The sequence below is a fragment of the Carex rostrata genome, chromosome 6, assembly GCF_964058835.1.
Source record: "Carex rostrata chromosome 6, lpCarRost1.2, whole genome shotgun sequence".
Taxonomy (NCBI): domain Eukaryota; kingdom Viridiplantae; phylum Streptophyta; class Magnoliopsida; order Poales; family Cyperaceae; genus Carex; species Carex rostrata.
Window position 1 is genome coordinate 6,234,457 of NC_135923.1, and position 71,742 is coordinate 6,306,198.

A 71,742-nucleotide genomic window follows, 5' to 3' on the forward strand; every position below is an offset into this window, starting at 1 on the left:
GAATCAACCTTTTTAGTTGGGAACTAATAATGGAGGGAGGGCCGAATTCATATCATCTGGATGTAATTATAACAGAATATTTTTGTTTAGATTTCAACCGTCCGATCAGAATCCTCACAGATATTAAAGAGATCCATTGTATTGCACCACAGATTGGATTGATTCGATTCTAATCGGACGGTCCGTATCTGAACAGAAATATTACGTTATGGATTGGGGAAGGGGGCAGCAACCACTTGCCATGTTTCGTTATCCCATTGGACAACAAAAGTTTATTTGGAGCTGTTACGAGTCACCGATTTATCTCCCAGAAAATGCTTGATGAATGTTGATTCCCTGTTCTAGGTTACATACGAAATAAAACATGATGTTAAATTTTATTACACTACGTAATTCTTTTTAGTCCAAATGTAGCATACAGTTTATATAAATAATCATATTAGAATTTCTTACTAGAAATTTGAATTTCCTACTACATGTTTTTGCACAAAAAAATGCATGATTATTTTGAATATTTGTTGCTAAATTTTCCTTCCAATAATTAGTGACAAAATAATACTTTAGTCACTTGGTAAATCTAAACCATTCTAGTAGGACCTGTTCGGCCGACAAATGGGAATGGGCGCGAGCACAGGATTTGAACTGAAAAACATTGTTCCCGTGGGAAAAAAAAAATTCAGTTGAACTGAATTTTTTTTTTCCCAAGTGAATAGTGATTCGGCCGAACAGGCCCGTAATATATGGTTGATATTAAACTAGAACAATATCACATCAGCATGAAACATAATTGCATAAAATACAATATCACTTTTACAGAAATATAATTATATAAAATATTTTAAATGAAGCATCCGCATCACAACTTGTTGTTAAGTCTTGGTGCACGCTGGAGACTATAATAATTATGAGTTGCTTCTTAATAATACAGACATTTTCATGTCTCTTTTGTTTTCTTAAAATAAAAAAGTCAGATACTCTTTATATCAAATTTTTGAAAATCCCACATTGAAGCCGCTTGCCTTTGAGCATTTCACAAAAAAAAGTCTCCTTACCAAGCTTCTCTAGAATTCTTTCCATTTTTTGATTCTCTCATAGTCTCATTATCAACCCCTTGTCTTTAATACCAAAGCAACCTTTCCTTGAGAGACCTTTTCTCCTCTCTCTCTCTCTCTCTCCCCTATCCACCTAAAGATGAGCAGATTCTTCCACTACCGCTAGGGTTTCGGTCTTTCCTCATCTTTTACCTGTTGTATTGTAATTATGCTGTGCAAAAGCTGTTGCTCAGCTAGCCAATTCTCTTCTTGTAAGCCGCACGGTGTCGTTATGGATTGATTAGTTCTAATTATTGTTTCAATTTGTTGTCAGGTACGTCTTGTTTTGCTCCTTTTTGTTTTCTTTTTGTGAATTCTCGTCTGACTTTCCTTTTTTCAGGAAAGTATCAGTTTTTTTTTGGTGAAATCTTCTTCTCATTTTGTCTTTGAAACCCCAAATAATTCACTGTATTACTAATATGTGTTGAATTAGCTCCGACTTGCAATAAAGTCTAAATGGAATTAAATTTGTTTCATTTTGGAAAAATTATAACTTCGACCTAGAAGTCACCTTTGCTGTCTTGTATAGGACCTCTTGTTAGTACCTATTATAAGTTCAAGTTACACCTTAAATTGGACCTCTTTAATTTTCTGTTTACATTATTAATTTTGAAGTTCAAATATTTTTTTTATAATTTCCATTATATTCATATAATTTTTTTTCCCTAAAAAGCAGGTGTTTGACCTAACTCTACAGAAATATACATGGTACACCCCTTTCCCTGTCTCTTTCTATCTCATTAGAAACTTTATAAAAAAATATTTTATTTTTTGAATTTTTGTCTAATTTCAGATGCCTGATCCAAATGGTTACTATATTGGTAACGAATTGTCGGCTGATTACAGTACTGATCAGCCTGTGTATTATTCTCTTACCCCCAGCTATAGCTATTATAGTCCAGGTATTTTTTTTCTCCCCTTCTGTTCTACTTCTTAGAAAGAACATAGAATTGTGTGATTTCTATGGTGTTCATATCATTTGACAAAATTTTCAGGATACGAGTCACATGGCGAATGGAGTGACCAGTCTACACTTTTTGCAATAGATGGTCAAAATCTTCGATACTCGGTAAGCCCCATTTTGTTGTCAAGTTCATATTTATTCTAATTCTTGTATTATTATTCTGGAAATTTTTGTTAATTTAATTTTATTTCTAATGGTGGCATTGCAGGGTTTACAAACTGAGGATTTGCCTTATATGTACTACACACCTGGTTACGGTTACACCTATCCTTCCCCTGACCATTATGCGGTATACCAGCAGTACATGGCGGGGCCCACTTACCAGGCTCAAACTCCACTCTCTCCTTCAGCTTATGCACCGGTTCTAATCCAACCTGGTAGTGACTTCAGCTCTTATCCTTCTCTGGTTTCTTTCGACCCTTCTGCCGTTTCTACTAGTGTAAATGGTACCAGTACTGGTCTGACCAGGTCTAGACTGGTCGGCAACACCAGTGCGAAAGGTAGGCCCCACACTTCAACAAGTGGGACCATTTCTCCAGTGAGTCTAGTAACAGGAGCTTCTAGATCATCTCATCATAGCCAAATTACAAACAAGCCCTCTGTTAATGGAAGCACAAGGGACAATCTTGTACTGTTCTATCTGTTCTCTCTTTACTACTTTTTTTTTTTTTATGATATTTAGTCAAGCGATAGAAGTCCTTATGCAAGTATGAAATTTTTCAGGGTGGAAATACAAAATCGACCGACCAGCTGTCGCAAGCATTCAAAAACAATCTCAAGATTTCTCTGCAATCTACCAATAACAAAGCCGGTCAAAGTCAAACTGAACAAAACAGGGGGCCCACCAGGAGTGCCCAATCAAACACTGCTGCTGAGAAATCATACCCATCCCCGAGTGATGAACACAAGAATGCCATCTACATTGATACTAGCAAGTTCGACACGGACAAATTTCCTGTTGACTATCCAAATGCAAAGTTTTATGTTATTAAGTCGTATAGTGAAGATGACGTGCACAAGAGTATAAAGTATGGCGTTTGGTCAAGCACGCCTAATGGAAATAGGAGGTTAGATGCTGCATACATGGATGCACAGAGGAAATCTACAGGGAACTCAAAAGGGTGTCCTGTTTTTCTCTTCTTTTCGGTATTTCTCTTTTTCCATAGCTTTCTTTATTATATTTTAGTTTTTACTCTGTAAATTAACTTTCTCGATCAACAATTATAAAAGAATGAAAAATAAAGAAATATGACAACCTGAACCAGTCTGTCGTGATATTAATAATTTAATTTTTGACTCAATAACAATATCAGAGAACAAGAGTCTTAAGTTTGTCACTTTGAGAATGCTAATTCTTCATGAAAAAGAAGAGCAAAAGAAACATACAACATATATCTTAAATAAATGCTGATTCAAGCTTTTCATTATTCCTCTTCCTTTGTTTACCAAGGTTAATGCCAGTGGGCAATTCTGTGGGGTCGCTGAGATGGTGGGGAATGTGGATTTTAACAAGGACATGGAATTCTGGCAGCAGGACAAGTGGTCCGGGAGCTTCCCCGTAAAATGGCGCATAATAAAAGATGTACTGAATGCCAGTTTCAGGCACATAACATTAGAAAATAATGAGAATAAACCCGTTACCAATAGCCGCGACACTCAAGAGGTACGGAAGAAATTTGCACTGTTTGCATGAAAAATTATATTATAAGTGTACTTTTATTATTGAAACCACAGAATTGTGAAAGATCCTTGGTTAAAATTTACACTTAATTATAATTCTCAGTAGATTGCTTTCTTGTTTCATGTAGACTTTTTAAGGGCTTTTGCATATTTTCAGAAAAAAAGATGTCACTTTTTTGCATTTTCTTTTTACTATTACTCTTTTTTTTTTTCCTTTTTATTATTACTGTATTTTTCCATTTCAACAATATTGATTGATCTTTATACAGGTGCCATATGATGTTGGAATAACCATGCTGAAAATATTTAAGAACACCCCTCTGACATCATCAGTACTGGAGGATTTTCCATTTTACGAGTCACGTCAGCAGGCAATGCTTCAAGAGAAGTGTCGCCGTCTCGGCAGGGCCTATGACCCTTCTTTCTATGTCCCTGCTGTGGTTGTGAACACGAGGTCCACCACGGGCCAACCTGTAGAAACTGAATCTGCAAGCAAGGATGTGCCACCAGATGCGAAGGATGGAAAGCAGTGTGAGAATTTAACCGAATCAAAAGTGCAACTAAATTTGGAAGAGAAATCGGATGCAAAATTGGAAGTGGATGATGTGGTGAAAGTGGGCTCGGCTCGTATTAAGGTCAATGAGTCGGCTTCTGAGGTCATTGATATGGGAACCATGGGTCAGAACTCAGAAGTGATTTAATTTTAGGTTTTTTTTTTCTTGATCTTTTTCTGGGGCCAAGGCTAATTGTTTTTATTTTTCATTTTGTGGGGAACGCTCAGTTCCATTTGTGTTTTCAGTTTTAGCGGTGCATTTTGTTGACTGGGTAGGTCTGCTTATAGGAATTGTCTTTTCTTTTCTTTTTTGTGATTTTTGTCGCATTTGATTTGATTTGAGTTTTATAGGTTATAAGGCCCTTTCAGAGATGGTTAGTGGAGGGGAATTGGGATTTTTAAACTATTTTTGGAAATGTAATGTTTCCTTTTTCTTTGTTACTAGTATAGATTAAAAAAAATGCAAAAAATTTAGTTCTGTTAGAGATATTTTCTGGTCCCTTTTTTTTATACAAAATGGAATTAGGTGCACTGGTAGACAAACCAAGGCTTTACTAGGGGACTATTTCGGGAGACACGAAACAATATCATACAATTTGGTTGGTTGATGTTTTAGATATTTGTTGGTGGATGACATGCTTTCATGTTTTCATTTTTTTTATGTGATTGGTTGTGTGTTACATTCAATCATCATTGTTGGATGAAGTGTGGCCTTCCTCTCTTTCAGTTGTTGTCTTGTGATTTGCTATTAGAAAATTGGATGATATGGAAATGATGGTCCTGCAAATGACTAATTCAAACTTCAAATTGATGGTTTAAAATTTCTTTTTTGGTGACACCGTTTGTGTCGACTGATTTGACTTTTGGTTCAAAATTTTCTCGTCCAATCAAAATAAACAACCCACACTGCAGTCTAAATTTAAAAGCTTGTTAATTTGATTTGACTTGTATGACTTTATCCGACGATTCTTATACAAACTAAGGTTAGAGTTCGGGCTTCCTGGCAGATATTTTAAAAATTGGGTACATGATTTGTTATATAAATCGGAATATTTGTGGGTGACGTATTATATTAATTATGTAGATATTCACTACAAAGTAAATCATGCAACCACCAAACTATTCTTCCAAAAAAATATTCAAGCATGATTTTAGAAGTGGCAAAAACATGTGAAGTTTTATAACCAAATTATTTAAAATGTGAGAATTCTTGCCATAGATATGTACTCTCCTTGCGTCAAGTAGGCATGGTTTTCTTGCTAAATATGAAAAGAGAGCATAATCGTTTTCCTTTTTTTCTCTTTTCCTTTGAGATAAACACTGTTTTTTAAATATTGCGAATGCTGTTGTGGTTCAGCTTGATTTTTTGATTCGCACTTGTGTCAGTTTACCAGCGTTAGGGTAAAAAAAAACCCAGAAATATGAATAGTTGAAATATTTTATTATCCGGAACTTGTTAAATACTGTCTTTAAGTATATTTTGTTGCAAGATTTGAAATCAGTATCAAAATAATTTAGGCTTATCACTTCTTAGGACACGTTCATAAAAGCGACTAATGATAACTCCACAATATTCAGTGAATTATTAAATAATAATCAATTGTAATATGATTTAGATATATGTAAATAGGTCATGTGGGGGTGAATTAAGAAAAAAAAATCTCGGATGCAGAAAGATGTCTATATGCCTATGTTGGAAATTACAGAAGATATAAATATAATTATGATAAATGGTTTCCATCATCATCTTTGTGGGGGCAGGTAGTGAAGTACAATAATGTAACATGTTTGAAAAACAAAAGGCGCATCAATTTCTTTACTAGAAAAAAAATGTTCTTAGCAAGAACATCCATAATCATGTTATTGATTTCCAAAAATTTAAATACTTTCGCATTTTGCGCACCATTTTAAGGTGCAATGATTGTTGCTCGCGTATGTTCTTTTTTAATATACCATGGTCACACAAGGCGACTAAGAAAAAAAATCCATATTGGGAAGAACTGCCAATCATTCAATACACAATTGATCCGGGCCCAGCCTGTTTAGGCCCGTAAAGTAACCAATATCAGCATCACAATCATGAGACCAGAAAATGTACGATGTCATAAATGAAACAAAGAAATAGGCAATGATATTGTTGTATGATGCACGGCTATAAAACTAAAAGATATAAAATTAGGAGGCTGATAATTAACCCCGCACCTCCCACCCCGCAATTAACCCCGCACAAAATGTCAAAAAACTTCAGCTGTCATTTTTTTTTCATAAGGTATTAATACTTACGTACAGAAGTATTTATATCTAAGAACGGAAGTATTTATCTCTAAGCACGAAAGTATTTAGGGGACCATGCAAGTTTTTTTCATGGAAGGTGGGGAGAATCTCAAATCACATGGGAGACCATGCACGTTTTTAGAGGTGGGTTTTTTTATCTCATTTCAATCTCGTCCACATTTCTCACAATCTATGAGAAATTTTGCGAATCTAAAACCACGAACGTTTTCTACGTAATTTTCTCTTTCAAATGAGATCCATGATGACATACTTCCGAGCAAGTCGTTACAAAAGTATTTATCTCTCATCGTGCAAATATTTATATCTATACTTGAAAGTATTTTTTTTGCATATAATACTTATAATACTTGATATTAATACTTTCATATGTCAGTATAAATACTTATAATATATGATATTAATACTTTCATATGTCAGTATAAATACTTATAATACTTGATATTAATACTTTCATATATCAGTATAAATACTTATAATAATTGATAGTAATACTTTCATATGTTTGTATAGGTATAAATACTTGCACGATGAGGGATAAATACTTTTGTAACGACTTGTCCGAAAGTATGTCATCATGGATCTCATTTGAAAGAGAAAATTACGTAGAAAACATTCGTGGTTTTAGATTCACAAAATTTCTCATAGATCGTGAGAAATGTGAACGAGATTGAAATGAGATAAAACTAATTTGAAGAGAGATAGAGTGGGGGGATGGTGGGGGGATGGAATGGGGGGGAGTAATATAATTGTTCATAAAATTAAACCACCTAATCTATGGGGGTATTTGCATGAGATGGTAACTAATAGGTCCCATTCCGTTACGAAATTAATTAGTAAAACAAACCTAATGTAGGGTTCTTGTTCTCATGAATTTGTGATAAACATATTTAGTTGAGTTATGATGAACTGTGAGATTTTTGTTGCTTAAAATTACTTCTATTTCTTTTCAAGGGCTGGGTACTAGTGAAAAAACCAAAGATTTTGTGTCAACTGCAGATATGATAATCCTCACTTGCTTAATTAATTGCTAATTTTGTAAACTAATGGGTCAAATATACAATTTTGATAGTGTGATATCATTTAATATTTTAATCAATTTAATTGTCAATGACGAAAAATCTTTAGAGGTCTAAAAATCGTTTAAACAGTTTAATAACAAGTTATAATTAAGTTTTTTAAAATGTTGCTTCTAAAAAGGAAAACAAGAAAGCCAAATTTTTTGAACATCTAATTCTTGGTCAAACATTTAAGCATCTCATATTCTAATGTTTTAAAAACACTCAAGATCTTGGTACAAAAAGACGCTTTAAATGTTGATCACTGCACCTAAAATCAAACCCAAAATTGCCAAATTCTCATTTTCCCCTTAATCATCAGCCCATCGAACCCCGTGTTTCGCACCTAGATAATATGCTCCTACAGGCCCTCTGCCCCCAGCTTCATATAACTCAGGTGTGAGCTTGTGCCGATCGACCTCATGAATTATAGGAGATAATATTTCCCATGCAGCCGCCACCTCATCACTCCGCATGAATAAATGGTTGTCTCCGTCTATGACATCCAAAAGAAGGTGCTCATAAGAATCGGGTACTTCTACATTGTACCTGTACATAAGTATCCACAAAATCAGAAAGAAATCATGGGGGTGGCTATGCACCCCCTGGGTATACGTAGATCCACCCTCGATACCACCCCCTCCACACACATACACACTTAATCATGCCACCATGTTATTTTTTTACTTTTGAGATAAAAAGTGAAGCACATGAGAATATAAAAGGGAATTAAAGTTTGCTTTGATATAAAAGGATATATTTGTAGTGACTACTGACTAGGCTTTGTCCTAAAAATGTCTATTTGACAAATTTGATGTTTATTTTTGTCCGGTTTATGAATTCAAAGTGATAATGGCAGTACCTATCGTGATAAAATAAGAGAAGGAAGTTGAAGATCGGTGAGAAAGTAATTTAAGGATACCTATCGCGATATAGAAGATTAAGTTCAGAAGCATCCAGCATTAGACCAAGGCCGGGGACCTTATTGTTGACCTTTAGCAAAATAGCCTCCTCAGGCTGGTCCCGCAGTATCAACTCATTTGTGTCAAGGTCAATATTTTGGCCGAATCTCTCACGGTAGATGTTACCAGGTACATGACGAAATTGAATACGTATCTCAACCCTAAAATTTAACACAATAAGTAATGAAAAAAAACAATGAAATATTATAACTTGAAAGATTGATTATATTTTCCCAAGAACTAATATTTGCCATAGTGCAACTAACGCCCAAAATCTTTTGAGACGTTCCACTGTTCCAGTAAATCTTCTTTTGTGTAAACCCAACTATCTCACAAGTTTCTGTTAATTACTTACGAGTGAGGCTATGGAAATATATATATTATGGATCGGCCCGTGCTATGGATCCATATCTCTATTTTCAAAGATTAAATAGTCGATCTGAACCGTTAAACATGATCTTCATATGAAAATGCATTTGGATTTTTTTTTAATGTTTTTACTATTTTTTTAGATAGGTAGAAAATCACTACTTTTAGATGGTCCAGGATTTTTAGATCAAGTGATTTTCTACCTATCTAAATAAATGGTAAAAAAATTGTAAAAATTGTAAAATTTGGTCTCAAGTACATTTTCATATGGGGATCATGTTTAACGGTTCAATCAACTGTTTGAAGTTTGAAAATAGAGATATGGACCTATAGCACGGGCCAATCCATAATATGCATATTACCATAACCTCATTCATCACTTAAATGTAACACATTTAGCCAGTCCTTTATTTGACCATGGCTCTAACAGCTCGAGAAAAAAAAATGTCATTTAAAAACGATAAAAAAAAAATATAGGTGCCAGTTGCAAAAAACAACATATATCAGAGAGCATTACAATAATATTTAAGCCTGAATAAACACCAGTAAACAAAAAAATTGTGAAGGCTTAGTAAGAAATGCAACTCTTACGCATCCATAATATCAGATATCATACCTGTTTTTCATAAGCCCCATTCCTGTTTTGATTAAAAATGGCACACCATCCCACCGTGCATTTTCTATGTACAATGCTGCAGCAAAAAATGTAGGAGTTAATGATTTCATGTAGTTTTCGGCCTTGTTTGATTCGTCCTTTAGCTGACCCAAAACAACATCTTCAAGATCCAATTTTCGAATTGATCTAAGCACCTTCACCTAAAATATTTATGAAGAGATCTTTCATGTTATATCTTTCTTTTTTAAATACCCCAATGGTATAAAATACCCCAAGTTGATTTCTGTTGAGATTTATTGTATGTTTTCGGTATTTTGGGTTTTATAGGGTTCTTTTGGTAAAAAGGATTATAGAAAAATTTAGGGACTTGAATGAAAGATGTAACGCCTATATAGGCTTGTATGAGAACAAAGAAAAATACAATTCATTTTTTCCCTATAAATCTACTTGGTATCAGAGCCGACCTAACCCCAACCCTAGCCGCTACAGTACCGGATCGCTACAGTACCGCGCCGCTCGGTGCTCTCTTCTTCTAAAGTCGGCCGGCCACCAAAGGTAGCTTCTTTGTGTTGATTTGGCTGGCGTGGGGGGCCTCTACCCCACGATACCCGAGAAGCGGGTTTGGATTGAGATTTGATCGGGTTTTGAACTCGAATCTTGATGAGATAGATCAAGATCGGGTCAAGGAGAAGAAGAAGAAAAAGAGGGGGAGATAATGTAGATCTCGTCTTGAGGGATCAAGATCGGGTCAAGAAAAAGAAGAAGAAAGGGGGAGATAATATGGATCTCGATCTTAACAGTGTAAGATCGGGTCTAAGAGAGTAATAGGAGGGATTCGGACTCGGATCAATGTCAGAGGAGGAGACTGGCAATGCGTTTGCGAAGGCTTGCGCGAAACTGCCACCTATCGACATGAGACTCGAAGGGCCAGCTACGTACTTGACTGAGGAGGAGAGCCGGATTAGGCTACAGACTGGGGCAGCAGGACTTCCAGGGGTGAAGTCAGCACTAGCGGTCTCCAACTCAAGTCACATAGGTAACACAGGGTTCAGAGGCGAGCCTCGACGGTGTTACAGATGCGGTGAGGTAGGTCACCTGAAGCAGGCTTGCCCTAAGCCACCAAAGGAGAGAGATACAGGTAGGAGGGGGCAGTCTGAGAACTGTGAACGCGGCCGTGAGGGCCGAAGAGGTGAAAGAGGAGACAACCGGACAAATCTGATGGTTGCAAAAGAAGCGAAAGAAGCTATTGTGGGGTTATCCGAGGAGGATCTGATTTTGGAGATAGTCAGGAGGAGGCAGAAAGGAGCAAGTGAGGGGAAGAGTGTGCTCGCTGACACACTTGCTCTTGCCTCTAAATCCACTACTAGATCACCAGATTGGATAGTAGACTCTGGTGCATCTCGCCATGTGACTGGTGCTGTTAAGGAGTTTTCTTCCTATACTCACCTAGCAGTCCCAGATAGCATTCAGATAGCCGATGGTACTCTCCGGCCCGTGGTTAGTAAGGGTACTGTGAGATGTACCGATTCAGTGACTCTGACAAATGTGTTGCATGCTCCTTCATTTCCCGTAAACCTGGTGTCCATTAGTGCTATTATTCGTGAGCAGAAATGCACTGTGACCTTTGATATTCCAAAGATGGTCTTTCAGGAGAAGGGGACAGGTCGAATACTTGGAACTGGCACATGGCGTGATGGGTTGTGGTACATGGATAGAAAAGGTATGGACACAGCGCTGGCATCTGTGGTCGATAGAGTGGAGGCAGGAGGATCTGGGGTGAGTGTGGAGGATGAGTTGCTTCTGATTCATCGACGGATGGGGCATTCTTCCTTCAGCCTACTGGAACATTTGTATCCATCAAAGTATGAGAAAGCTAACAAATAGAAACTTGTGTGTGATGGATGTGAGTTTGGGAAGCACACAAGGAGTTCGTATGCAAGCTCAGGAAGTAGGAGTTCTCATGCCTTTGATCTGGTACACTCGGATGTGTGGGGGCCTTGCTCAACAACTTCGATAAATGGGTATAGATTTTTTGTGACTTTCATCGATTGTTATTCTCGTGTCACATGGTTGTACTTGATGAAAAACAAGAATGATGTACTTGCTTGCTTCAAGGATTTCCATAAGGCGGCTTAGACTCAGTTCGGTGCTGTGGTGAAGGCACTGAGATCCGATAATGGGACCGAATATACAAACAAGGCATTCGAGGAGTATTTGTCAGTTCATGGGATACATCATCAGACCACGTGCCCTTACACACCAGCACAAAATGGAGTGGCAGAGAGGAAGAATAGACACTTGTTGGAGGTAGCCCGGTGCATGATGATCTCCATGAATGTTCCGAAACATTTGTGGAGACAAGCAGTCATGACAGTCGCACAATTGATCAACAGAATGTCATCTAGAGTGTTGGACTGGCAGACTCCGTGTGTGATGTTGAAAGGAGATAATGGGGGTATTCTTTCTCCAAAGGTATTTGACTGTGTGTGCTTTGTGAAAGACAACAGACCAACAGTGGGAAAGTTGGATCCCAGAGCGGTGAAATGCATCTTTGTGGGTTACTCTGGTACTCAAAAGGGTTATGTGTGCTGGAGTCCAGTAGAGAGGAGATTGTTTGTGAGTATGAATGTTACATTTCGTGAGCTCGAACCTTACTACTCCTCAGAGACCACATCACCCTTTGGAGACTCGCTCGATACAAGAGGTATGAGGCGAGAGGGGGAGAGTAGTAGTGATGGTGAGAGGAGGATGGTGAGTGTGAGTGGTATTCCTTGCCCACTGATGGATTCGACTAGGTTGAGCCGGAAAATGAGGATTCGGCCAGGGTTGAGCCGCAAAGGGAGGATTCGGCTGTGGGTGAGCCGGAAGTTGAGAAAAATGAGCCCGAAGGTGGTAGCACTCAGGCTCAAGGGGAGTCGAGATACCGTGAGGTGTATGTGAGGAGAAATAAGCAGAGTGAGGGAGTTGTGCCTACAGTGCCACCTGTGCCAAGTCCCTTGTCCATGCCTACTTCGACTCATGCGGCACTTACACCATCCACCTCAGATTCAGAGTACTCAGGTGATATAATTCCTCTTGATTCTCCTCCCACTCCCATGTCATTGAGACGGACCTCTCGGTCCAATGCGGGACATCCTCCTGATCGCTATGATTTTCCACATGACATTGCCCAGTTTGTCTCTTACTCTAGCATATCACCAGCACATGGAGCATTTATTGCATCGTTGGACTCTGTTATTTTACCCAAGTGTTGGCAGGTTGCTAAGGAGGATCCAAAGTGAAAAGCAGCCATGCTAGAAGAGCTCGAGGCTCTCGCTAAGAACAAAACCTGGAAGCTTGTGTCACTACCACCAGACAAGAAGGCAGTTGGATGCAAGTGGGTCTTTACTGTGAAGCAAAGCCCAGATGGTCGGGTTGAGCGTTACAAGGCCCGATTGGTGGCGAAGGGGTACAGTCAGACTTATGGTATCGACTATGATGAGACCTTTGCACCCGTGGCGAAGATGAGCACAGTACGGACACTTGTTTCCTTAGCAGCGAATGGGGGGTGGAAGTTGCACCAGCTCGATGTGAAGAATGCCTTCCTTCACGATGATTTGTTGGAGGAGGTATACATGGAGGTCCCACCGGGTTTTGGCACAAAACAAACGGAGAGTAAGGTGTGCAGGCTCAAGAAATCTCTTTATGGACTGAAGCAATCCCCTCGGGCCTGGTTTGATAGATTCAGGATGGCTATGGTAGGCATGGGATATCAGCAGATCAATGCCGACCACACGGTGTTCTTTCGACAACATGGTGGTCACATTACTATGCTGGCTGTGTATGTCGACGATATGATCATTACTGGGGATGATGAGGGGGAGATTGCACAATTGAAGGCAAAATTGGGGAAGGAATTCGAGGTAAAAGATCTGGGACAACTTAAGTACTTCCTTGGGATTGAGGTGGCTCGCGGAGCAGAGAGGATTGTTCTATCTCAAAGGAAGTACGTCCTGGACTTGCTCAGTGAGACAGGCATGTTGGGGTGCAGGCCTGCAGTTTCTCCAATTGATGTGAAGGCCAAGATGAGTGCAGAGGCAGGAGAACAGGTTGATCGTGAAAGGTACCAGAGACTGGTAGGCAGATTGATCTATTTGGGTCACACTCGTCCTGATATCTCATTTGCAGTAAGCGTGGTGAGCCGCTACATGCATGACCCTAGGAAGGGCCATATGGACGCAGTGTATCATATCCTAAGGTACCTGAAGAGTGCACCGGGGAAGGGCTTGATCTTCAGGCAGAATGGGCACATGAACATTGAGGGCTATTGTGACTCTGACTGGGCTAGTTGCCAAGATGACAGAAGGTCCACATCTGGCTACTGCATGTTTGTAGGGGGCAACCTGGTCTCCTGGAGGAGCAAGAAGCAGCCGGTTGTTGCGAGATCGACGGCAGAAGCTGAGTACAGGACTATGGCATTGGGAGTTGCCGAGATGCTGTGGCTGAAGAGGTTACTGGAAGATCTCAAGGTGAATCACGGAGCCAAAATGAAGTTGTGGTGTGATAGCAAATCAGCGATCAGCATTGCCATCAATCCTGTGCAGCATGACAGAACCAAGCATGTGGAGATCGATAGGTTATTCATAAAGGAAAAGCTGGAAAGTGGACTATTGGAGTTGAGCCATGTAGCTACGGGAGATCAAGTAGCTGACTGCCTCACCAAAGGACTTAGCTCGATAGATCTAGTTAGGTTATGTGACAAGATGGGCTTGATGGATATCTTTTGCCCATCTTGAGGGGGAGTGTTGAGATTTATTGTATGTTTTCGGTATTTTGGGTTTTATAGGGTTCTTTTGGTAAAAAGGATTATAGAAAAGTTTAGGGACTTGAATGAAAGATGTAACGCCTATATAGGCTTGTATGAGAACAAAAAAAAATACAATTCATTTTTTCCCTATAAATCTACTATTTCTTTCGGCCAAAACTTTAAACACTAAATAAAAACAAAAAATATTAAAAATCTGGAAATAAATAAAAGAAAAGAAAAGGATTTTCATAGTATCAAATGAGTACAATGCCTCTTAAGTGAGGTTGGTTCCATACTTTAAATGGTTCTTCAACCTATATTTGTAAAATGACCACTGGTGTGCTTAATATATTGTTTTTATTGAAATACCTTCACCAGGTTGAGTTCGAAAAAAGATATACCTTTTCATCTCGAATATCTTCTCCATCAAGGCTTACCGGCTGTTCCATGGCAAATAAAGCAATTGTTTGGAGAATATGGGTGTGCACTATGTCACGAATTGTTCCATAGCCATCGAAATATCTGCTTTGATCAGAAGAATTACATGGTGGATGGCTAATATCTAGACTCCAAGTCCAGAATTTAGATATTTCTTTTAATTTTATGTATTCCATGTGAGCTTTGAAGAATTAATTTGGGGAACTATAGGTATTTAGTATTTACTTCCAAAGTATACCAAAATTTACCCTACAAAATGCAGAACTTTTTTTTTTTTTTTTAACCAAAACATGTCAAATTCATAGAGACAATTACCTTCCTCTTGCTTCTATACCACAGTCTTGGGAGAAGACGACCTGAATTATAACACAAAAATGAATGAATAATATTTACTCAGCAAAGGGATGATAATAGAAGAACTGAAACTTGAAAGATTCATAAACATTACTTGAACATTTCGAATGTATGTTCGGCTCCAAAGCGGCTCGAAAACCAAGTTTGAGAATCTCATAACAGTGAGGTTTTCAATCAAATCTTTCCCCAAAAGGTGGTCAATTCTGAATTGAAAGTAATAACATCATAAGTGAATATGAAGCAAATTGAAAAAGTAAATATGAAAGAAGAAATGCACCTGTAAATTTGGCTTTCTTCAAACTTCGATTGGAGAGAATGTGTAATTCTTTGTGAGGAGACTGCATCAAAACCAAATGGTTTCTCAATAATTACCCTATTCCAACCATGTTTCGTCTGGGCCCCTTCTGCTAGAGAGAGTGCCACGTCAAGAAGCGCCTCTTGAGGTACTGAAAGGTAAAATATTCGGTTTGCCTCACCTTCACCCTGTTTAACATGTTTTTATCCTAATGATGTCAAATATAGCACTCTTGATTGGAGAGAGGTACAAATTTAACTTAAATTACCTCTAACTGCTCCATTCTTGCACTAAGTTCACTCATGCCTTCTTTGTTACAATATCCTCCATCAATATGGTAAGTTTGTGCAAGAAACTTCTCCAATTTATCCTCGCAATTTTCACTGCATAAGGTTATGATTTAGTAAATCAGGTCAATTATTAGCGCCAGAAAGTATATTACAGAAGCAATGGCTTGCTGTAAAAATGAAATAAGGTGTCGATATCATACTGGTGATCAACTCGACATGTCAAGGAGCCCGCAATCATATCTCTCAAATCCATATCTGACAGTTTTTTCCTAGAATATCCAAATATGCCCACATTCTGACAAATGAAATCAAATTACATTAACTGTTCCAAATTATTTTACACATTATAAAATCCACTTCATGAGTGGTCAATTCAAATGTTGAAGTAAAACTTATTATTCACGCTAAAGAAGCATTTCAGTCAGTGCATACTGGTGGCACCCCTGACTAGTAAACTGTACAAGTGTAACATGCTACTGATTTAGAAAGTCAACTGTAGGTGCAGTTTAAGGCTGATTTAACCCCAATTAAAGGCAACTTTTCCTATAAGAATACTCAACTCAATGATTGTGCTTCAGTAATTTCAATTGTAACTCAATTGACCCTGAATTCCCAGTCATGCAATTAAACGCCAAAAAATAAAGGTAAAACCAGCACAATAGGTACCACATCAGCTGGAAGATAGCACTTCCGGTACTAAAAAACCGAGGCTAGTATAAATTGCATGGAAGCATAATACCTACTAATAAATTTATATGTGTGTTTTTTTTTACAAAAAGAGAGAAAAAGTTATTGATATACAAAATAATTGAGGTGAGATGTTTATCTTAAAGAGGTACCTGAGGGAGGTGCCCACTGTAATAAAGAGCAAATAATGCAGGAAAAACTTTGTTTCTGGCAAGTTCACCAGTCGCTCCTATAACTGCTATGCATAGAGATGGGACACTGCTGTCTCGCATTTGGTGCAAATTCTCTTTCAATGATTTTGTATCACTGATCGTAGCTGTCTTATCATTCAAACTTTTTACAATCTGGGGGCCTTGAAATGTGGACCCACTTTCTACAATGAAATGAACGGATGCATGAAAGATTTTTTTGGGGTTTTATGTATATGCCATAGAAATTCTAGAATTTGCATATTTGCTATAGAAGACTTCAGTTTGTAACTTTGTATTATACACAATTAAAAGACATAGTTGTATCTGTAATCATAGATGAGACTACTAAGGCCTTCATATTAGGGTTGTACTAAATTCTATTATACTTTTTCCCCCCTTAGAGGATCATTGGAAATTTGCTTGGGGGCAATTTGGGTATTATCAGGTCTAAATCAAAATAGGCATTTGAAGGTCCTATTTACCATGCCTTCATCCAACATAAAAAAAATGAACACCTAAAGAAAAATAATTACTGGCAAAAAGGTTTTTTTTTAAGGAATAAAAAAGAGAGTTGTTATCAACCATTAGGAAAGTGAACATCAAACTTGGCTTCATAGTTCTTTTCCGCTGCTTTCTCTACTTTCCTCGGCACATGCAACCCACACTGTCTCAACACCTTTCGAATTCTAATTTTTGCAACTGTGCAAATTTTCAAGCCACATATGCCAGGCATAATACTAGAACCATAGCCGCTGTAAATAGTCCCTGACGTGACCTATGGGTATATGATAATTTAATCAGTACTCATATATATTCAAAGTGAAGTTGTTTGATTATGAGATATAGAGATAAGATTAGTCGGTAGAAGGTGTTTTACATAATTTTGAGAAAAAGAATTAAACCCAACAAAAAGGTGCTTTAGCAGTTCAGCTTGGCATTTTTTCATACAGTTATCAAACTACTTATAAAAGGTCTACAATCTAAGTCATTTTTGTGCCATCTAAGTACATGAAGAATAAAAAGGATAGTAAAAGATAGTTAACATCTCTTACCGTGTGGTAGACCGAGGAGAATTCCAATCCAGGAGATGGAAAAGAGAAGTGGTGAAGTGTAGCCATGGCGATCGGTAAAGGCGCCATTCAAATTTCCAGAAACGCAGTTGCGAGACTTGATCTGTACAATTCTATGTTTTTCTTTTTTTCTTTTGCTAGTATCATTCGGCAGAGAAGGTAAGAAATTATTCTGTCTTACTGACGAGTGACGAGTAATGACTATGCGCTTGTTGCTTCCCAGAATCTAACGGTCTATATTACAGATACAATAAATCAACGGCTGAGATCTGACAGACGTAGTGAGTGGAGTGGTAAAATGGGGGAGAAAATTATTTAGAGAGTATATTTTGCTTCATACAACGCACTAGTCGTGCAGTACCATTTTAGTTCTATTGTCCGTGCACTGCATAAAGCAAAACGTTATCTATCAATATCTTTATCCAGAAGGGGGTTTTCCCAGAGTGCGTATCCTCTGAGATATCTCAACTTTTGCGTGACCGACGTGTCCGGTGCCTATTCGGGAATGATGTAGGGAGTCAGTATTGTGTGTGCTTTGAGATTCGTGCAAAACGTACTTAAACGGTTGAGATTTTCCATAAAATCACTCAAAGTTTGAGATATCTCAGAGGATACGAATGATAGTAACGGTTTGTTTGCGGCAGATCTAGAAGTGGCAATCATATAGTTTCACGGGTCACTCGTCTCGAAATTTTTATTTGTACCATAATAAAAAATAAATAAAAAAACCAAAACATCCACGTTTGATCCGAATTTGAAAATTATCCAGACTGCAAGGGCGTTCTGCGGCTCCAAACTAGAGTTCACAGAATGGCTCTGCTGCTCCAACTTTTCTTTTTCAAAAAATTTATTAATAAAAAAAAGATTATGTGCAAAATAATTCTGTGTCAGGTTACTTAAAAAAAAACTAATTAGTACCGAAATAATGGACTTGCACAGAAATCGATTTTTTTTAGTTAATAAATTTTCTTAAAAGAAAAAAAGTTGGAGCCGCAGAAAGTCTGTGGAGACCTCAATATTTGAGGCTGAAAAACACCTGTGCGGCCTGAATAATTCTCGAATTTTTCCACAAACATGGTGATTTGATTTTTTTTTTTTTTTTATGCTATAAATAAAAATTTCGGTCAGTCGTCAGTGTCAAACATGCATGCTATTGAGTACCGAGCAAGGGGATGAAAACCTTGATATTAAATATAAAATTTACATTTAATACGGTAGGTATTATTATATAGTGCTAATATTAATATTATATTAATAAAATTATAAAATTATGTATGTGTTATATCATTCATTAAATAATTAAAAAGAAATAACTGGTTAAAAGTAATGACTTTTAATGCATACAATTGATATTTTGATTGGAAAACTATAAGTTAAATTCTAGTGATAAAGACACATGGCTCTTATGTGAGAGATCATGGTTTCGAAATCCATAAATTGGAAAATTTTTCTATAATATACATAAAAGTTTGAAAATATATTGGATGGCTTGACCTTCAATCCATGATTTAAAAAAAAAACTATAAGTTAAACTCAAAAAATAATTAAAATAAATTTATAACATTTAAATTAAAAATATAATATATCTAAATCTAAAATATCATGGACATGAAACAAAGATAAAACTTAAAGTGAGTTTTAACATTCATCAAACTATTTTATATATGCAACCGTTTGCATTTAATATGGAATATAAAAGACGTTCAAACTATAGAAATTAGACACACAACTAATTTATCAGATGGACAATCTCTATATATTTTTTTTAATTTTCAAAGTTTTTTTTATTTTATTTGAAAAAAAATGTCAAAATTAAATAAATAAACATATTATTAATAAGTAAGCATTAATATATAAGGAGCCTCCCATTTCTTTTATACAGAGATTATATTAAACATTTCAGATCGATAGTTTAAAATTTGAAAACATAAATTATAGTAACGTCCTCTCTAAACTGTTCAATTCGCACTTAAACAGTCGTTATGTTTTGTATTAATTTGTGTTCCATTTGATTTCAAATCTTGTGATTTTCTACAAAAACTCTGGTGCGCCTATTAGCCTTTTTTTTTAAATCGGACAGTGGCTGCCAGATGAGTTTCCATTAATAAACAAGATTACAGTGAGAGACAACACTATTGACCCCCCCAAACCCTGTGCACACCTAACCACAACTGGAAATTTAATATATCCCTTTACATCTTTTAATTCCCCCTCATCGGCTCATCCCCTCTGATTGTAAATCCCCATTTTATTTACAAAACTTCTCCCAAAGGGTAGCCTCACTCACAATCCAGACCGTTGCAGCCTCCATCGGCACCATTATCCCTTCGAAAATCTTGGCATTTCACCTCTTCCACAGCGACCAGCAGGTGGCTGAGAAAACCACAGCCCACTTCTCGTGCTCCCTTGCTAAATGTGTTGGAGATGAATCCAGCCAAGTGTCCTGTACCGTTTCCCTGACAAGTGATCGGTATATACCAGTAGCCCTGGAGACCGCCTCCCATACTTGTATTGCATAGGTATAGTGAAATAGTAAGTGCACAGCCGTTTCATGGTGACATACCTGGCACATCACACAATTCGGTTGACAGTTGAAGTTCTGCCTTTGCATAACATCTCTGGTTAGGATTTTGTCATGCAATAGAAGGTGTAAGAAGATTCTGACTGTCGGAGGGACCCGGTACTTCCAGATTTTCCAGAACACCCATTTGGTCTTCCCCCCCTCCACTGATGACTTTGTACAATGAATTGGCACTGTATACCCCATCCTGGATCCATCTCTAGACCAAATTATCTTCCTCTTCTGTTATGTCTATCTCTACCACAAACGTCGGCTCTTGCCTCTAAATTGCTGCTCTAAGGGACTGTCTCGTATTGACTTGCCTTGATCCGAGCTGAGCCAGAACCCCGGCTCCCCAATTATCGAACCAATATGAGATTCCCCTTCCATCACAAATTATCCACCGAGTAGACCAATCAAATAACATTTTGAACTTGATGATTTGAATCCAACAGAAAGAGCCAAGCTTAGACCAAATCATAGGTCCTTGTGCATAAGCTCCTTGCCACCTGATTTGAACAACCAGTGAGGTCCACATTGAAGTTTGGTCTGTATAACTTTTCCACCACCACCTCAATGCTAACGAAATATTTCGCAATCGAAGGTCCGGCAGCCCTAGACCTCCCCACATCTTGTCAGTGCAAACCAATTCCCAATTGAAAAGTGAAATTCCCCTCTGATGTGTACCCGACTTACCCCAAAGAAATGCACGACGAGCCTTATCAATACAATGAATCACCCACATCGGAAGAATGAAACATAGCATGTGGTAAATTGGAATCATGGACATTACTGATTGCACCAGCTGTAACCCCCCCCCCCCCCCCCCCCTCTCGAGATGAGCTTCGTTTGCCACCCTTGCAATCTTTTCTCGATTTTCTCTATAAGTGGCATGAAATCAGCTCTCTTTGGTGCTATGATTGTGAGCGGCATACCCAGGTATGTTACGAGAAACTCTGTATGTGCAAAGCCCAAGACTAAACGTATCCAGGGCATGTCCTTCTGAGCAATATTAAGCGGAATGAATGTGCTTTTAGCAAAATTGATCTGGAGGCCTGAAATGGAAGTGAAGAGCCTAAGAGCCAGCTTAAGTGAGATGATGGTTGAGATGTCCGCATTTGTAATTGTCACTGTATCATTTGCGTACTGGAAGGCTACTATCGGGTATGAGATCCGTTGTGTGAGGGGTTGGTTCAGGATAGTGTTTGCCGCTTGAATCATTCTCTGTAGTACATCAACCGCGATGTTAAATAGCCTTCATTACATGTTTTTTTTCTTCTTCTTTTAATTAGTCGTTACACTAATAGTTCTTATGCGATATTTTTCTTTTAAAAAAGTTATCTCAAAAAAGAGAAACCCATTACTTATCGAAAGCAAGCTAATAGAGATTGTACAAAAACTAGTACATAAATCTATGCTTGAAAAGCAAACAACAAAAGAATAAACCATAAAGAAATATTGCACGATACCTTTTATTAAAAATAATTTCATGAATTAGGCTACAGAAGATAAAAAGAAAAAATTGTAGGGGAGAAAAAAAAATCCAACTACTCTTGTGCTGTGGTGTTATAGTTTTTTCATAAGATCTTTTTAGTGTGATTAGTGACATATAATATGCTGAACAAATTTAAAAACAAATCCTAGGCGTACAAATTTAAATTAAAAATGCTTGTGTAGTTACAGTACAAAAGATGAATGGAGAAAAGTTACAGACAAAGAGTTGTGACATTCGCCACCACTAGTAGCTGAATTTTTTATTTATGCAAAATTATCTGAAAATAATATAGTAATAGACAAATAGGTTTCTCTTGAGATTTTGACAATTTTCTGTGGTATCAAGTTGGTGACACGTTGGATCTTAAAGGAACCAAATTTTCCTTCTTTTTATCTTTTGAATTGCCTAAACGAATGGAACATTTTTTTTTATTTCTTCTATGAGAACAAAATTTTCATGCAATCCATCTACTATCCTATATTTTTTTGTATATATTTTCTATAAAAAAAATCTGATTTGTTAGTATACCAGAAAAAATTATTTGTGTTTGCATTTCTAGAGATGGAAAACGTGGTTGCAGCGAAAAAAAAAGTATAACTAATATAAATGGTCTCAATTTCAAATTCAAATTTTTTCCCAGCACAACTTTTTTTATCCGAGATGAAATCCGAAAAATAGCTCTAGTATCATTAAATTTGCCCGCAAACTCCACCAATCAAATGTATTAATACAAACTATTTTAGTTAATAGTTAGATCATATTTTTATAGTGCTGCTAGTTTTCTGCCTACTATTTCTTTCTCATCAGCTAGCGCTTCATCTTCTAGTGATATAGCCATTTCTGATCTCATTTAGTATTACTATTTGATGTCATGTTCATATGTTTTTGTAGACTATGCTGTTAGATGTTTTTTGCAGTTAGATGTTGATAGACTGTATGCTCGTTTTTTCTAGATCTATTGTATAAACTCTTTCGTTTCGTAATAAAACTGGTGGTAATACCACTTTTATCAAAAAAAAAAAAAAAATCATATTTTTATAATTTCACGTCAAGAAAAAAAGCACTCTCTGTCCCCGTCAGATTAAGGATCGAAGTTTTTGAACCATATATAAAAAAAATCAATTGATGTGCGCAAGTTTGGTACTCTCTACTCTCAAGTCTCAACAACCTACCTGACAAAAACCCTCGAAATGCTAGTTTTTCCAAAAGCAAAAATGTTGATTGAATTTATCTAACTAAAAATAGTCATTTGTAAGCTTCAACTTTTAATTTTAAATTATTTATGCTTAGAATTGGCGACACAATGCGAAATTAAGAGAGGGACACGGATACCAGATTCCCAAAATCGATGCTGAGGTAATGGCGACATGGAATATTGTTTGCATGATCAACTGAAGTTGCATTTTATAAACTTAATTTGGGATAATGATATACCAAGTTCTTTTTCGGATTTTTTTTGTAAACCATAATTAAGAAATTAGTTTTTGCAGAACCAGCATGAGTGCTTCTGATTTTTGAAAAACCAGAAGGACCGAATAGAGCACTCGGTCTCCAGTTTTTCCTTTTCTTCAGATCGAGTAGACCGCTCGGTCTCAACCGTTTTTTCACATTTTCCCTGCAGGCGCCACAGAAGATCCTGAAAATGCCAGACCGAGTAGACCATTCGGTCTTGAGTTTTATTAAAGTGCACCCCACCCAGCCCCGTCTCTGCTTTGGCGTTCCCCCCTCACCATTTTTCTTTCCTTCTCTTCTCTCTCCGTGGCTGCCTCCATTTTTTTTTTCTCTCAAATTATTAGTTTAATTTTAATTCTAATTATATAGGTTTGTGTATTTTTGAAAGGAGAACAAGAAGAGCTTCAGATCTACAAGTTTCGTTAGGTATGGAGTTTAATTCTCTTATTTTTGCTTAATAATCCGAAATTATAAATAAATAGTTAGAATAAATGGTTTAGTAGCATAAATGATTTATGTAGTAATGGTAGTATAAATAAATAGTTTTTGTGTAATTTTTTCTTATTTTTGGTAGTAATGTAATTTTTTAGTAGTATAAATGGCTTATGGACTAATTGTAGTATAAATAAATGTTTATGTAGTAATTGTAGTATAAAAAAATAATTTATATAGTAATTTATTTGCATGTAGTTTATGTAATAATTGTAGTTTAACTAAATAGTTTATGTTGTAATTTATTTGTATGTAGTTTGCATGTAGTATAAATAAATAGTTTATTTAATAATTGTAGTATAAATTATTTTTGTAGTAATTGTATTAATTTATATTTATTTTTTTAGTGTAATTTAAGTTTATATATTGTAACTATTAATTGTAGAATTATTTAGTGTACATGCATTTAATAATTGTTGGATGATTTATTTTTTTAGTGTAATTTAGATTTTTCTAGTGTAATTGTAGAATAATGAAAAATAATAGAATGACTGTTAATATTTAATTCAATATTTGCATGTCAATATTGAATTGGAATTGCATGTTAATATTTTTTTGTATGAATTTATTTATATTGTAGTGGAAAATGGAAGGTGAACAATCTTTATTGCAGTTGCCCCAAAAGCAACATAAATTATATGCGGCGACTACGAAGGTATTTATTTAATATCGGTTTGAATTTAAATTTACTTATTAAATTGTTGAATTCTAAATCTAATTTTTGTAAAAAAAATTTTGCATGTCAATTATCGTTCCAGCCTGAGTTTGAACTGCGTACTGGTAGTTGCAAAATGGCAGTTAGGTACCAGCCTAAGATGAAAGAAGGTTTAAAAAATTTAGGCTTGTATCAGATGGTTCATGTCCATCACTGTCTGATAGATAAAGGGTTGATCACTGCTCTCGTTGAGAGGTGGAGGCCCGAGACAAATACTTTTCATCTTCCAGTGGGGGAGTGCACAGTGACATTGGAAGATGTTAGCTGTTTGTGGGGCTTATCTGTCACTGGTAAAATATTTTTTGTTGCTAATTTATACTTTTATTATTAATTGAAATTTTGTACTAGTATAATTTTGTTTAACATCTATGTTTACAGGGAAGGCTATCTGTGGATGTACCGATGATGAATATTCACAATTGATCTTAGATTGTCTAGGACACGAAGTGTATGATGGTTATGAATGGGATGATGATGAATTTTATCATAAAAAGGTGGAGAATAAGGGTGAACCCAATGAGAAGGTATCAATCTCAAAAAACTATATGCGTCTGACATAGTCATTATACCCCACCTATTCATGCCTCCGTCATGACATTGTGCCCATTTATGGAGTTGCAAAGGCTCTTCTTCGAGATTTTGCAACCGTTTACCACACCACATTACATACTGATAAGTAGTAATACTCCTACCTTTTATCAAATCCATACCCTCATTAAACCTCCAAGGTTTCATCTTACAAACAAATTTCTTGAATATTTTTTTTATGATTTGGTCCTTGCACAACTTGTAAACATTTGACGCAATATGTTGAGAACATAATCGATGAACTGCTTCACCCCTTTCCTCACACCACCCTAAATCAGGTCTATCAAACACTGAACGGATTGCAGCATGCTGGTCTGATATAACGCATATCCGACCAGGACCGACAACATTTTCACGTACAAATTGCATAAACCAGCCCCAATTAGATGAACTCACCTCATCCGCAATCCCGAACACAATTGGCAATAATTGTTGTTCTGCATCATAGGAACATGCCATGAATAATTTTCCTTTATACCTGCCGGATAGGTGTCCAGCATCTACACTTATAACTGGTCGGAGATATGGCCAGGATTCAATGCATGGACCGAAAGTCCATGCCACACGGGTGAAAATACGGATGCCCATTTCTGTAGACGGTTCATGCTCAATTACGTATTTTGTGCCTGGGGTAGACATCTGGATTGCACCGAGCAAAGAAGGTAGCAGTTCGTAGGCTTTTTCCCAAGAGCCAAATAAATCAGCAATAGCCAATTCCCTCCTTCTCCAAATCTTGTTGTATGAAGGCTCAACCATTTTGTATCGATTTCTAACTGCAAATCGACATGCTTTAATTGACATCTCCAGGTCCTCCTTCAAACCAGGTTTGATTATATCTGCAATCATCCTGGCAGTCAGCTGACGACTGTCTACTTTACAAGCAATACTGTAACAGTTGTGCTCGTATGGGTTTGTTGCAATTGTCCAATTTGCCGTCTCAGTAGTTCTTGCGTATAACCTCCATGGACAACCCTCTGCTTTACATATAACTATATAGCCAGTACAATTGGTATGGGTTTGTTGTAATTCTAAGTTATGATTTAGGGCAAATTCACCCAACTGAGATTTAAGATCGGCTTTGGAATCAAACATCTGTCCCACTGAAAATTGACCGTCAATTCTGGGTGGATAACCAAAAAATGCTTCATCCTTGTACGGCATCGGCACATCGTCATTAAATGCCGGAAAATGATGCTGTAATCCTCGATTAATAAAGGAAATAGAATTTACCCACTCATTCATTACATCTTGCATTCTAATTTGATCCTCCATTTCAGCCATATCATCTTCCCCGACAGCTGAGCCACCAAGGTCAGAGTTTGTGTCTGAGCTAGAGTTTGTGTCTGAGCTAGTATTATTATTCATCTCGTTAAAATGAGTTACCAAATCATCCACTATCGGTATTTCGGGCGGGTTATCACAATATATGGGTGAATCAGACACCGTTGGGTCTCTGCTACTTCCAGGTACACTACCCGGATATGGGTCATAATTGGTCTGACTAACAAATGGTACTGACTCAACCACTAAATCAAGAAGTTTAAAATTCAGTACCGGAGTGGCATGTTCAAGCACCATGTGCCATATCGTTCCGTTGTCTATGCTAAACAACTGGTATTTTTCTGCTGAGCCAGGGGGTGCGGTATTCAAACGTGCCCTAATTGTCAATTCGAACTGGCTAGGAAGCAAACGAATGCCAAGATATATATTTCTTCTTAGCTCATCAAGACTCGTTAAGTTAGTAATAGCAAATGTGCAGGTCGGTGCGTTTGAAATTTCGCGTTCATGATAAACATTTATTATTACTTGAGACATTACCTGAAAAAAACAAATTTCACAATCAATCATCGATATCATTTTTAATTTTACAACATATTTAAGTGGGATTTATAATTTTATAATTTAGATTTATTTTAAGTCGAATTTAATTTAAGTTAGGTTTTGTGTCAGGTTAAAATAATAATTTGACTATTCAAAAAGCAGTATATCACCACAAAAATTGCTAAGAACTGTCAAAACTATATAATTAATTATTTATCATTATATCACCACACAAAAAAAAATTATCATTCAAAAGCAGCAAGCGCTTGTGAAACAATATACCTTAGTCTTTATCAATGGTTTAAATAGCGTTTATCGCGAAATAGCGTACGGGTTAAAAAAATCGCGCTATGCTCAAATAGCGGCGCTATAGCGCGGAATAGCGCGCTATAGCGGCGCTATTTGGGCATAGCGCCATAGCTTTTTTGGTCGGAAAACGCTATAGCGGCGCTATAGCGCGCTATTTAAAACACTGGTCTTTATATTATTTTTTCAAACTGAGAATTTATAAAAGTTATGAAGTTGCATGTAAGTTTTTTTTTCTTATCATGTCAGAATGTTAAAAAATATAGTTCATTTTATATAAAATCACGAAATGGTAAACCCTCAAGATCAATAAAAAAAAAAATTTCAACTTCATTACTTTCTATAAAAAAAACCAAAATTATTATAACTTTTTTGAAGTTACATTTTTCTTTTAAAATCTTAATTTCCTAATGCAAGAAAATTTGACCATATACAGTGGAGCGTAAACATTTTGACTCCTTCTGTAAAATATAATTACGTGTATGTTTTGTCTTAAAAAGTATTTAGCTCATGTCAATCAACATTTATATATCGATTTATTTATTTTATATGATTTTTCTAATGAAAAAAAAAACATACAGTTAATATCTTCAAATAAAAAATGGTCTTATGAACGTAATTAAAAAAAAAAAAAACTTACTACAATCTTTAGATGAAAGCTACCAACACAATGCAGAGGCCGATATGAAAAAACACAATAATGTGATGGAGCTTGATTTTCAGCTAGAAATGGTGAAAATGGAAGAGTGAATTGAAGAAGAAAACTTGAGAAGGGAGAGAATTGAATACGCTTCAGAGAGTGTTAATTTTCAGCTAACATCTCTATGTCTTATATAGACATATTCTGTCGGTGCGTGCACAGAAACAAAAGGTAAAAGTGTCATTAGAAATTATAACTTGTAATGATGTGAATTGTCGGTGCAAATGGATTGTATTGGAAAAAAAACATCAAGACCAAATGCTGTATTCGGTCTGGAGGCAATACCACACCATCCGCTGCAAGGAAAATTGTGAAAAAGGTGAAAAAACGGTTGAGACCGAGTGGTCTACTCGGTCTGGAGAAAAGGAAAAACTGGAGACCGAGTGCTCTATTCGGTCCTTCTGGTTTTTCAAAAATCAGAAGCACTCATGCTGGTTCCGCAAAAACTAATTTCTTAATTATGGTTTACAAAAAAAATCCTTCTTTTTCTCACTAGAACACGTGTCAATCAGACCGACAATCCTTGCGTAGAGAAGTGCAAAATTATTACCTTTTTCCATTAGTTCTAGAACGAAGCATGTATGAAATACTTGTATTACCAGTTCATATGACATTATAAACGCACCCAAATCGTGATTGATATATGATGAGACAAAGTTTCCGACAGTGCACAGACATAATTGAGCGCGTCTATTATTAATTTAATCATGAATTTTATTACATAAAACATCATAATCCTAAATATTGTACAACGATGTCTTATTAGTACAGCAGCATTATACACCAAGAACCACAACTGTTTGATGTCTAACAAGAAATTTACAAGTGGTCTGAACCATAACATTAACAACCCCGTTAGAGAATAAATTGCAAATCCAACAAGCTAACCAAAATAAGGCTACAAGATAATCTTCTAGAAGATTCCACAACTTATATCAGGAAAGAATATTAAACAACTGCTCTACTCACTCACGTGGCCGAGCTAGCCATAGCGAGCTAAGAGCACGCAGCCGTGAGAAGTAGTCATGTATTGAAAGAAGCGCACGTGCAGACTGACGTGTAGTCAGTCTCCGTATCATCTGTTGCAGCGTCTGTTGCCTCAAGTTGTCAGCCTAAAAGACATAAAAATAGACTTTAAACATAAAAAAATAGCCATCATATACAGATATATCATATATCATAGTCTAGTTAAAAAAAATGGAAACTGGATTTCACGATCATCCATTACTGTAACTTTACAAGACAACAGACACTTTAAAAAAATTATAATATATACTCAGTGAGGCTATGGTACTTTGCAAAATGTGGATAGGTTCGCACTATGGATCCATATCTACTTTTTCAAAGTCTAAACTGTTGATCCAAACCCACTCAACACAATCTCCATATAATATGTACTTCTTGGAGACCAAATTTTCCATGTTGTTTAATTTTCCTACTTTATTTTTCAAATATGTTGAAAATCACTACACTTTATCGGGGCAATTTTCTACCTATATAAAAAAATAATAAAACAAATTCCAAGAAATTTAAAATTTGGTCACCAAGTACATTTTTATATGGAGATCATTTTGAACGGGTTCGGATCAAATGTTTGAACTTTTTAAACGGAGATATTGATCCATAGCACGAACTGTTCTGCAAAGTACCCTGGCCTCACTCATATATACTAAATCAATATACAGCACTAAAAGGTCCAAAAACCATTCATGGGAAGGGACAATGACGATTCTTATGTGATGGTGCTTATGTACCTCACGAAGGAAGCTTTCGAGGGTCCCGAGTTTGCCCATGGCCATGGCCATCTGCCCCATATAGTTGGCCACAATGCCCGAAGATCCAGAGGGGCCGAGTGACGCTGCCAGGGTCTCCGCTAGGGATTGTTGCAATGCCTCCATGCCTTGCGAGAGAGCATCTTCGGCTTGCTGAGAGGATTGTTGCAGGCTGCTAAGACTCAGCAGTTGCTGTTCCGTCAGCGGCTCCAGTTGGGTTGTCAGCAGCTGCATTTTTTTTATTTAAGAAGTATTGGTAAAAATAATAGTAAGGTAAATACATCCATTAAACTAGGACAATGAAATTTTCTTTCTTTAAAACTTCAATTTAAGTTTGTTTGGATTTGGTGGCTGAATTGGGTCAATAAAGGCAAACTGAGTCTCAACATAGACATAAAAGAATTCCTTTATTCTAACTTCCGTAATAAAAAAATGAAATTGAATTTTCAAGCTGTCAGCCACTCTACAACACAATTGAAAATTCAATCGCTTCTAATCTCAGGTAAAATAATAATCTTGCAACACTCATGTTGGTTCTTAATGGACCTGGTAAATACACTCAAGATTTCATTCATTTATTTACCTTTAGGAGCTCAGATGAACGGAATCCGCCAAGCCAAAGGAAGCAACGCTCAGCTGGAGTCTTCCACATACCAGAGAGAATGTGAAACACATCCGCTTTTGCAGCTATACCCTTCAGTCTAAAAATCTCGTCATAATGCGCCATTATGCTGTCAACAATGCTGCGCAGATCGGTATCACCTGCATGTGCATTTACAGCAGCTCTCAACTCGTTTATTTGCTTGTTGTGCTCCTCCAACCAGCGTGCATATTCTATGTCGAAAGTCATCGCCCCTGCATAAATATTTATGTTTTGCTTGTGAGTGTTGTTTGAGCATCTCTAAACTGCCCAATAATACAAAGAGTTGCAATTTTAGATTGTGTTACTGATACTTGTTCCCACCAGTACAAATTATTAAGTATATAGTGTCAAAAAAAAATTCCCCTTTTTTTCCATATATTTCTCTTCAATTAAGCATATTTAAATAAAAGAACTGAACCTTTCAGTATTCAACATTTGGTGAAAAATAGACCAAGTACCAAACAAAACAACGAGAGAAATTGTACTCACCATTTCCACTCATGGAATGGGACTGATCAGAGGAACCTGAAATAAAAATACCCTGCAAAAAAGAAGCTCCTTGTTTAATCAACAAATTTAAATCAAAACTATAAAAGGGAGATAATGAGGCCACACGACCATACCTGTTGGCGGGCCCGTTGAAGCTCCTGCTCTAGCTGAGCCAATTTAAGCTTACTACTCTCTAATTGTTGCACGTATGCCTTCGAAAAAAGAATAATGCATTGTTATATTAGAAATATATATTTACCCCTGGTTGCCTCATGCAATCTTACTTGGTGAGCAAATAACACCATATAAAGAATATAACTAGAAGTTTGTTAGTACCTTCTTTCTCAAGCGACTCTTTCTTGCAGCCTCACGATTTTGAGCGAGCCGCCGAAGTGTCTGCTACAGAACGCATCCCACACAAAATCCATGATTTACGAATATGCAAAAATAAATAAATAAATAAAATATAGCAGGTAATACTAGCACACTGTACCTTCTGGTCTAGATTTTTTTCTTTTGATCCACTTGAATTTGATAGTGTCATACCGCCGCTTCCTCCCTCCAACTGCATATTTATTTATAATAGTATTCAACTTGTGTGTTAGAACTACTAACAAAGAATAACTGTGGAGGGAGAGGGGAAGGGGGCTAACCCGCTTGTCATCTGTATCAACCGTTGAGGTATCAGTTCTAGGGCTAGTATCTGCCATTGGAGACTTCTCTTGGGTCAATATTTCGGAGTTGGTTAAATCAGTTGTTGTCAGAACCTGTCAAGTGGTAAAAAATAGCTTAACAATATAGAAAATTTAGATTTGCTCCCAAAAGATACAGTCAATCATTTAAGTAAGAAACAAATGATACCTTGTGAAGAGATTCAAACTTGGACAGAAGAGAGAGATTGGTAGTACTAGCCTGGCCACTTAAATTTGTGTTGAATTCGTTACCTATAGTTGAAACAATTTGAATTTTAGATAACAAAATTATTGTATATCGAATGGAAATTTGGTTTTCCAAAGTAAAATGAAAATGACCCCAAGTACCTGTGCTCAGACTTCTATCAGCAGAACTATCGATATGAAAACCAATAGATTGACCAAATGATTGAAGTTCAGCTATTCTAGGGTTTTGCATGCTAGTACCAACTGTGCCCCTAAAGACAGAGAACAACAAGCATGAATCAAAACTAAGTTTAAATACAAATTACTATATTTATAGATAGTTTGCCACCTCCTTTAAATGAACAAAAAGGAAAAACTTACTATATGGAGAGATGATGTAAATGTATGTTCTCAAATCAACAAATAGACATAAACCGAGACACTAATTAACCAATAAAGATCATACTTCATGATCGTTGAAGTTTGGTCATATAGTTTCACTCTTTTGATGAAAATAATCGTTTAACATGGAGAACTATCAATTTTAAAAATATATGCGTTATGTTACCATCCAACTGTCCAAGCAAAATCTTTTTATAATATAGTACAAGAGGCTTGTCCATCCCAAAAGATCAACTTCAAAAAACATATTACAACAGATTTGTTCGTACCGAAAGATCATAATATTTTCTTTTTACCAGCAAGTAGTGTACTATTCAAGCTAAAAGAGACGTACTACAATATCTAACATTTTTTTTGACTCGTTAAACCTCGAGATTCACGACCTTTAAACTAAACCGCTAAAAAATAACAATCAATCAAAAACAACGGATGAAAAAAAAAGGAAAAATTCGAGCCTTACTGAGTTCGATCCAGCGAAGAAGGAAAGCTCGGCATCCCGCCCCATACACCAACCACGGGAAATATTTCACCTCCAATTTCAGATTATTCTCAAAGTTTCTACGAAACCAAATAAAACGCTCTCTTGTTGGCCCTCTAATATAATTTCCTAGAACCTGAAAGGTGAACCTTTGTTTTTTCCCACATAAAAGAACAGAGCTGATCAAGAAGTCAAACAAGACACTACTCTCTCTCACACTTGCGCCGTACGCTAGATATTTGATCCTAGAGCAAAAATCAAACCCTAGAATTTTTGGGCGGGTTGGGAGAGCGGAGGTGACGAATTTTCCAGGAGGTTTGGTGCGATTGGATGAAAAGAGAGAAGTGAGAGAGAAGAAATGGAGGCGGCCTCGACTCTGGTCAGTGGTCAGCACCGAGAATCCAGTTAAGTTCATCTGTAACGATATCTCTGTAGTCATATTTGTAGAAGGTCACTGTCATGTGAATAGTTTGGGTGAACTTGACTAGTTATCCGTCACTGTATTGTTGATAGATGATGCGTTACAGACGTACAAGACTTGCTCTAGTCTCCTGCCACGACTTTGCGTCCTTTCTGAACTTCTATTTGGATACACCGGGAGTATCTTCGTACAAAGTTGACTTTTTTTTTTCTAGAAAGTTCATGGATCAATAAACAGCAGTATTTTAGCACTTTAGGAGGAACCATTTCAAACTGTTTGAACTTTCAAGCACTTCTTGTTAATAATGTCAAGTGCCGAGTAGACCTAGGGTTTTCTCGAGTTACCGAACTCATTTGTAAATTAAACTTTAAAATTTATTAAATTAATTTTAATAATGAATTTAAATTATTGAAATTTATAAGTGATATTTTAAATTTTTGAATTAATTTAGTATAAAGTCAAACGCTTAAAATTCGAAGGTTTATAGATTAATTTTTATTTATTTATTTTTTGGAAAAAAAATTGACCACTTGACTCTATAAAAAATTAATTTGAAAATTTAAAATATTTGTACGTAGATGCATCACTCTTCCACCGTTTGAATTCGTCATTTGAAGTCAATCCAATAGATTTTAGAGTTGAGTTCACACAGAGACTTTATATACTTAAGAATACCCTAGCTCTACTCCAAAGTAGTGTTGCAAAAAATGTCCGTTTAGGCTGATTAATTGGTCAATCAGTTGTTGGCAGTAACCAAACCATCACAGATTTTTCTGACTAATCGACACATTATTTCCAATTACGATCTATTATTCTCGATTAATCAAAGGAAAGCCCCGATTATTTTTGTAATGATCAATTATTATTGATTATTCCCGAGTAATGGAGGAAAGCACCGATGATATGTCAAAAACACAAAATTATATGTTTTTGACATATCATCGGTGCTTTCCTTCATTATTAATTTGATATGAATTAAAATTTTAGGTATCAGATTGAGAATTTTGATGCCGTAAAGATCAAAACAATAAATTGATGACTCTTTAAATATTACTACTAGCGTAGTTGTGCGCTGTAACAGAAATATATTATAAGAAAATAAAATAAAATGTCGACACATTTTCATAAAAAAATAGATAAAATAACAAATAACATAATAAAATAATATTTACACCTAAATAATATTCATTAATAACATATTTTACTAAATGACATACATATTTTTTTTGAGGAGGGATCATGTTACAACAATTTTTGAGTTACAACAAGCATTTTCAAAGTCCAAATCGTTGATCCAAACCGTTAAATGTGATCTCTAAAATAAAATGTGCTTGGGGACCAAATTTTACATTTTTTGAATTTTTTTTACTATTTATTTAGATGGGTACAAAATTCAATGGTCTGAATTTGACTAGTTTTTGTACCCATCTTAATAAATAGTAAAAAAAATCCAAAAAATATGAAACTTGGTCTCCAAGCACATTTTATTGTATAGATCACATCTAACGGTTTGGATCGACGATTTGGACTTTGAAAATGTATAAAATGCTTGTTGTAACTTGTTGTAACTTGATCCTCCTCTTTTTTTTTTTATCCTTTTAACATATTTTCATTATTTCATACAAAATATCCTACTAAAACGACAAAGAATATTATTTACAATATTTACAAAAATAGAAAGAAATAAAAACACGACCAACCAATTATCAACCAATTAAAAAGATTCTCGATGTCTCGTTATCTTATCTATGTTCCGACCAAATTTTATACCAAAACCTGTGTCTGAAACTACCAAATCATGTCTATTTCATTGAATATCTATAGAATGTGGTATTGCTGCGCTTATATTCTTATTTTGCAGAAAACGAGCGAAATCAAGGAAGAATATGGAATTTGAAGGTCTTCACAGAGGCCGCATCACACCCGATGCGGGCCGTATTTGTTAGTTTGTAATAATCTAGAAGTCAATAATACGATAATTTATCATAAAACTTTGTTCATGAATTGAATGTTTAATTATATATCATTTTGTTGCCTTAAATATTATTGTATTATGGATCATTTCGAGTTCATGACTGGAATTGTGAAACTCCATAATAAAGATGATATATATTCTTAAGAAGTCACTAACCGAGGTAATTAGCAGGAACACTAATTAACCGTTACTAGGTTAGTATGTGGATTAAAAGATGGTTAAGTTTTACAAACCATTGACACAAGATGTCATTTTAATCACATAGATACATGTTCTAGGAACATGGTATTTGACAGACCTCGAATGAAACATTAAATAGAATTGTGTCCGTGTCATTAATGTTTTCATTTAGTGTTAAGTTATACAGTATGAGGTATTCATCGTTCCCACTAAGAGATGTGTATGTGTGAGTGTTATCTAACGCTGTCCGTAAAAAGCAGTCATAACGGTAGCACTTCCATATGTATAGATTAGCTGAGGAAGTGATGGTTTACCAAAAGTACTATTGTCCATCGTATTTTGTACGAGCTATAGCATCACTGGGCCCCTTGGTAGAGTTAGATTATCTGCATGCGGTATAATTACAAGAGTAATTATATTAGATAATCTACTCAAGATCAAGAAAAGATTAAGTTAGCAAGGATGACACACATCTACCTTGAAACTGATCTGATAGCTATGTAACAAAAGAACTGACACAAGTAAATTGTTTACTGGATCGTGATATTGTACAGTACAGCATCATCTGTGTAATTGGATGGTCATGATGTATTCTGCCAGATGCCTCTCATGATTATAGAAGTTAAAACAGTTTTAACTCTATTTACCAACATAACACAGATCCTATTGGGTCACACCATATAAGAGCTACTCGGAGAATCTTATTGATTAATTATAAATTGATTATAATTAATATTAAAATGGTTATAATTAATTATACGTGATATAATTAAATTATAAATGTCATATAAAAATGACGAGCAGAAACAACGGTTAATTTATAAACGTACACGGTACGTTGTATAAAAGTTACCGAACAACAACCGAAACCGAACCGTGAGAAATATAATTGTTTAGAACAATTATATATATTTGATTTGGATTTTATTATAAATTAAAACCTTAATTAAAAATTAAATCCAAAAAATCAAAATATATATACAAATCAATATGCATATCAGGCATTTATGAAAATCAAAATATAAATCATATATATAAAATTAATGTCGGCCAAACATGCCAAAATCAATTTGATTTCTCAAATGGCCGAACCGCAATAAAAGGGTATTTTGGTAATTTTGCCAACTAACTCTAATAGGTGTCATGCAAGGTGGCATGGGCATTTTGGTAATTTCATGCATATTGAAAGCTATAAATAGAGGGGTGAGGTGAAAGAGAGTTTTACTAATTCACGTGTTAATTTGATTACTTCGTTAATTGGAATTTCTCTCTTTCTCGGTTTACGGTTTTTCAGATCGGTGAATAGTGTTTTCCCAAATTTCGTGGTATTTCAGATTTTGCTTATTAGTGAATCTGATTAACCGAAAGTTCGTGAATACTGTTATTACGCCTTTTCGGTGAATAGTGTTTTTGCTAGAAACCCGCGATTTACGGTATTTCTTGCAAAATAAATAAACCCCTCTCCGGTTAGTCCTGGTGGATAACCAATAGAGGTATCATTCGTTTGATACTCCGAGGCAACCATTTCTGATCGATATTCTCGCTCAGCTACATTCCAACTGAGATTTGGAAACAAGGTATAAACATGTTATATTAATCTATTTAATTGGTAAATAGATTTAAAGTTTTTAGAAAATAATTATGGAATAGATCTGTAAAAGAATTAAATGAGGTTTTGATGCCGAAGGAATACTGAAGGTGGACCGCCTTGGAAAGTTTCCTGACATACCCCGTTTAATTCTTAGCTTAACTTAAACGTAAAATTTTTGTTTTACGCACTTTCCGCAATTCAGCTAAATCAATGGGTTTGAACTGTCAGAACCCAACAGTATCACACCCTAACCCGGCCACTGATGCGACCTGTATACGATGCTGAAATTTCAGCACCTGAACTTAAAACAGTCATAACTTTTGACTCGTAACCCTGTTTTGAGCATATGACCACTTTTCGGAAAGCTTGCGAGAAGATATACAATATGAGAAAAAGACAGGCATACGGGCCGCGTGACATCTGATGCGGGCCGCGTCAAGCATTTCCAGAAATAGATCCAGAATTTGGAAATAAGGCTAATTGAAGGAAGGTTGGCCAGAAAAGCTTATAAGCGGGATTTCTTGCACCTGAGAGATCATTCTAGAGCTAAGGAACATTTCGAGGGTTTGGGAAAGACGGCTTGGCTCGGAGAAGAAGAAGAGAGGAGGAAAACGCGAGTTTTGCGACAATTATTTTTCGTTCTTTGAGATTTGTCATAAACTCTCTTATCTTTACTTTACGGTAGTGTTCGGTAACCATTGGCTTAGAGCTCCTTAGTGCTCTAAGGAGTCTAAGCTCATCGAACGGGTGCTCCTTTATTAAGCTTAAAACTACTTTCTTAGTGCTCATTTTGCCCACTTTTCTTAAGCTTGCCCAAGATTTTAAGCCATAGTTCTACATGGCTTAAGCAATTTGCCAAACTTAAGGTCTTCTTAAGAAAGTGATTCTTCAACTTTATTGCCGAACGGGTGCTCCTTAGTGCAACTTAAATTTTAAGCTTGTGACTCTTGCTGAACACTCTCTACTTGTTTTATTTGTTTTTTAATCATGTCTGAGTAGATTTCTTAGTTTCTAGGGTTGTGATGTAGTAGAATACTCTGTTTTATATGCAAGTTGTTTGAATCTGTGTTGATATTTGTGTTTATTTGTTTGAGTAGTATTATAATTGTTTAGTTGAAATTATTTGGATTATTCTTGGTTTACTCTTAGATGAACTTAAGTATCCTTTTTGTATTTTGGCCTTGATCTTTCTCTCAACTAGACTAAGTACATGAGGTAGGTTTGTGAGCCGAAAGGCGAGACCAATTAGTAACCGAGAGGTGAACTTTCCATACGTCGAGAGATAGTGGATACCTTTAGTAAACCGGACAAATAACTTAGGTAGAATATCAATAAATGAGAGTTGAGGTTTAGAAACCTAAGAGGACAGAATTGCAATTCCGTTATCGAGTTTATTAAGCCAACAAACAAGAGTTGAGGTTTAGGAACATCAGGGACGGTCAATAGAACCCTACACATAGCTTTCGACATAGAAACAGACAGCTGCTGTATCAACTCGAGGGCCACGCGGGCCGCGTATGAGAGTATGCGAGGCGCGTCTGGTACTGAGAGGCAGAGTTGAAGATGAAATCAGAAACCCTGAAAAGGTCTTTTTATAATTGATTAAAACCAACTTTTAATTATTGCTACTGAATTTAGGAAATTAAACAAACCAAATCAATCTTTTTCAACTTCTAGTTTTTAAGTAATTTAGGTTGAGTCCAGTTTAGATCTGAACCGTCCCTGTGATCGATACCCGACAATATACTACGCGATAAGATTGTACACTTGCAATCTGAACCGAAAGCGTATTTAAGATTAAAAGGTACAGCTTGCTGTACTGAAACTTTGTGCATACGCTTTTGTGTGAACAATCCTTAAATGACAATTAAAGAAATAAGGATCAATTAGAAAATAATACAATTTGCATGTAGCGAGTACGTATCTAAATAAATATACTTTTACACGTAGATAATATTTTAAAAAAATGCATATAATCAAAAGAAGACAAGCTATTTGATTGGTGAGTTTATATTAAATATGAAATTTCACCTTTTAATTACAACCATTGACGAATCAAGACATCTAGATACTTAATATAAGAATGGAGATACATGTAATTTATTCCAATACAAAATAAGGTGCCAATTTTCTTTCTCGCAATAAAGCATTTCTTGTATAGGATCCATTTTTGTTTGAACCGACAGCAACATTTGCGAGATTAACAGACTGTCCAGAATAGCAGCTAATTCAAATTTTAAACAACCAATCGTCCATTTAAATACAGAATATGGTTCAAAATAACTCGCTTCCATGAATTAGTGTCATTCATCAATTACTCAATCAAACGGATCCAAAGTTTATCTGGGGAAAAATATATATATATCAAAAGTTATGTCACTAATGCAAAAATTATGTAAATTATGAAGATAAAAATGAAGAATGTTTCATTTTGTAAACATGGTTTATATCTATCTTATACGAAATTCGTCATGACAGAAATTTATTAGTGAATTTGTAGCACTTGAAATTTCTAGCGCATATATGATCCTCCAATAAAAAAATTCGTCGGAATTTCCAACCAAACTCTATCCATGCTGAAAATTTCTCGATTTTTTTTATTTGTAGCATATAAAGTCGGGAAAAAAAATGGATTCTAACATAAATGGAGACTAAGTCTATGGGAAAACCTCGATGTTTTACCATGAAAGATTTTACCACGAGTGAAGCGCAAATTAAGTCTACATTTAGGCTAGAATCTGAATTTTCATGCTACATTTTTTTTTTCTTTTTAATGCTACAAATAAAAAAATCGAAAAAATTCCAGCAACGTAGAGAATAATTATTCCTTTTTTTTTAGACAAAGTCGGCGTAGGCAATTAATAATTGTTCCGTGCCTAATTAAGGGCTTTCTCTCAAAAAAAAAAAAAAAATGTTCCTATTGATGATTGACCAGTTCATAACAAAATATCCTCGAACATCGTTAATAGATCCCTTAGGAATTCATATCCTCTGCATTAACTCAGATGGAATCTTTTGAGTTAATGAATCTTGGTCATTTGATTTGTTTTAAGATTTATGCATATTAGATCTACATTAATATTAAAGGGCTCTTATATCTTAAGCAGGGGCTGGATTGACTCCGTTTAAAATCAGATGGTTGAGATTTATTAACTCAAAAGATTTTTTTTTTTAAGTTAATGCAGAGGATACGCGTATTCCCTTGTTAGCCGGTTGTTCCTTTAGGGCCTGTTCGGCGGAATCAAGGAAATGAAAATAGAAATAGGAATGTAAAATTTTTCAACTGATTTTTACTGTTTACATGGAAAAAAAAATTCAATCTGAATTAATTTTTTTTTTACGTAAACAGTAACTTCCGAACAGTCCCTTATTTTTTCTTCCAAGAGTAAGTAGCTTCGTAGACAATTTTTTTTTTTTTTTTGACATCACCCCTTTTCAAAGATCTCACGCTGACATTGAAAAAAAAACTAAAACTGAACACCAGACGCCAGTTATGCCATAACATATTAATAAAATATTTTTATTTGCGTACTGAGTAGATCAGTCGGTTCAAAAGGCTGGTCTTGGGGTTCTCATAATCTCATCTAGTAAAAAATGCCTAAATATTTTATTGGTAAGGGATAAGTGTTTTATATAGATTGATGAAGTAATGATGACTAGGATCAGAGTTTCCTATGGCGCTCCTTGAGCAACGGTTCCTATAATTATTGCATCTGTTCATCTGTCACATAGTGATAAGATACTCGAATTATACTTGTTTAATTCTTTTCTGGGGTGATGCTGAACCGAACACTGAATTATTCGGTTGACCGAACTTTGACCGAATTAAACCCGAATAATTCCCGAATTTTACAAACTTTTCTCGAATTTTACGAATTATTCACGAATTTTTCCAAGAACAATTATTTTTTTGCTCCCTTGCAGGACTGAGATTTCTGATCCGGATAATTCTGAATCATTCCCGAATTATACCTGAATTATACCCGAATTATACCCGAATCACGAATTTTTGATCTCGCCAAACCGAACCCGAATAATTCATTTGTCACTAATCACTATGATTTGTCATGCTCTGAGACTATACTACACCTTTAGCAACACAAGAGGAGGTACAAAGAAACTTGGATATATGAGGTGCGTGTTTATCTGTCCGTCTTTTTTGTTTTAAAAAAAAAGGCTAGAAGTGATGTTACCAATTTTCGTTGACAGAAAGTTTTCAGCAACGACACTGCAGGCAGTACGTCACCCCAATGAGTCGGCAATGACCAACCAATAACACTACAAGGCAGGGCTTGAAAACTTGGAATGAAAATTTGAAGGTCTTAGCAAGCCAACAAACGAGCATAAAAAAAAAAAAAAAACCGAGAAGAACAAAAGGTAAACAGAAGTACCTTACCCGGCCGGCCAGCCTCATCCAAGCATAATCAGATTGCATAATTCCTTTTAATTTATATTCAGTATACGCACATATTTTTTTTTGTTAGTAAGGAGGCTATGTTGCCTGATACTTCATATACGATTTCGTATCCGTATTCATATCCAATACGTATTGTATTACCGTATTGATATCCGTATTGTATCACCTGATATCCGTATCTTGTTGAAAATTTTAGTATTACTGTATTCCGTATTGTATCCGTATCCATGCAACATAAGTTCGAAGTCAAGCCACTAATCATTTAATATTCAAAAAAAAAAATTATTCAAATTTCAAATCTGAAATCTTTTATACATATATCATTATCTTTACCACTGGAACTTGGTTCTTATACGCATATATAATTGCGTTTTATTTTATAGAAGGCAAATTCTGATTCACCGGTTTTCATTAATTTCATTGGTGTATACTAGGGCTGCAAACGAACCGAACCAAATCGAACCTGCCCTAGTTCGAATTTGAATTTGAAATAATTTCGAACCAAACCTAATTTGAAATTGAAATAAATTTCAAACCTAAAAGGTCAATTCGAATTTGGTTCGGTATAATTCGAACTAATTCGATTTGATTCGAAATTAGTTCGAAATTGAGGCAACAAATCAACAATTGAGACAGTAATCACTAAAGTTTGATTACAAAAGAAATCACCAAAATTTGATATTTTAGATCGATTTCTATACAAAAGAAATCAACATAATTTATTTAAGCAACAAAATAGAGAGGAGCGGTAGCCTCTTTCGGGTTTTATCAAAAAAAACAAAAAACAAAATAGAGAGGAGACAGAGCGAGAGAGCGTGTTTGGTCTCTTTGCAAGAGAGGGAGAGACAGCGAGTTTAGTCTCTTCGCTCTTGCGAGACTCGCGAAGAGGAGACAGAACGAGAGAGCGTGTTTAGTCTCTCGTGGAGACAGAGCGAGAGAGGGAGAGACTCGCGAAGCTTCGCGAGAGTGAGGGAGAGTTCATCAATTAATTTAATTGGATGGTAGTTCTCGGAGATTCGAACCAAATAAATTCACAAATCTATTCGAATCGAATCTGATCAAATTCGAATTCGAAATTGAATCAATTTCGAATCGAACCAGTTTGAATTAATTTCAAACCGAATCTATTTCGAATCAAACTCGAATCGAATCATGAACTACAAATTTTTTGTGCTCTATTTGTGGGAGAGCCGTTAATCTGTATCGGAGAGAGCAAATTTTATTTTCCGCACCAAAGTGTTCACAATAAAAGGCTTGAAGAAGTTAATTGTTGTGGGCAAAATTGTCTAGAAAAATGCACCTTTTGGCCCCTTCAAAGTCTTAAGGACAACCGTTTCTAAAGATTAACATGAATTGAGAGGTCAACTAGCGTTGAGAGAACTTGGATTTATCTCCGTCTGAACAAGTGCAAGAGCTTGTAGAAAACATAACAAAATATGATCCATAGACCATAAACTAAGATATGACGATCTTTTACTTCCCGATCTTTATAATTAAGATACTGGAGGCCTAGAAGTGATAAGAGTCTAGAAAGTCATATTTAATAGGCTTCCGATTCACCGATTTTAATGGGCTTTCGATTCATCAATTTTAACGGGCTTCCCATTTCACCTATTTCACCGATCATCGATCGGAATTCGTATCCTCTGCAGTAACTAACTGTGCGTTAATAGATCTGGACCGTTCGATTGATACCGCACTAATGTTAAAGGGCTCGCGTGTCATAGGCTGGGACCGGTTGGCTCCGATCCTGATCAGACGGTTGAAAAGCATTAAACTCAAAAGATTCTCTTTTGAGTTAATGCAGAGATTACTCATCGATCGAGATCCCTCAAATCCTTCCAAATTTTTTTCTTGTTATTTTTTCTTGCTATTTTTTCTTGCTTCAAAGAGAACAAGGTTCGTTCTTCTTCTCGTTGCTTCTCAACAAACTACATTTTCCCTGATTATGACACGATTAATCCCCAAATCTCTCTCTTCTCCTTCAATTTTACTGTCCAATCTGAGAGCACAATCCCTCCCCTTGTCTCGCTCTCGTGTTGTTTCATCTCTCTCAAAGCCTCCAGCTTTCGGACCCATGGTTTCAAATCGACTCAATTCATTGCTACCTTCTTCTCCTACTCCTATGTGGGGCCCATCTATGGAGAACCACAGAAGGCCCCTTGGTAGAGGTAGAGTTTCTCTATTCTATTTTAACTTTGTTATGTAGAGTAAGCTTATGCATTTATGCCTTTTTCAGTTATATTATCTGAATTAAGCAAGAAAAGGGCAGAATCAACGTAAATAGGATTAACTGGTACCGACCTAATTGTCAGCCTTTATGGGCCAAATGTTTACCCTATCCAATCATTTCATCCTTCAATTGGGTTTTATGTTGACGGAAAAAAAAAGAAAAAAATAAACTCGTCTTCTGTCTGTTTCGAGGAACTAAATAATAAGAGTGAAGAGTGTTGTTTGAGGGTCAATAAGAGAGAAGAAAATAATTAAATTCAAAATTATACGCACTAGCATCATACCGTCATTGTGTGCTGACATTTTTTTTTTTTTTTCAACTTTTCTTTCGAATAGTATCCTTCAGCTCTGTAAGAAGTGTGAGAGAGAACAAGGAGGTATTAGTTCAGCATCTATTAGTCAATGAAAGTGATCTCAAGCTTTTAATTGAATTGCAAGAGAAAATTGCAAGAGGTATTTTTGCTCTTAACTTCTTTTCATTTTTATAGGATTTTTGTTTGAAAATAAATGCAGTATTGTGTGCTTTTATCAAACCTCCATGTGTGATATGCAGAATAAGCACCCAACATTTTTAGAGTTAATTATAAATGTTAAATGTTGACAACATGACCTTAGCTTTACTATACCATACAACCCCCACCGCTTCCACACTCACACTTGTTATCAGTATTAGTGGTTAAGTTAATCTGAAACGGATTCAGCTAATCAACTCAGTCTTAAGCAGTGTACCTATCTATCTCATGACGTGCTTTGCATTGCCTATGTGGGTACTAAAAAGAATTGGAAAAATCTGTAGAAATTTCTTGTGGGGCAAAACGGTGGGTGAGAAGAAGGGTATTCCTTTAATTAGTTGGGAGATTATTTGTCATCCAAAGAGATATGGTGGGCTAGGGGTACCGAATCTAGAATTAAGGAATAACTCTCTTCTACTCAGATGGTGGTGGAAGGCTACGAATCAACCAGGTAATCTCTGGTATGAACTAATTAATTCTCTTCGAAAGCACAGGCCGAGTAGAGATGGTCCTAAAGTGTGGTTAGTAACTGGGTCATTTTTTTGGAATGGTGTATCAAATGGACAATAGGTGATGGCAGCTGCATTTCTTACTGGTTCAATGGTGTATCAAATGGACAATAGGTGATGGCAGCTGCATTTCTTACTGGTTCGATAACTGGATGGGTGATAGGTCACTGAGACACTTGAGAGATGGTCAACCGAGACCTCCCTCACAGCTAATCTCTCTACAAGAGGCAGTTTCAGCAGAACTACCACTTACTGGTACGGTACCGGTACCTGTTCTGACAGGTGGTGAAGATCATGCACATTGGCGCTGGTCAGCAAATGGAATTTATTCGGCATCTTCTCTTTATAATACAATCATTTCAGCTGGTAAAATTGGTTGGCATTATATGGAACTTTGGACAGCAGCTGCGCCATCTAAGGTGAAGTTTTTCACCTATTTGCTGCTACAGAACAGAATACTTACACATGAAGTAATGAGGAGGAGGGGTATGCAATGTGATATGCAGTGTGTTATGTGTGATGACTGTCCTATTGAGTCTTCTCAACATCTGTTTTTCGAATGTCCTAATGCGGTGGTGTGGGGAAGGTGTCATAATCTCTACCAACACGCACCAAACAGATACTTGGGAGGCATCAATTCGAATCGGCGGTCAGACATGGGGGCAAAATAGGCAGCAATGGGCCACTGCATTCATGGCAGTTTTATGGTCGTTGTGGAGACAAAGAAATGAATTCATATTTCGAGGAGTCAAGTTACCAACAGTGGTAGTTGTGAACCGAGCAAGAGAGGATGCGGTACTGTGGAGTAGGTATTGTGGTAATAGAGTTGGAAGCATGAGGAATCGGGCCTTGGGAAGGGGTTCAAAAGCGGGTCATGTTGATGTAATAGCATAAATAATCTTGTAATACATTAGGGACGGATGTTGTAAACACATTTATTAATACAATCTTGGTAGCATCTACCAAGTTCTCAAAAAAAAAAAAGTTAATCTGAAACTGCTAGCTGCGAGCCTTCTTTTTTATTGAAAGATTTTATCAGTTCTTCTTCATATAGTTGACACAAATATCATTCTGTTTCTATACTTTTTCAGGAGTTGATTTGAGCGATTTGGCTCTAGACCATTCAATCTGTCCATCAAAAGAAAATGGCGGGATGCTAGGCTGGATCCGAAGAGGCCAAACCGTGGGTTTCTCTTCTGATTTGTTTTTTTTTTTAATTTTTTCTTGTTTTAGACACATTTTATATTTCTGAAATTTGTTCAGGTAGCGGAATTTGAGGAAGCAGCATTTGCAGCTCCTCTAGAGAAGGTGGTGCGGTGCAAGACGAAATTTGGATGGCATCTTTTGCAAGTGCTCTCTGAAAGGTACTTTTATAGATTAATTAATTAATTACTTTTCTATACTGATTTTAAATGCATATATTTTTTTTATTGTAGAGATGAGTGTGTGCTTGAAGAAATTGCACCGGAGAAGCTTCATGCTAAATTGCAAGACCCTGGATTTCTGGAAGAGGCTCAATTGATTGATGTGAGAGAACCTGACGAAGTGTAAGCTCTATTAATAGTCTGAACTAATTCATCTTTAATGTTCTGATATTTGCTTTCAACCCCAGTATTTCTCAGATTTGCAACATGCAGACTACTTTTAGATATTTGCAAATGATACCTATTTCTAGATTAATTCTATTGTACTTTTAGATATCCTGTTAAATAATGATATTTGTTCTTTATTTTTATTTTCTTTGAGAACTATTTTATTAACATTTTATGATTTGTTTTAAAGAGATCAAGCCTCTCTGCCTGGTTTTAAGATCTTACCTCTCAGACAATTCGGTACATGGGGGCCTGTTATAACTGATGAGTTTGACCCTGAGAAGGATACATATGTTTTGGTTAGTACTTGTCACAAAAATAATACAAACAAGTTTTCCTTTAGTGCTCAATTTTGATGAAAGTGACACTAATTTTTGTATTTTTGTAGTGCCACCATGGCGTGAGGTCAATGCAAGTGGCCAATTGGTTGCAGTCACAGGTAGAATTGTTTTCCAACATTATAATATTTACTATTTAGGTTGGCACTATTCCTAAATCAAGTGCCGTTTAACATTCAAATAAGCTTGTCTTAGAAGATTGGTCTGATGGGGTAATTTTGTTTTTGTTTGTTTGTTTCAGGGATTCAAGAGAGTTTTCAATCTAACAGGAGGGATTCATGCATACTCTCTCAAGGCTGACTCTTCTGTACCTACGTACTGAAAGATCTATACATTAGGTTGACAGAAAAAAGGGAGAGGTGTTTTTTTTCTACCCGTGACGGTTCATGCACTTGGAGAATTTTGTAGTAGATGAATGCAACTTTTGTTTCTGTTCTATCCATTGCTGTGTCGAGATATCTCTGTGTTATGTAGTTATTGCTCTTTTTAACAGTAAATTGATTTTGAAAGTATATAAATTATATACATGAGCACTGAAATTATATAAACATGGAGTGGCAGAGAAAGATGAGCAATACAATCTTCAGGAAAATTATTGTTGGTAAATTTATTGGATTGTGCTAGATATAAACTGAAAGCGTAATTTGGAATGATAACAAAGGTGGGAGGTTTTGTGGATTGTGCTAGCTCTTCATGTGGGAGGTTTTGTGGTTAAAATTCGTTTAAAAAGTTACATAGATATCTTAAAAAGCACGCTTAAATTACTACGCTAATTAGTTGGATCTACAATTAATATCTCACAAAGAGTATCTTTAATTTTTTATGTACCCCTCAACACTTAGATATATCTAATTTGTCCCTTAACACTCCAAGTTATTTCTTTTTTACCCATAGAGTTAATTATCCATAGTCAAAATATATATATTTTCCCATTGTACGCACACCTCTAATCAAAGCACATTTGTGCCATAGTGGGCGCAGTTCAAATTTCCTCAAGTCATGAGAGATACCCTGGCGCTCTGGGTCAAAGTCTAAGTTATGCTTATGGCGTAGTTCAAATTTTCCAAAAAATAAACTAGGATAGAGCTTACTCATATAACCATGGGTCAAAGTCAGGAGAGATGTCCATTTCATACGATTTTTCACAAGTTGATTCCAATTTTTCAGTAGTTTGAAACTTTGAATCTCTGAATAATAAATAAAGTAATTAACCAATTAATGATGAATGAAGAATTAATTATGATTTTTTTCAAGTCAAACACTGATTCTACCATACTGAACTTTATACGACTTATCAAAGCAGGATCCATCTATGAATTGCTGAGCCTTTCGAAAACAACTTGTTACAATAAAATAGTTTAAGAAATTTATGTTTGTTTTAATTTAAATCTCTAAATTTCGGCTACATATATAGCAGATAACAGTGAAGTATTTCCACAAATTTCAACTCAATCCAATAATCCCACTGGGAGGATTTGCAACACAAATGCTCTTTAATGCTAATGATTTATAATTTAAAAATTGATTTTCCTTTTAGAACAATTTGTTGAGCTTCTGCTTTAACTCGTTTCATATAGATTCAATAAACATATAACAAGACATAGTCTCATAAATCATCACAATTGATTATATAAGGCCAATAGTTGATGCTGGAATATTTGAAAACAACTTAAAATAGGGAAACTAAAAGTCCCTTTCTGCCAAATTCCTGAAAGGTTTAAAATTAGATTTCAATGAACTTGAGCTGTTCTTTTATCTCCTCCACCAATATCAGTATTGTTTTATCAGCCTCCGTAAATATTCTCGAACAATTTCTCCCCACTAAACGAAGTTTGTTATCAAGACAGTTCATCTTTTCTTCTTATCATTTCGTTGATCCCTAAGTAAGAATTCAAAATATGTGTGATAAGTTCATAATTGTCATGCATATATCAAATACAAGAAAATTTAAATAAAAATGGATCTCCTTTTCGACTCTGATGATATCATATCAACCAATTGAATTAAGAGAAATTTAGATATATACCCATCATAACTTCATCAATTAGATATTTACCCATCAAAACTTTAAATTTAGTTATTTCCCCATTCAAATCCATTCATTTTATTTATATGCCCATTGAGTGATTTAATCAATTAAAAGCACTAATTAATACTAATAAAAAAATAAAATTACTTGTTTGCCCTTGTCTCTTCATTCTCTTTGGTATAACTAGTTCTCCCCATTACTCATTTCCTTGGGTTTTTTTTTTGTTGTGTGCAAAAAACGGACTTCTAAGAAAATGTTCGTAGGATTTTGTATAAAGCATAGTTGCAACTTGCAACATGTGCTTTCTGAGGAGGAGCTCCTGCTGACATTAAAATCGATTCTAACGTTCTACAAGAATTGCTATCATTTTTAGCTTTGCTCGGATGTTTCTCTCTGAAAAACTTGAGCTGCAGAAAAAAAAAGGGTTTAATATGGGATATGGGCCCACACCAAAATTCTTAATTGGTCCAATCATGAATCTTTGATGGAGTATCTTGATAATTCTCAACCCCTGCAGAATAACAAGAGTTTTAAAGGAAATTAAAGAAAAAAAACAAAGTGAAAATCCAAATTTTTGAATTATTTTTTGTTTCTTTCATTAACAATTATGTTCATTGTTACCCTTGCTCTTCTTGCTCGAAGAGCTGATACTTGAGGATATCACTTGTCAATCTTGAAGCACATGGTTCTTGGAAGCTATTTTTTCTCAAAAAAACCAAATAAACGAGTAATGGGGAAGAAGAAGAGGGCTCGTTATTAGCAAAGAGAATGAAGAGACAAGGGCAAAAATGTTATTTTATTTTTTTATTAGTATTCATTAGTGTTTTTAATTGAATAAATCACTAAATGGGGATATAAATAAATTGAATGGGTTTGAATGGGGAAATAACTAAATTTAAAGTTTTGATGGGTAAAATATCTAATTGATGAAGTTATGATGGGTATATATCTAAATTCAGGAGGCTCTACAACTCTTGGTTCAATACTATTTTTTTAATTTCGAATTTAGATTTTATGGTTTTACCTCATCTGCTTAAAATTGTTCCAAATGTATCTCTAGACATTTTAGGGAGATATTTTGATTTTACAAAATGACAGATATTTTTAAAAGCTCTATCAATATTTTGATTTAAAAAAATTATCTTGTCCGGCCTCCTGAATTCAAAAGCTATTAACAAAAAAATTAAAAACTTTCCAATACTTTTCGTTCCACCATGAGTACTCCAAACAATCAACAATCAAATTCTGAAAATACTATCCAGTAATCCAAGAAATTATAATTATATTTAAATGTAAATAATTTTTCAAATGTCCGCTTCGGATCCGGAACTGTCCCGTATTCGGACAAACAAGTTATGGGTGTATCTACCCGGAACCGAAAGACTAGACCCGAAATATTTATGAGTAGATAGGTATCCAGATCTGGACTCTACCCGATTTGAAACAAATAATTATATGGATCGAAATTAGGACCCAGACACTTTTAAGGTACGGATCAAAATATCAGTATCCGGATCCGATCCAATAGCACCTCTACTCTATAGTTACTATCTAATGGGTAAAAAAGAAAGAATTTGTGGAGTTAAGAGATAAATTAGATAAATTAAAGTCTTTAGTGGTAAATAAGAAATTAGAAGAGTATGTAAGAAGTATAGAAGAAATTAACCCTAATTACCTACAAGTTTCCAATGCTGTTGTTGCGTCCTCGATGTTTTTGGTTTAAAACGAAATAAGAGGAATAAGGACAATCTTCTAACCAAGTAAAAGGAACGACCAACCAAACAAATCATTATTAAATAGTTTTTGTAAAATGCTATTTATACAAGTTTCCATTGCTGCTGCTGTGTCCTCAATGTTTAAAACGAAATAAAAGGAACAAGGAGAAGAAATTTTAAAATGGAGGTGCGGGGAATCGAACCCCGTGCCTCTCGCATGCGAAGCGAGCGCTCTACCATATGAGCTACACCCCCGATGTTGTTATCAAATTAGACATACAAATAAGACTAAACAATGAATCGGCAACTTTCCATTCAACCATCAGCCTGTCACACCGGAACCGTCGAGATTCGATCTTGGGCATCACCAACAATTACCCCGGACCAAATGACAGAAGAAGAATAATACGATGTTGAGATGTTCTCATCTGCTATTATTTCTGGGCAGGGAAAAAAAGAATTTTATTTTTCCTCTCTAAATTTTCTGATTACTAAATTAAAACATGCAGATCAGATCGGTAATATACATATAAAATGGATTTTTAATGAAAATATAATCAACGTATTTTAATTTAGATGACTCGAATACATTAAAAAGACATCTCCTTTTATGAACAAAATAATAAAATGAAACACTTGGTTAATTACAATTGAAAACAAAACTCCACACCCCCCCTCCCCCCTGAAAAAATAGTAAAAAAATTTCAAAAAATATAAATTTGATCTCCAAGTACATTTTAATATGAAGAACACATTGGAAGGTTTGAATCGACTATTTGAACTTTGAAAATAAAAATATAAAGAGAGAGTGCACGTTAAAAGTACAAAAGGAATAGTGCATTTTAAACCTCCTCAATTATCTATCACAAGGTGGATCTATTGAATTATCAAGCTTGAACCTATTCAAACTACTCAAGTAGTCAAGCCAAACTCTTAACTCTACTTGAACTCCATTTATTAGCATTTATGTGCTTATTTTTATTTTTTTAAATAATTATAAATTAAAACGTACTAATATTTTTTTTCATGGAAATTATTTATCTACCAGTTAAATGCGATTTTATTAGAAAAATTAAAAACATCTTGATCTATAAATGTGTGCTGTCTCTATAGACATATTCAGTTACTGTGATAACTCAGTGAATATTAGTTATTATTATTTAAATATTAAACAAGATTACTTAATTTTTAAATGGACTAATTAATTTTCCAAACTATAGCAACTTCAAATTTATAAAAAAGTTCTTAATAATAAATAATAGAGCCTGATAATTGTACCCCAAACAAAATCTCCAAGCGCGTCTCCCAAGTAATTTAATAAAAAAAACTTTCAATATTATCTAACTTTCATTTCCAGCGTTAATATTCAAATATTTAAAGCTATGTTTATAACATTTTATAATGTTACTCGTAAGCATTTAAATCTCTGTCTGCAAGCATTAAAATTCTAAATCTGTATAGTTTTAACTCCTAATTACTTTTGTTTTCAAGCCAAAAACGGAAAGATTCATTTCACCCACTTTTTTTTATTTTCTCTTTGATCATTCTCATCTATTTTCTTGACAATCCGTGATGAATTTTGTGAATCTAAAAATACAAACGTTTTTTTATCCGATTTTCTCTTTCAAATGAGATCCATGAAGAATAACTTTCGAGTTATATTTGGATTATAATTTTTTTTACCACTTTAATTTTTTTTTACTTTCAGTTTTTTTTTAATTTTGCTTAAAAATAATTTAAACCTCTATTTATAAGCATATAAACATCATTAATAACACTTTAAATCTCTAGAATAAAACATATAAACCTCAACAATAACACTTGAGAGTTTTTTTTTTATGTTAAACTATTTTGGAGACGCGCTCGGATATGGTGACTCGGGGTACCAGAACATTTCTCATAAATAATTATATGTTTATAGATAATTTATATATTTATTGAACAAATGTACTTTAGTTAAAATGCCATATTTGTTACTACTAAAAAAAATTGATTCTGACAGATTTGACAGCTAGCATACCTTAATTATTTTTTCATCACGATCGTCTAATGATAAACATGTTAGATTTGTACAACACAACAATTATTTTTTCAGTTGTAAATTTTTGCAAAATTAAAACAATATATTATGGATAGAGAAAAGGTTTTTGTCCACTGAGTTTTGTCCACCATCTGTCCACAAACCCTTATCCACCGTCTCTTAACTAATTTTAACGAACCGGTCCCACCTTGGGCTCTCATCTCCGCCTATTTAAACCTTCTCCGATTATTCATTTCCTTTTTTGAATCTTTCCTTCTCGATTATTCATTTCCTTTCCTAGGCGATTTTCTTCCTTGCTAAGGCGATTTTCTTCCTTCCCTGATCTGCACGATTTCATTCAAATCAATTTCGCTAGTTCATTCAAATTGATTTCGCTAGTTCATTCAAATCAATTTCGCTAGCCTTCCGATAAGGCCACCGCCGTGTCAATTTTACAGTCCGTCGAGGCAGCTCTCCAGTACGAGATCGGTTTGATTCATCGCACTACGATCTACGATCGCCTCTCTGCCCTTCATATCGCGGCAGGCAATGGGTGCATCGAGGTGCGTTCTTTAGTCTTATCAAGCGGTACTTCTTCGGCGAAACTGATTTCTCGTCATTTGTTTGAATTTTGTTGACATGGTTCGGTGTGCTTGACTGTAGGTTCTTTCCATGCTTTTGGATCGATCTGTACAACCGGACGTCGTGAATAAGACATAAACAGGTGAGAAAAGAGCTTAAGTAAAATTTGAATTTTCTGATTTGGTTTCGTTGCCAGTTTGTTTTACACTTATTCTTATAATTTTCTGTAGATTTATGATATTTTGAAAATTTTCTTTCTTAAATGTTACGATTTTGTGATTTTCCAGTTTAGATTTGTGATTTTGATATTTAAATTTGTCAGATTTAATATATAGATTGATATGTTACTAATTTGTCACTGAAATTTTGCTTATGTCATTCATTTTTCGTTTGCAATGTCGATTTTAATTGAGATTACTGACTCGATCTCGTTTTTTATACATGATCGCAATGGAACCTTCAATCGTGGAGTGCGATCGAATAGAAGTTGTTTTTGTTGAAGAGCACGGCAAAATTCAAATCTAGTAAGTTATTTTTGTTGAATTTGTTGTTTTTCGTTGTATGTAGTAACAGATCTAGCATTTCAAATGAAATCTGGAGGAAAGAGATGATAGAGAGGCAATATAGAGTGATGATCTGTTAATTTTACTGTATTACCCCGTTAATTTTACAGTATTCATCTTGTCATTTTACAGTATTCATCTTGTGGAAATCTGGAGGAAATAGATGATAAAGAGGCGATATGGAGTATTGATCTGTTAATTTTACAGTATTATCCCGTTAATTTTACAGTATTCATCTTGTCATTTTACAGTATTCATCTTGTGAAAATCTGGAAGAAAGAGATGATAGAGAGGCGATATGGAGTATTGATATGTTAATGTTATAGTATTGCCCCGTTAATTTTACAGTATTCATCTTGTCATTTTACAGTATTCATCTTGTGGAAATCTGGAGGAAATAGATGATAAAGAGGCGATATGGAGTATTGATCTGTTAATTTTACAGTATTCATCTTGTAATTTTACAGTATTCATCTTGTGGAAATCTGGAGGAAAGAGATGATAGATTGGTGATATGGAGTATTGATCTGTTAATTTTACAGTGTTCATCTTGTAATTTTACAGTATCCATCTTGTAATTTTACAATATACAAGATTCAATTGAAAATTCTACTGTATACAAGATTCAATTTTACAGTATACAAGATTCAATTCAAATTTCTACTGTATACAATATTCAATTTTACAGTTTCGCTGATTCAATTTTACATTATACAAGATTCAATTGTAAATTTTATTGTGTAGAAGATTCAATTTTACAGTATACAAGATTCAATTTTACAGTATGTAAGATTCAATTAAAATTTTTACTGTATACAAGATTTAATTTTACAGTATACAAGATTCAATTTTATAGTATACAAGATTCAACCCAGTGCGGAAGCTAATAATTAACTCTAACTGCCAATAGTTGCTAATAACCGCTAATAACTAACTCTAACTGCTAATAACTTCCTATAACTGTAATTTTCAAAAGTACAATTTGAAAGTACATTTAGTTTGTCCTGTTGTGCAAGTTGCAATCTTTTTCTAACTATCATGGGACAACTTCAAATAGTTGTTGGATGTTTTGTGATTAACTGATATATTTTATGTGATATATTGTATAATTATACAGCATGTAGAAGTAATTTTACAGTATTCGCGCAAGTTAAAGCTGTGGACAAATGGTGGACAAAAAGCTGTGGACAATTAGACGCTTCCATTAGGTACAATAAAAAATATAGAAATGTCCATAGGTACATATTAGAATACAGTCCACAAACAACTCTAAATCCGAGACCAAACAATCATATATTGAGATGCTCTCTCTGACACCCACTTTGATAGATGTACGAGGGAAGGAGATCACCTGTTCTCTGGGTGCAGAAAAATTATGCCCCCTCAGTCATTGCCAGGGGGCCGGTCACTGTTAAAGGGGGTCAGTCACTATTAATTTTTGAACTGGGGCTCACCGACAGCGACTCTGGGAGCAGAGAATTCGGTCTCAATATATGAGACAGCTTTATCCCTCTCTTAGTTGTTTTTGTTGCTTGAGTTGCACTTATGCATCTCTACCTCCCTTTCTCACTAATTATAATTATGATGAGTACCGAATGAAATTGTTAGTTTTTCTTTACTACAACAAGATTTTGATTATTTAAATATTGATTGTTCTAATTCTTTTATTATATAAGTTAAAATTTTTTACTTTAATGAAATATATTTAATTAATATTTAATTAAAAATCATAACACAATTGATTCATCAATCATATTTTTTTAACAACAACATGAGGATAATATAATCTTTCACTTTTCATATATTTTTGTTTAAATACATACTACAATCTTAATAATTTTTATTTGCAAAAGATGAACTCTTTAGCGGAGCTTAAGCTCTAAGGGGATGTCCAACACCACATGTGAAATTAAATTTTAAGAGTCAAAAAGTACTTTTTTTTTTTTTGGTTAAAAAGGTCAAAGTCCAGTTTCATTACGAAAGATAATTAATTGACTTACAAACAGGGGCGGAACCAAAGGGTGCGAGCAGGGGCCAAGCACCCCCCATAAAATCTGATTTTCTTACTGGATCTACTGTGCACTAAAGAAGTAATGTTCATGTGACACCCTCAAACTTATCAAATGAAAGCCTCCTGGTCCCGCCTCTGCTTACAAACATCTATGATTTTGAGAAATAACATGTGCAAAAGCTCTCAAAATAAGATCCAAACCTGACTGGCACAAAACAACTTAGTATAACCTCTTGCATACAAGCAAGGCAACAAAATATAAAACATTATACTGTTCTTGGCTGAAGTTCTAATGCTTAGTAATGCCTAGCTAATCTCACTATAATACTATGGGACCCTCAGACTACTGTCAGACTAGTGATGGCGGAGCTAAAGAGTACTTGTTCGGTGTGCTGGATTAAGAAAATGTGCTAAAAAGATAAAAACAAAAAGGTAATAAAGAGGCTTAATTCAATACAATTGATGTCTTAAGAATTCATACAAAAGAAGCTAAAAAAACTTAATTCGACAAAAAAGAAAACAAAACTTTTTCAAACTAAAGAGATGTTGTTCAATGATATTAAGAAACTAAGGAATTTAAAAGACCCTTCATTCCTTAATCCACGTTGGACACAAAAAAACAAATGAAATAAAATGAGCGCAGCTATAATTTTTTCTTTTCATTTATTTTTATAGTTTTTTCTCTTGAACATCTCAATTGCGTGCTTGGCTTGATCAAACAGCTGTGGATGTTGACCTGTTCAGCACACTACAATTATAAGAAGTAATAGATGGCGAACAAACATGAAAACATGAAAACTACCTACAATTTTCAATTATTAATTCATCAGAGGTACTAATTAGTTGAGTTAACATTAAATTTACCTACAATATTTTCGTTTTATCCTCTTTTTTTATTTTTTTTTCCTTTTATTCAGGATTGGAAATTAAATCCATGTTTAATCTTTATAAGAAATTTTTTATTTGAATTTTGAATCTGCAATCTCATAAACAAAAAAGTATTATCTTTTACGACTAAATCAAATACAGGTTTTTAAAATCTGTCAATGTTATATTTATTCTATCATTGTAATTACTCAATTTTTCAAATGTAATTACCGTTTTTGTTATTACAAGTAGAGAAATCCATTTTTTTTTCAAGCATATAATTAGAATAAAAGTACTTGAACTACTTTCAGCACGGTCACTAGATTTTGAAACTATTTCCTATTTGTTGTTTCTCATCCTTTTTCTATTTATTTTTAACTAAAATGTTACCGTAAAATCATTATTCACCTCCAAACGGTCATTAAATTCCAAAACTGTTTCTTATTTGTTGTTTCTCATTTTTTTGAAAACTAAAATGTTACCGTTAAATCATTCACTAAGACGGGTCAAAGAGGCTGTTAACCATCTTTTTGCCATGTCTATAGATTGACTCTGAACCATATCTTATAATACTACTACTAACTTCACACAAAATATTATAAACCTCATAATTATATTATAATACTACTAACTTCACACAGAATATTATAAACCTCATAATTATATTATAATACTACTAACTTCAGACAAAATATTATAAACCTCATAATTTAGGATTTGCTTGACGATTTTAAGTTGCTTGGAGATTTTGAGGTGTGAAAAGGCCTTTTCACACCTTGTCGACGAATCATTAATTGTCTAGAAATTTAATGTAGAATATAAATTTCAATGTTTTATGTGTGATTCTCACACGTTTAAAATCTGAATAAAAAAGGTTTATGTGGATTTTAAATAGTTGATAACAACTGAAGTAAAAATATACAAAACATATTTCAATTCGATAACAAGCCAACAAGGTGATAAGATAACAACTGATCTGAAAAGAACATTTTAAATCAAATGAACAAGGACAATTCAATGGGCCAGTTCTTAGTCTACACTCTAGACTATGAATTGATTCCATTTTTTCTTTGCATGACGCATTTAAGCTGCTAATGTACAGAACAAGATTCTACCATGAGAGATCCGTTTTCTTTGATTATGCGAACTGAGTTTTAAAAAAGCGGGTATGTATATCAATATATCATATAAATTTTTAATATTTCAATGCATCTATTATCATAAATTTTGAAATACCATACGGTCTTTAATTACCAAACTTCCGTATCACAACTTAGATTTTAACTATAATATTAAATGGACTCAAGAAATCAAATTCTTTATATGTGTGTTTAATTCAACGAGTGTTCATGCATAGGACTAGAGCTGCACAAAAAATTCGTAGTTTGTGATTTGATTCAAGTTTGATTTGAAAAAGTTTGTAAAAACTTTGATTTGAAATAATTTAAAATTAATTCAAATCAAATTCAAACTGGACCTGGTTCGTTCGAAATAGGTTCGCGAACTATTCTAATTCGAAATTCAAAGTAACATGAACTATTGATTTTCGCTGATGACTTAAAAGTTAAAACATAAGGTCGCCCAGTCATAAGTTATAACCCTCGCTCTCAGTTATAAAACCCTAGACGACTTTCACCTCTCGCTTTCGGCGACTACGATTACTCTTCTCTGTTGTAATAAAGTTCATAAAAGATTCGAAATTGAGTTCGTAAAAAATTCGATTCAAAATTAATTCAAACCAAACTTAGTTCAAAATTAATTTAAACCAAACTCAAACTGAAGTAAGTTCGATTCAGTTTGATTCGTTTGCAGCCCTACATAGGACATATTATGCAAAACTATCACAAAAAGTTCCAAACTCTTCTTATGATGGTAATTAATGGCCTCTCCCAAAAATTTAGAGTGCAACATTGGTATGACGAGCTTGAGTCGCTGAGCTTTTGTGAACATTTTTCATATTTCATGAAGGTACAAAAGAAAATATTATCCCGATTAATCTTAAGAGCAAAGAATCTCTACAGAAGATATCATCAATTCATCACATATATTAAGGAACTGCTCATGAACCTTCTTTTGTCATCATGTCCCTGTATCTCGGTATCAATTTAGGATTTTTTTTCCGAGGACTATATACATCACCATTGGCACTATTCAGTCAACTAGCACCAAAGGTTCCCTTTCATATTCTTTTTTCTCAAGTTTTTCATATGATCACATCCATTTCAGATTAGTCTTGCACGTGATCAGAAGCAGGAAGGCAATCCTGGCCCACGGGCTTGGCTTTGACCCTCAGAAAAGTAAGTCCGCAAGGTTTTGAACTTTGAAAAAAAAGAAGAAAATAATTGTCTAATAGCTCTGTCATTGCTAGTTAAGAGTTGAAAGTATTTCTCTCTACGTTGAGAGCGAAACAAATAAAATTAGATTGCGACATTAGCACATAAAAAAAAAATATTTCTTTAAAAGTTTTGCAAAAGCTACGGAGACATGTAAAATATTAATGGAGTGAGTCTATGGTACTATGCATATTATGATTTGGCACCGTGCTACGGCTCTGTATTTGAGTTTTCAAATCCTAACGGTTTATCCGAACCGTTAGGATTTGAAAACTCAAATACAGAGCCGTAGCACGGTGCCAAATCGTAATATGCATAGTACCATAGACTCACTCATATTAATGTGAGAATTTGAATTTAAGTCTCTATAATTTAACAGTTAATATTTTATGATGAGATTGAACTATAAAAATACTTTATAAAATCAATTAAATTATCAATATGCATAATTAAAAAAAAATCATAAAGGTAGCTAAGCACCCTTTGAATTGGCGGTATCAACACCTATCTATAGCCTGCCTTCTAAATGCAAATCTCGACAACAAATGACTAAAATTCAAATACACTGAGAATCAGTATTTAGGCCTTGTTTGGCCTACTAATGGGAATGGATGTAGGCATAAAAAAAGTAAAAATTTGAACTGTTTTTTATTGTTCATGTGGGGAAAAAAAAATTCAGTGAATTGAATTTTTTTTCTTCCCACACGAACAGTAATGCAGCCAAACACGCTCTTAATGTAGGGCCTGTTCGGCCAACTTTCTCAACGCTACTGTTCACGTGGGAAAACAAAAATTCAGTTGGACTGAATTTTTTTGTCCCACGTGAACAGTAAAAATCAGTTCAATTTTTGCACAGCCCATACCCATTCCCTTTTCCATGGAGTCTGCCGAACAGGGCCGTAGTGTACGGTTTTTGTGGATGGTAAAATCTTTGGATGGTCTAACATCTTTATTACATTCAACACATTTGTGCCCTAGTGCTTGACTAAGCTTAAGCCTTTTGTGCAAACACGTGCGCTTAAAAATCATCCTTGCTGTGCATTTTTTGTGTTCACTAAAATTCGAAAAATATTAGATAAAACGGAGGTCGCATGCTTAAAATTCAGTTGAGATTTTTTTTAATAAAAATTTCAAGTCTGATGGCTTACTAATAAAGAAAAAACAAGTCTTCTTAAAAAGAATCATTTGAAAATTTTGAAAGAAATCACATTGATTAGAAAATATTTTTCAAACTAAACATTAAAATTCTAGATGTACTTTTCATTACACTCTGTTTGGATGGAGAGTAGAGGAAGGAATGAGAGGTAAAGAATAGAAGGGAATGGAATGGAACAGAAAGGAAGATTAACATATTTAACCTCTTTGTGTTTGGATGATTAACGAGAGAAAATAAATTTAACTTTTTTTTCCGTCTTATTTCTTGTTTGGTTATTAAAATTTAGGAGGTTAATGAGAAATTCGGTGACTGTTGTAGGTTTGAGGAAAAAATCTTGTATGAGAATTATATATGTCAGATATAGGGTTGGACATTTATACCATTTTTTCAAAAAATATTTGTAACAATTTTTTTTTTCTATCCGTTATACTCCAATTTAGAAGACAACCCAATTATATTAATTATGATGATACAAGGTTAAACCTTTCATCTCCTGTACCCTTCACCTCCAACATAATTTTATCAACTAAACATGATTCAATGAAAAGTTTTTGTTCCTTTCCATCCCCTCCCTCCCTCTACTCTCCATCCAAACAAGGTGTTAGGGTATATCACTTTGGTAAGTTTTGAAAATTCTTTTGATTAGGGGCAAATCAGACTTTCAAGTTATGGCAGTTAAACGTGAATAATGATCAATCATATTTTTTTTTTCAGAATGAGAATAATAATCAATTTTACAATACATTTTACGATAAATTATATAAAAAATAATGTATAAACACAATATTTAAATTAAAAAAATATCAATTGATTCTCATATGGTGTCAGTGCATCCGCACCTGGACTGGACAGACGTAATCTTTAAAAATACCATAATAAAAAAAACCAAATAATTATGTTTTCTGAAAAATTCGAATTTTGACACGGCCGCATCCCCTAGGTGATGCCACTTTTATGGGGGCCGCATCTGAGGGATGCGAACCATAAATAGGGGGCCACATCTGGGGATGCGGCCACCTTTTTTTTTTTTCCTTTTGTTTCCTTTAGATTGAATTGCCGTAGAAGAAGGGGAAAAAAGAAAAAGTGTAGCCGCATCTAGGGGATGTGGCCCCCAGAAAAGTGGCCGCACCTAGGGATGCGGCCGTGTGAAAATTGAAATTTTTCAAAAAATGTGGTTATTTGTGTTTTTTTTTTTTGGGGTATGGTATATTTAAAAATTTCGGACTGGACAGCCATATATTTTGTTGAAGCGTTAATTAGACTTTAATAACAATTCTTAAATGTTATAACTTCTAACCATTTTGTCCAAATCTATACAGTAGAAAGGTTGTTTAAGTTTTTAAGCTTCTCCTACGTGCTACGTCATTTGCATTATTGTCCGTGATTTGATCACTTCCTTCTTTTAGTGATTTAAGTAGATTGAACGGATGCCATAATCTGACTTCTCATTTTGTGTTTGCCCATTAAAGAAAGAAAACTTATAGAAAATGCCGTACATTAAAATGTACTGGCATATAGGAGAAAAGCATGATCTTTTGCATATATGAACAAAGATTTTTGTGAAGACAAAATAGTACATGTATAGACTTAGTTAGGACTTTTATCAGTAGGTAATAAATTTTACTGATACAAGTAGGTTGTAAATTACTGTTAGTTGATCAATTCAGATTGTGTGTTGTTAAAGAATAGGGAGCAACTAACAGTACCTCCCATTCAGTCCTCTATCGGTCCCGCGCGCTAAAAGACAAAAAAAAGTACAACGGGGGACCACTAACTGACTCGCACGTGGTAACTACTGCCAATGAGCAGAGTTAACGCGATTTTATTCATTGTCAAAACGTATAGTATTCATACTTATGAATTTAAAGTATTCATACTTATTATCTATAATATTCGTTATATATAGACACAAACTGGGGGGACCATTAATATTGGAAACCAGTAACAACCAGGGGGACCGCTGACGATGTCTGACAACCTGGATTGGAGACTGCAACCGTCTGAAAGATACATTGCCAAAATTGGGGACCACTACAGTGAATCTATATACTAATTATTAAGTATTCATTGTTGACAACATGAAGTATTCATATCTAACAAATTAAGTATTTATATATATAAGTATTCATATCCAACAGCCTATATTACAGGAAGTATTCACAACTGACACTAACAATATTTGTACTAAAGATTACGAAGTATTCATACATGTACGAAATAATTTATACAATTCAAAATCAAACAAACACCTATTCAATTCACTTAAAAAGTCTTTTTTTATAGTAAGTATATAGTGTTCATATCTAACTAATGAAGTATTTATAACTAATTAATGTAAATATGAAGTATTTATATCTAACAACATGAAGTATGCATATCTAACTGATAAAATATTCATATCTGACTAATGAAGTATTCATATGTTGCACTCTTGACGACCTTCACTGGGGACAGATTCAAGGGGACAACATCTTTACTCTAAAGAATATTCATATCTAAGAGAAGATTGAAGAGGGGTTTTGACCACGTGGGGAAACAAAAAAATGAAGTTGTTAAAGGGACAGATTCAAGGGGACAACATCTTTACTCTAAAGAATAAACAAAAAAAAATTAGGAGTTATCAACAATTTAATTATACATACAGATGCATGGAAGATCCTAAAGATGTGTGCTTGATTCAATAGCTAATTAAAGAAAAGAAAATAAACGAAAGAGAGAAGATCAAACAATTAAGCATCTGGTTCATCTCCTTTAGACTTCAAATTGGAGGTGACAAAATCACTAAAATTTTACTTAATTTTGACGAATAACTCACCTCCTCTCCCCTTATCTCCTTTCTGTTCACCTTCAAAATTCACCATTCTAGAGCAAATAAACAATCCTGGTTAGATCCATTCAGAATGTAGTTTCTCTCTGATGAGTATTTTGAAGATACAGAATTATGCTTGGATTATACTCTTTTATGCCTTTAAATTTATTATTCTTAATACTCAAATAAATGTTTGTTGCAAGCGCACAACCTATCTATGTAGTACTTAGAGTGTCAAACCACAAGGAGTACGTTTAGATACTAGGCTTAAACTTTGTCAAATAATTTCAGAAAATAAAAGGAAAGTAAAGTGCAAATAAAGTAAATTGGGAGGGTTTTGTTCTAACAATCCTAAAGTTGGGTTTAATACCCGAAGAAATGAATTTAAAACAATAAAAATAATTAAAATAAAAGTTGTTTGCTTTCTAGTTGAGGAGGTTTATAACCTAATATGTCATTAAGGGTCATTTTCGTGAATTAATAACGTGTCTAAGTAATTCGGACTTCACGATTAGGTCACTTTTGTTAGTTTCTCCTCTCCTCAAATATTGATATTTCACGATTAAGTCCATCATACCAATATCCGATTCGATTTGAGATGTCCTAATTAGGGTTTGACTTCACGGTTAGGTCCTTCATCAAGTCCCTAACCTTAATTTTTATAGTTCCGGCTTAGATTACAAATTAGTTAGATCATAATCCAAATCTAAGGTATTTGCATTCATAATTTGGTACTATCATATTGACCCTAGTCAATTTTGGTTATTTCGAATCCAAAATGGGATAACTACAATTCAATCACTAATTATGTAATTAACACAAATGATAATTCACAGAAATTAACAATCAAATCCCATAAAACAATCATAATAAAAACAAATATCCAAATAAAATATAATTAAATAAGTTCATGCATTGACCTAGATCCCTAGAGAGAGATCTACTCTCTCTTGGAGATATCTATTACAAAAATTGGCAAAAATAAGAAGAAATGAAATAAATAAATGATTACACCCTTTCTTGGATTAAAACCCTCAATCTTGCCGACTTCTTGCTCGGATCTTCTTCTTCTCCCTCCTAGAAAAGCTTTCCTTAGCTGCTGAATTTTACGCTAAGTGTGTGTTTTATGGAAATGGACATGCACCAAGGGAGAAAGGGAGATATGAGAGTTGTGTCATTGAATGAGAATAAACCTCCTTTTTTATAGTTAAGGGCCATGCCCAATTAAGAGGCATAGTTGTGGGGTGAGTGGGGTTAGTGAGTGCTATATTTGGATTGTTTCCCAGATTGCCTTGTCCACATTTGGCTGTTAAAACACGTCATTCGTGCCCCAGAAATAGAAAAACTATCAAACCGTGTAATTTTTGCTGTTTGCGGGTCCAGTGCGTCCGCACTGATCCCTAATTTCCTTTTTTTAGTTTCTCATGTTGTAGATCTTCTGACCAGATTTTGGCCGCATCAAAATCCGTACATTCGCACAGAATTTGATGCATAGCTTATTATATATTTTTAAAATTGACGCGCGTCCAAAAATCCATCTAAGTACTTAGTGAGGCCGTATTGCAAACCGTGCGTCCGCATTGGATATTTTTCTTCATCGGTAGTTCACATTCTTATTAGTTTTATACTATTTCTGCAGCAAAATAAAATATTTTGCAGCAGCAGCATTTGTTAATTTGTTTGTGGCCATTATTGTTTGAAGTATCAAAATGATGTGCCTAAGAGAAAAGAACTAAATGCACATGAATTTATTAAATTTTGTATGCATATGTGGACTATTTAATGTACCAAAGACTACAGAGAAAGAGTTAATTATTACTGTAGAATTAGTCCATAAATTAATAGCTTCTGCCAACAATTAAAAAGGAAAGAAAGAGTCTTTTCTATATTGTAAGCATGAATTTAGTTATGAATTATGAACATTCCTGTTGATATATTAAGAAAAATAATCAATACATAATTACAGACGAACATTATATATATATGAGGAGGGTTAAAATGCATCCTCTTTTTGTGCTCCTAACGTGCACCCTCCCCTCATATCTTCATTTTCAAAGTTCAAATAGTTGATTCGAACATTCCAACGTGTTCTTCATATTAAAATGTGCTTGGAAACCAAATTTTACATTTTTTGAAATTTTTTTACTATTTTTTCAGAATTTTTTAAAATCATCACTTTGCTGAATTTTTTATTATTGTTTAGTTTAATAAAAAATTCTTGAAAAATAGTAAAAAATTTCTAAAAAATGTAAAATTTGGTCTCTAAGCACATTTTACTATGAAGAACACGTTGGAAGGATCGAATCAACTATTTGAACTTTGAAAATGAAGATACGAGGAGAAGGTGCACGTTAGGAGCACAAAAAGGAGGGTGCATTTTAACCCTCCTCTATATATATATATATAAACCCTAAACCCTAAACTACAATAAAGTAGACACTTTTTGCGAGGGAAAAAATGCATTTATGATGGTACTCTTTCGCAAAAAGTACTGTCGCAAAAAGAAAAAAATGAACAATAAGAATAGTCCGTCGCAAATAGTCACTTTTTTATTCTCACGAAAAATGTCTTATTCTTGTTGTTACAAATCACATGATGGGATTTTAAACATTTCTGCTAAGACATTAAGTACAGTGTCACACTAAAATATATTTTCTCAATTCAGATTTTTTTTCCAACACAAACTTTTGTTTCGGGACGAAGTTTAAAAGGTATATATTCCAATTGATTTAGTGTGTCAACGACTCAACGGAGCATGATAAGATTGCTTAATTACAAACTTCTGAAATGAATTAATAAACGTGATTAATAGGAGGTAGCTAGGGTGGATTTTTTTTTTAGATGGAATCAAATTTAACGAATTAAACAAGTACTATTGATTTGAATTATACAAAAAAAACAACTCCACTGATATGCTAGATCGGTGAAGTCATTTTATGACCTATTTGTTAGTTTGTAATAATCTAGAAGTCGATAATACGATAAATTAATCATAAAGCTTTGTTCATGAATTGAATGTTTATTTATATATCATTTTGTTGCCTTGAGTATTATTGCATTTGTGGATCATTTCGAGTTCATGACTGAAATTGTGAAACTCCATAATATAGATAATATATACTCTTAAAAGGTCACTGACCAAGGTAATTAGCAGGAACACTAATTACCGCTATAAGGTTAGTATGTGGATTAAAAGATGGTTAAGTTTTACAAACCACCTGACACGAGATGTCATTTTAATCACATAGATATATGTTCTAGGAACATGGTATTTGACAGACCCCGAATGAAACATTAAATAGAATTGTGTTCGTGTCATTTATGTTTTCATTCAGTGTCAAAGTTCTACAGTATGAGGTATTTATCGTTCCCACTAAGAAATATATATGAGTGAGTGTTATCTAACGCTGTCCGTAAAAAGCAGCCATAACGGTAGCATTTCCATATATATAACTTAGCTGAGGAAGTGATAGTCTGCCAAGAATACTATTTGTCCCTCGTATCTCTATACGAGCTATAGCATCACTGGGCCCCTTGATAGAGTTAGATTATCTGCATGCGGTATAATTACAAGAGTAATTATATTTGATAATCTACTCAAGATCAAGAAAAGATACAGTTACCAAGGATGACACACATCTACCTTGAAACTGATCTGATAGCTATGAGACAAAAGAACTGACACAAGTAAATTGTTTACTGGATCGTGATATTGTACAGTACAGCATCATCTGTGTAATTGGATGGTCATGATGTGTTGCCAGATGCCACCCATGACTAACAGAAGTTAAAACAGTTTTAACTCTGTTTACCAACATAACACAGATCCTATTGGGTCACACCATATAGGAGCTACTCGGAGAATCTTACTGATTAATTATAAATTGATTATAATTAATATTAAGATGGTTATAATTAATTATACGTGATATAATTAAATTATAAATGTCATTTAGAATGACAAGCAGAAACAACGGTTAATTTATAAACGTACACGTTACGTTGTATAAAAGTTACCGAACAATAACCGAAAAGAAATATAATTGTACATAGGGCTGCAAACGAACCGAACCAAATCGAATTGAGCCTAGTTCGAATTCGAATTCGAAATTATTTCGAACCGAATCCAGTTCGAAATTGAATCAATTTCAAACTTAAAATGTTAGTTCGAATTTGATTCGAAATAATTCGAACTAGTTCGATTTGATTCGAAATTAGTTCGAAATTGAGATCAATTCCAACTAGTGTTAACCGGCCGTAGATTCGTCATCTCAGGCATCCTCCGTCACCTCCTCTGGTGGAGCTCTCTTTTAAAGTTTATGAGGACAAACGAAGGAGGAAGAAGGTTAAACGGGGTGGACCTCTCTTTTTGAGTTTCTGATCGTCTGTGACTAATACCAACCAATCATGTCATGAGGTCAAAGTTATTTATTATGTTCCTCTAGGTCTATAATTTTTCATAGTCTCGGTGCCACAGAGGATCAGAAAAAGAGCCAAGAGGTCACACGTGAAAGCTGTTGTTTATCGAGAAAAGCGAGGTCACACTTCTCTACAATGTTTCCTCTGCAATTGACAAAATTCATGATCTCTATTACCATTCGCTTGCCAGATAGATAAATAGAATAAAGACTAATTGGAGAGAAACAGCTGAATAGAATTGGGCCTGTTATGGAATTGGGCCTGTTTAGATTCGCGAACCTATCGATTCGAATTTGCATGGGTTCGAATTCAAATTCGAATTAATTTCGAATCAAACTGGTTTGAATTAATTTCGAACCAAATTACTTTCGAATCAAATTTTTTTTGAACTTTTTCGAATCGAACTCGAATCGAATCACGAATCTCGAATTTTTTGTGCACCCCTAATTGTACATGACAATTATATATATATGATTTGGAATTTTAATTGTTAATTATGGATTTGAATTATGGGTTTAAAAGCCCAAAATAATCAAAGCCTTAATTAAAATTAAAGGCCCAAAGTCAAAGCCCAAAATCAAAGCCTTTTACTATTCATGCCTTAATGGGCCAAGGGCAAAATGGTCATTTCACACCTATGTCACCTTGCATGACACCTTAGGGGTGTAGAAACATGGAGAAGAGTGTGGAAGGGTGTGGAAGGGGTATTTTGGTCTTTTCACATATTAAAGGATGAGGTGTCAAGGGCTTTTGGTAAATAGATTTGTTTTGAGGGGTATTTTGGTCTTTTGCGAACCTCCTCAAAACACTATAAATAGAGGGGTGAGGGTAGAGAGAAAATTTGCTAATTCACATGTTAATCTGATTACTTTGTTAATCGGTTTTTCTCTCTTCCCTGATTTCGGTTATTACGAGATTCGGAAAAATATATTTTTACAAACTCTGCGGTATTTCGTGTTTTGCTTTTTAAGTGAAACTAAATAACTTGGAGTCTTAAATATATTTAATCTGTCCCTATTTCGGTGAATAGTGTTTCTGCAGAATTCCGCGGTTTACGGTATTTCTGGCAGAAGAAGTAAATCGCTCTCCGGTTAGTCCTGGTGGATAACCAATAGAGGTATCACACGTGTGATACTGCGAGTCGATTCCATCCCTGGTGAGGCTCTACTCGCTCGGTCTGCATTCCAACTGAGATTTGGAATCAAGGTATAAATTGTTATATTAATCTATTTAATTTGTAAATAGATTTAATACTTTAGGAAATCAATTATGGAGTAGATCTGTAAATAGGATTAAACGAATCTTCTTGATTCATTTAATCCGTAGCTTAAGTTAAATGTAAAATTTTTTGTTTTACTCTTTCCGCAGCTTAAGCTAATTAAATGGGTTTGAACCGTTCCTCGAAACCCAACACTATTTATACAATATGATCACATAAATCAATAGTAAATATTTCCACTAATTCTGCAATTGATAGAGTTATTTTTTTTGTAAAAGTCAAATTAATAATGCTTGTTATGTTAAAATATTTAAAATTGATTCTATTGAGAAAAAAAAAATCCGATAGCGTGTGTTTTTTTTTTAGAAAATAACATAGCACCTCTGTATTCTGAAAAGACGTGGACTTGCATAAATTGATGGTATCAAATGATTAATGATTAGTTAATTAGGTTATTTTGACCAAAGAAATTGGAATGATAATAATTTTTGTATTGTCAACAGTCAACACCGCCAATGGAGTAACTATGTCATGATGCTGTACAGTTGCACAATTTATCTACTGTACAACAGTACAAACAGTTTCTTTTCTTCAATCAACATATCTCTATTGTTTTATATGGCATCTTCCTTGACGATTTTATATTGAACAATTTCATAATTTATATTTGAATTGTTTGGTCAGGTAAATATAAAAAAGGGCCTTTTTGGTTTGTGTTGTGTCGGGCTGCATAAAAAATTCGTAGTTCGTGATTCAATTTGAGTTTGATTCGAAAAAGTTTGTAAAAAATTCGATTCGAAATAGTTTGAAATTAATTAAAATCAAATTTAAACTGGACCTGATTCGTTCGAAATAGGTTCGCGAACTATTATAATTCGAATCTCAAAGTAAAGTGAACCGTTGATTTCCGTTGATGATTTAAAAGTTAAAACATAAGGCCGTCCAGCCATAAGTCATAACTCATAAGTTATAATTTTATTTCTCAGTTTTAAAATCCTAGACGACTTTCACCTCTCGCGAAATAATTAAATTTTCTTGTTGTAATAAAATTTGCGGCCGTCATGTCTATCCAGATCCGTCCGGCTCGACGTTGAGTCTGTTTGATTTAAGATGGTCGATGAGCCACTTTGGATCGGACACGGACACATGATAAAAATTGTCCATCCGGATTGAATTTAATGCATGTATATTTTCATGAGTGAGGATATGGTATCAGAGGTGGAACTAAGAACAATTAAATAGAAGAATAAAATTTAAGTATAAATGCATGATTTTAGTTTGAATTCAAATTTGCTCAATAACAAATTAGAACTCTAACCATTAAGTTACAAATACATATGTTATAAAAAGAGCTGAACTATATAAAAACTTTAAAAAAATAAAATAAAAATTAAATTTCAATATACATGATTAAAATTTTTGAAATCACGAGGTGATTGAGCACCCCCTAAGCTATACATAGATCCGCTCTTGTATGGCACTTAGCAAAACGCGAATTGGCTCATACTATGAATTCATATCTATTTTTGAAATTTCAAACAGTCAATCAAAACCAGTTAACATGATCTCAATATGAAATATAGTTGGGATTAGATTTTAATTTTTTTAGATAGGTTGAAAATCACTACTTCTGGATGTTCCAGAATATTTAAATTAGATAATTTTTTACTTATTTTAAAAAGAAAAAAAGATACTATCCCTGTCCTCCATCTTTTCCAATTTGCTCTTAAAATCCACTTTTCTGTTGTTCGAGCAATAATATTTTTCATTTATTTGACTAATTTGCAAAAATATACAATTATTGAATTTTATGATTTCTTTTATTTTTTGAAAGATATGTAGGTTCAAGTCAAATGAAATTGCAATATGGAATACTTGGACTGAAGAAATCATGAAGACACTTATCAAGAATACAAATTGTAAAATCAGAAACTTGATAAAGTAAGTTTGATGTTGTTTAAACAGGGAACAAACGTTGGTAACGTTTGTAAAACGTTGTAACGTTTTCAGCCTGTCAGAAACGCTGAAGTAATAGCTTGATCAAACTCAGAAACAACTTAAAACGTTGTAACGTTTTATGAATGTCAGAGATGTTAAAGTACAGTTGTATCAAATTCAAATTTAATCACAAACATTGGTAACGTTTGTCAATTGTTACAACGATTTAATTAAATCAGCGTTGTAACGTTTGACAAAAGTTGTAACGTTTTAATTAAATCTGAGCTTTATAAATTTCTATTTTTGATCAAGACTTTACAGTGCAAAATGTTACATAAACGTTATACAATCATTGGTAACGTTTTAATCGATCAACTAAGCTGTCAGAAAATTGAAACCCTAAATCGCATTTTGAACTAAAACGTTGATAACGTTTTAAGTCAATTAGCTCATTTTTGAGCTGTTTCTATAAATAAGGCTTTGGACTTTCTTCCCAAAGTATCTCAGCCGACCCTAATATTCTAAAATGCGATTTTCTGAGAGCTTTAGTTACTCCATTGTTGTGAGAGCTTAAAACTTCAAAATCCCTCAAACAACCTCAAACCCACTTCATTAATCTTGAGTTAGATTAGGTTAGAGTGATCTATTGAGTGTTTCTCTTGAGTAGCTTAAACTTTGAGACCTTGTTCTCATTTCTTTGAGTTGGCCGGTTGACTTCCCACTTGGATTGTAAGGGCTCAACGGTCCGTATTGGGTAATAGAAAGGTGCACCCATAAGAGGTTGCGAAGCCCCGGAGACGTAGGCCTTTGTTTTGCCGAACTCCGTTAACCATGTCAAATTTCTCTAAACTCATATATTTATTTTTAATTGCGATTATTTTCAGTTTTTAGAGTAATTAGTGGTGCAATTAGTATAACATTTTCCTTTTTAGATTTTTGTACCTTCCTTTATGAGATTATTTGTACTATTTTTCTCGTCACCCACCCGTAACTTTATCCTTTTCTTTTTTTCTTCATTTTATCTCGCTAATATTTTCGACAACCTGTGAGGAATCTTATGGATATAAACCTACAAACTTTTTGTATGTGATTTTCTCTTCCAAATGAGATTCATATTGAAATATATTTTGAGATAGTTGTTAAGTTTACAGACTTGCAATCAACACTTTACAAAGTTGTGTAGCAAGATTTACAGACTTGAGAGATTCAATTTATTAGTTTGATGCATTAGCTAGATTACTTGTTTAGTTTACAGACTTGAAAATCAATACTTTACAGAGTTGTGTAGCAAGGTTTACATACTTGAAAGCTTGGATTTAAATAATTTGATCCAGCAGCTAGCGCCATATCTAAAAAGATAAATATGTAGATTACTTGTTAGGTTTACAGACGTAAAATCAACACTTTACAGAGTTGTACAATAAGGTTCACAAACTTGTAAGCTTGGATTTAAATAATTGGATACAACAATTAGCAACTGATAAACCTCAATTATATACACTTTTAGTATGAGTTTAACCTCAATAACTAAGTTATTGTCTTTGTTTGATTAACATGCATATTTTGGAGCATTTACACAATTTGTGCGGCCGCACCCACTTTAAAAGAAGCCATGAGCAAAAACAGACGAGTTACAGCCTAGTCAGAGCCTTAGTGCGGCCGCTAGGCAGGAAGAAGACAGCAAACAAGCATTTCTAGCGCCAGACTCATCCGTGTGGCCCCCTATGCCCAAACAGGCACCCGCACAAACCATCTCAGAAATCTATAAATAAGCGCAAAATGACCATAGGCTAGGAGGGGCTAGAGTCTAGTCTGTGTGGCCACACC

General features: G+C 34.6%; 5 protein-coding genes and 1 non-coding gene across 8 annotated transcripts; 3 read left to right on the plus strand and 3 right to left on the minus strand.

The window, feature by feature from the left end:
- The first annotated feature begins 926 nt into the window (after positions 1 to 926).
- LOC144555791 (uncharacterized) lies at positions 927 to 4,773 on the plus strand. Its single transcript, XM_078304219.1, has 8 exons — positions 927 to 1,365; positions 1,768 to 1,799; positions 1,885 to 1,993; positions 2,087 to 2,160; positions 2,264 to 2,683; positions 2,779 to 3,201; positions 3,506 to 3,718; positions 4,005 to 4,773. The coding sequence occupies exons 2-8, from the start codon at positions 1,797 to 1,799 to the stop codon at positions 4,434 to 4,436; spliced, it is 1,674 nt and encodes a 557-aa protein (XP_078160345.1). The 5' UTR covers positions 927 to 1,365; positions 1,768 to 1,796; the 3' UTR covers positions 4,437 to 4,773.
- A 2,949-nt stretch (positions 4,774 to 7,722) lies between these two features.
- G6PD4 (glucose-6-phosphate dehydrogenase 4) lies at positions 7,723 to 17,879 on the minus strand. The gene is made up of 12 exons (XM_078304220.1): positions 17,679 to 17,879; positions 17,209 to 17,401; positions 16,588 to 16,808; positions 15,949 to 16,043; positions 15,727 to 15,841; positions 15,441 to 15,646; positions 15,258 to 15,366; positions 15,125 to 15,165; positions 14,773 to 14,893; positions 9,586 to 9,785; positions 8,561 to 8,761; positions 7,723 to 8,187 (listed from the first exon to the last, which is right to left on the minus strand). The coding sequence occupies exons 1-12, from the start codon at positions 17,763 to 17,765 to the stop codon at positions 7,950 to 7,952; spliced, it is 1,827 nt and encodes a 608-aa protein (XP_078160346.1). The 5' UTR covers positions 17,766 to 17,879; the 3' UTR covers positions 7,723 to 7,949.
- Positions 17,880 to 24,278: 6,399 nt separating this feature from the next.
- On the plus strand, positions 24,279 to 25,394 carry LOC144556091 (serine/threonine-protein phosphatase 7 long form homolog). Its single transcript, XM_078304586.1, has 3 exons — positions 24,279 to 24,350; positions 24,454 to 24,700; positions 24,789 to 25,394. Exons 1-3 carry the CDS (start codon positions 24,282 to 24,284, stop codon positions 24,968 to 24,970), a joined length of 498 nt encoding a protein of 165 aa, XP_078160712.1. The 5' UTR covers positions 24,279 to 24,281; the 3' UTR covers positions 24,971 to 25,394.
- Positions 25,395 to 28,482: 3,088 nt separating this feature from the next.
- LOC144555171 (transcription factor TGA2.2-like) lies at positions 28,483 to 32,900 on the minus strand. Of its 2 annotated transcripts, none has more exons than XM_078303409.1 (11): positions 32,470 to 32,900; positions 31,770 to 31,879; positions 31,591 to 31,673; positions 31,383 to 31,496; positions 31,223 to 31,294; positions 31,066 to 31,125; positions 30,864 to 30,941; positions 30,730 to 30,781; positions 30,181 to 30,452; positions 29,580 to 29,825; positions 28,483 to 28,937 (listed from the first exon to the last, which is right to left on the minus strand). In XM_078303409.1, the coding sequence occupies exons 1-11, from the start codon at positions 32,502 to 32,504 to the stop codon at positions 28,791 to 28,793; spliced, it is 1,269 nt and encodes a 422-aa protein (XP_078159535.1). In that variant the 5' UTR covers positions 32,505 to 32,900; the 3' UTR covers positions 28,483 to 28,790. The 2 variants fall into 2 exon arrangements, with proteins under 2 accessions (XP_078159535.1, XP_078159534.1); XM_078303408.1 differs by having other exon boundaries at positions 31,066 to 31,128; positions 32,470 to 32,834.
- A 9,997-nt stretch (positions 32,901 to 42,897) lies between these two features.
- Positions 42,898 to 46,846, plus strand: LOC144555794 (rhodanese-like domain-containing protein / PPIC-type PPIASE domain-containing protein). Of its 2 annotated transcripts, XM_078304221.1 has the most exons (8): positions 42,898 to 43,242; positions 43,640 to 43,756; positions 45,416 to 45,507; positions 45,588 to 45,688; positions 45,761 to 45,871; positions 46,107 to 46,215; positions 46,305 to 46,355; positions 46,496 to 46,846. In XM_078304221.1, exons 1-8 carry the CDS (start codon positions 43,020 to 43,022, stop codon positions 46,574 to 46,576), a joined length of 885 nt encoding a protein of 294 aa, XP_078160347.1. In that variant the 5' UTR covers positions 42,898 to 43,019; the 3' UTR covers positions 46,577 to 46,846. The 2 variants fall into 2 exon arrangements, with proteins under 2 accessions (XP_078160347.1, XP_078160348.1); XM_078304222.1 differs by lacking the exon at positions 43,640 to 43,756 and having other exon boundaries at positions 42,926 to 43,242.
- Positions 46,847 to 50,180: 3,334 nt separating this feature from the next.
- Positions 50,181 to 50,253, minus strand: TRNAA-CGC (transfer RNA alanine (anticodon CGC)). The gene has a single exon. It is a non-coding gene; the product is annotated as a tRNA-Ala (tRNA).
- Between the last annotated feature and the right edge of the window lie 21,489 nt (positions 50,254 to 71,742).

Bases quoted from the DNA above. Each gene is read 5' to 3' on its own strand.
- LOC144555791 (XM_078304219.1), top strand. The intron at 1,994-2,086 runs GTATTTTTTTTC...CAAAATTTTCAG, and splicing joins CTATAGCTATTATAGTCCAG to GATACGAGTCACATGGCGAA. The intron at 2,684-2,778 runs GTACTGTTCTAT...GAAATTTTTCAG, and splicing joins GAAGCACAAGGGACAATCTT to GGTGGAAATACAAAATCGAC.
- G6PD4 (XM_078304220.1), bottom strand. From the start codon at position 17,765: ATGGCGCCTTTACCGATCGCCATGGCTACACTTCACCACTTCTCTTTT. The intron at 15,842-15,948 runs GTATGATATCGA...AACCTTATGCAG, and splicing joins ACATGTCGAGTTGATCACCA to TGAAAATTGCGAGGATAAAT. The intron at 15,367-15,440 runs GTGCATTTCTTC...CTTTCAATTCAG, and splicing joins GAAGAAAGCCAAATTTACAG to AATTGACCACCTTTTGGGGA.
- LOC144556091 (XM_078304586.1), top strand. From the start codon at position 24,282: ATGGAAGGTGAACAATCTTTATTGCAGTTGCCCCAAAAGCAACATAAA. The intron at 24,351-24,453 runs GTATTTATTTAA...TTATCGTTCCAG, and splicing joins TATATGCGGCGACTACGAAG to CCTGAGTTTGAACTGCGTAC. The intron at 24,701-24,788 runs GTAAAATATTTT...CTATGTTTACAG, and splicing joins GTGGGGCTTATCTGTCACTG to GGAAGGCTATCTGTGGATGT.
- LOC144555171 (XM_078303408.1), bottom strand. From the start codon at position 32,504: ATGCCGAGCTTTCCTTCTTCGCTGGATCGAACTCA. The intron at 31,497-31,590 runs GTATCATTTGTT...ACCACTTGACAG, and splicing joins AGTTTGAATCTCTTCACAAG to GTTCTGACAACAACTGATTT. The intron at 28,938-29,579 runs GTACATAAGCAC...TATGTCTTTTAG, and splicing joins TCGAAAGCTTCCTTCGTGAG to GCTGACAACTTGAGGCAACA.
- LOC144555794 (XM_078304221.1), top strand. From the start codon at position 43,020: ATGACACGATTAATCCCCAAATCTCTCTCTTCTCCTTCAATTTTACTG. The intron at 45,872-46,106 runs GTAAGCTCTATT...TTTGTTTTAAAG, and splicing joins GTGAGAGAACCTGACGAAGT to AGATCAAGCCTCTCTGCCTG. The intron at 46,356-46,495 runs GTAGAATTGTTT...TGTTTGTTTCAG, and splicing joins CCAATTGGTTGCAGTCACAG to GGATTCAAGAGAGTTTTCAA.